Source organism: Pan troglodytes, chromosome 15, assembly GCF_028858775.2.
Source record: "Pan troglodytes isolate AG18354 chromosome 15, NHGRI_mPanTro3-v2.0_pri, whole genome shotgun sequence".
Lineage (NCBI taxonomy): Eukaryota > Metazoa > Chordata > Mammalia > Primates > Hominidae > Pan > Pan troglodytes.
In genome coordinates this window covers 68,819,923-68,873,348 of record NC_072413.2, presented here as the reverse complement: position 1 = coordinate 68,873,348, position 53,426 = coordinate 68,819,923, and the positions used below count along the sequence as shown (strand labels likewise).

General features: G+C 41.7%; 1 long non-coding RNA gene and 1 pseudogene across 1 annotated transcript; both read left to right on the top strand.

Annotated features, from left to right (window-relative positions):
- The first annotated feature begins 17,429 nt into the window (after positions 1-17,429).
- On the top strand, positions 17,430-23,587 carry LOC134808407 (uncharacterized). Its single transcript, XR_010151299.1, has 3 exons — positions 17,430-17,630; positions 18,582-18,636; positions 20,953-23,587. It is a non-coding gene; the product is annotated as an uncharacterized LOC134808407 (long non-coding RNA).
- Positions 23,588-28,608: 5,021 nt separating this feature from the next.
- Positions 28,609-31,145, top strand: LOC112205339 (transmembrane protein 183-like; annotated as a pseudogene).
- Positions 31,146-53,426: the final 22,281 nt, after the last annotated feature.

Here is a 53,426-nt window from a genome sequence, read left to right as displayed (position 1 = left end):
CTAAAAACGCAAAAATGCAAAGCAGAGTATGAGTTTCTCAGCATGATAGCATCAAATCAGCCTTGCCACTGGACCTACACAAACCTTTTCTTTGATTCTAGTAGCCAGTCTTATTCCTGAAGATCAAGTCCCTAACAGCCTGTCCGTAGGTCCCTTTTCAGTGACTCTTGTTGATATCTCATTTGTTCTAGATTGTGCGCTTTCTCTTGCTAATCCTTTAAAAAAAAAAAAAAAGAAACCCAAATCCTGCCTCTGAACCTCACCCTCGAAGGTGCAGTCCCTGCTACCCACTATCCTGAGCAGCCCATTTGGATTTCATGACTGCCCAGACCTCTGTAGTGCGTGGGCTGTGCTCCACCCACCTGTAGTTAATCTCACACCCTACCTGGCACTGGTTGGCCAGTCTGCTTCTTTGGTCTGCCTCTTTCTGCCAAGATCTTCTGGAAATGCCTGCCTTGCTCCTGGGCTCCTGGCTGGTCCCCGCATCCTTTCCATTTTGCCATCAACTGAGCCATCATTCTCAGATTTAAGAAAAAAATTCCCCTCAATATTAAAGACACAGCAGACACATACACATGCAAATACCCGTAGTCATAAGTTCCTTTATCATTGAGAAAATTTTTACTACCTTCCTAAATTTATATTCTCCCTTTTCAGGCATTTAGCATCATCTCTAGGTCTTCCAATGTTATGCTTGGAATTTTCTTTAAATAAAAGTGGCCCTTAGAGGTCATTTACTCCAACCTTCTTATTTTACTCCTGGTCTCTACTACCCTACCTTTACGCATCTATTTAGAAGCTAGTGGCACAGGATTTTTGCTAATGATGCCTTTATTGAGGGATTTTCTTTGTCTGTTAGTAAATTACCATGATGCTAGAAGATTTTATAGAAAGTCTCAACTTAGTAATCAGCTACCATCAAAATACATTTATCTATTATTAGGGTAAGACAATTTCCTTCTCAGCCCCAGAAGGGAGGCACATGCACACAAGTATGCACACACACACACACTCACACACACTCACAATGTGATCAGCCAGCTCTCTGTCTGGAAAAATCAAAATTCCTCCCAGCTGGAATGACAGCATCATTTTATTAACGCTGAAATAGGAGGGTGATAAAGCAAGTCTCAGCAGGCATAGCAGAAATGCACTGCTTTTATGATTCATATTTCAAAAATGATGCCATGGGACCAAAAATGCAAAGCAGAGCTTATTATATGCTAGCAAAAATGGAGTGAAGGGTAGTCACCTCAGCTGTGCCTTTTAAGCTCTAAAGGAAGCAACACCACTACCAATTTTCTCTCCTCACCCTGAGGTTGCAATAGACACTTGGATTTGTCTACAGCCATTACTTCATTGTTCTCTGTGCTGTGAGTGGGCTAAGAAAATGATGTTGTTTCCTGTGTGATGATCTTGCTAGAGCTTTGGAGGTACTAAGGAGAATTGCAAAGAAACAGAATCATTAGTACAGTCATCCTTCATCCCTAGTTGTTGGGGGTGGGGATAGATTGCTTCCAGGACTCCAGGATACCAAAATCTGGGGGATGCTTAAGTCCCTAATATAAAATGATGTAGTACTTGTATGTAACCTATGCACATCCTCCCATAGTTTAAATCATCTTTAGATTACTTATAATATCTAATACAATGTAAATGCTAGGTAAATATGTGTTATACTGTATTATTTTTATTTTTATTGTGTATTATTATTATTTTTTTAGTGTTTTTCATCCTCAGTTGGTTGAGTCTGTATATACAGAACCTGTGGATATGGAGGGCCAGCTATATTGTCCTCCGTAGCGCCACCTCTTGATGAGGGGCTGTTGTTGGCCCTTGCAATAGACTGAATGTCTGTCCTCCCCAGATTTATATGTTGAAACCTAATTATCCACATGATGGTATTTGGAGGTGGGACTTTTGGGAGGCGATGAGATGTAGCCCTCATGTATGGGATTAGCACCCTTTTAAAAGAGACCCCAGAGAGGTCCTTTGTCCCTTCTGCCATGTGAAGACAGCCATCTATGAACCAGGTAACAGGCTCTCACCAGACACAAAATCTGCTGGCACCTTGATTTTGGACTTCCAAGCCACCAGAACTGTGAGAAATACATTTCTGTGGTTTATGAGCCATTCAGTGTATAGTATTTTGTTATAGCAGCCCAGATGAACAACACAGCTATGCTTTCCAAACCCAGAATCCACAGGGTATGTGTGCTGCTTCTCTCTCTGCTTTGCTTGGGGAGAAAGGAATATAAAGGACCCCTGGGAATCCCCTCCCCTGGAGGTTTCCAGCTGCCTGCTTTTGACTTTGACTTCTCTTCTCTCACATGCAAGTAAAGAAAACAATACTGGGTTAACATTTTCTAAGCTGTACAACCTTAGGACAGTGCCATTGGAAGGAAAATAGGCTAGAAATCAGAAAAGATGGGCTTGATTCCAAAGATTTCAGTCAGATCTTTGACATCAAGATATCACAAACCCTCCTTCTTCAAAGTGCAGGCACTGTCTGTTGGCTCACGTCATCCGTGAGCACTTAGAGTTCCTTGAGTAAGAAGTACTGCCTTCTATAAACATCTCTGCATCTGGAGACTTATTCCTGGACATTGCTAATGAGTCAGTGAAAAACCCCAAATGATCTATGTATCAATTCCTGTTTTACACTTTCAGTTTATATAATAAATGAGAAAAAGGGCTAAGCTCAATTTGCTGGAAGTTGACAGTCCATTTTTATTTTGAAATCATTGTTGGTAATTTCATACCAAAGGAGAGGCTTACAGCAAGAGAGTAGAAATAAAAGCAGAAATGAGAAAGCTTATATAGTCTCAATTTCGATGACTCTAAAAACATTGATCAATCAACAATGCAGCTCATCCAGGAAAACCAAAACACTTTGTGGTAGGCAGAATTCTAAGCCCCTAAGGTTTCCTGCCTCTGGGATCTGTGAGCCTTCTCCCACTTACTTAATCAAACAGCAACCTAGATTCTGCTGTGAAGGGATTTTGCAGATGTAATTAAGGTCCCAAGATAGGGATATTGTCTGGGTGGGCTTGATCTAATAGCACGAGCCCTTTAACTCTAAGTCTGGAGGTCAAAGACAGAAAAAATCAAAGAGGTTTGAAGCGTGAGAAGAATTCAACAAAGGGGAGATTCTCTATTGCTGACTATGAAGATAAAAGGACCAAGTGGTAAGAAATGTGGCAGTTTCTAGGAACTGAGAGTGGCCCCTAGCTGACAGCCAGCCAGGAAACAGGGACCTCAGTCCCCCAACCGCAAGAAACTGAATCTGTGACAACCAGAATGAGCTTCCACAAGGCCCTTGAGCTCCAGATAAGAACACTGCCCAGCTGACATCTTGATTTAGCCCTGTGAGGAGATGAGTGGAGTCACACCCTTCCCAGTTCTAGGGGAAAACCTGTAAAGTAATGAATGGGGAGTTGTTTTAAGGGGATAAATTTATGATGATTTAGTATGCAGCATAGAACTAAAATCCACACTTCCTGAATGGTTTTAAAGCCTCTTAGCCTAACCCTAAGACCAAAACCCAACCTCCTTCAAAGAGAAACCTGCCAACCACTGTGAACCAAATCTATCAGACAAGTCTCTTGTGATTCAAATTATAACCCACGGCCCGACAGCATACATGTGGCCTAAGAAATGCAGCATCTCAGGTCCCATCTGGATCTACTGAATCAAAACCTTCATTTTAACAAATCGCCTGGTGACTTGTATACACATTAAAGTGTGAGAAGCACCAGTTAGCATTTTAATTCAGAGCTGGAGATCTGGAATCAGCAAAACCCATGTTCCCAAGCTGGCTCTACAGTTTTACTAGCTATGCGGACTTAGACAAGTTGCTTAACCTCTCTGAACTTCTATTAATCGGTAAAATGGAGCAGATAATAGTACTGACTTTATAGAGTTGTGGTGAGGATTAAATGGGACAGTACGTAAAGTGCTTCTGCCCTGCATTTTGGCCTGTCGTTAGCCTGGCAAACAGTAAGGGCTTAATAAATTGTTGCTTATTATTGGATTGGGCAGTAATAGCATCAATTGAATGTAGAGGGAGCAGGTAAACTGTATCAGTTGGAAACATGCAGGATCACTGTGGCTGGCATCCTCTGATTAAATATGTTGTCACGCAGCTCCTCAGAGACTGCAAAAGGTTGTGACCTTGGTTTTCTACCTAACACCAGGCTGGGTCAGCCATGCCATTCCATCCCAATGCCTGTAACCATCTGTGTATTCCCCGACCCTCTCCCTTGTTGGTATTTAAGCTCACTGGGCTTGACCTCACTTAGCTAATGAGATCTGGCCAGAAACCATGGAGATGGTTGTCAGCAACTCGGGGCAGGTGGTATCCCTGAATACCAATGGCAGCTCAATCCACAGAAAAGATGAAGAGATGTGCCAGGGGCAAAACACAGCCTGTTGAGCTGTTTTAACAGAAATCTAAGGTTCTTCTTATTTTTGTTGGAGGGAATGATGGCAATGGTGACAATGGTGTTGGCATTACTGAGTATAAGAACGAATGTATAAATCAACAGTGACAAATGAGTAATACATAAGCCAGAGAGCATTTGTGATCAATTCTGCAGAGGCCCGTTCCCCCTCCTGGTGGTTTCTCTGTTCTTGGCAAAGACTCCTCTCACTTGCTTTATTTCTCAGCCTGAGCCAAAGCAATCTCTATAGTTCAATATAAATAATGAGGGTGATATTGATAATAAAAATAGCTCTCATTTATTGAGTGCTCCAAGTGCCAGGCACTCTTCATATATTATTTATACTCCTTATAACAACTCTTTGAGGTAGACATTATTATGTTCCTTTTTAGCCAAGGAAACAGAAGCCTCAGAGAGGTTAAGTGGCTTGCCCAAGTTTACACAGCAGATAAGATAGTCTTGGATTCAAACCTGAGTCTGTTTGACTCTGAAACCTGTGCTTTCTTCGCTTTATCTCCGCAATACAGCTGTCATCCTTGACTGGGCTCTTGGCCCTTTGCCTGGACACTGCATCTGGGCCTTTGATACTACTGTCCAGTCAGCTCCTGAGCTGCCTTGCTCCTGTCCTTCCAGGTTTGCACCGCTTTGGCTTCTGTCTTTGCTCAGATGCTCACCTCTCTGGCCCCTGGAAACATATGGCGCTCACCTATTTCTTGTCGGTCCACATGGTTCTGCCCATGGGTTTTCTAATCTCACTGCTCATAAGCAAGCTTGCTGGGCCTGACTCATGAAGGAGTGGCTTGATGCTCCCAGACTCTGGGTAACTGTCCCTCATTCTAGACCCTCCTGCCTCATAAGTAGAGTCTCCCCTATCATCCAGCCTGGCTCACCATTGCAGAAGAATGTTTCCTGCCTGTGTCAGAGAAACCAGCCACCTGGGTTCTTCTATCTGCTCCTGCTGTGCTCTGTCTTGAATACTCTTCCTTTCTTTCAAAACCACATTCTATTGCTCAGCTCATACCTGACTCAAAACCCAACCTACTGCCCACAGACTAAGATCTCGACCTGGAATTATATCCTATTACTATCTGGCCTCACTGACCCTTTCAAGTTCCAACCTTATTTTCCAGCCAATTGTTTCCCATCCTTTCTCTGTGATTTTCTGCTCGGCCTTTTCTCCTGCTCTTCTCTGCCAGGAATGCTCATTTTCTCTGTGCTAGTTCAGGATCATCCAAGATCTAGCATAAAATCCATCTTCTTTACAAAAAATGGCCCTAACCTTCCCAGCTGGAAATGGTCTCTTCCTTTCATTGATCTACTGTGGCACTGTATCTAGTGACACCTAACAGTTTTCTACATTTTGCCGTAGTTAATTGTATACATATTTTTTCTCCCCTTTTACACTATAAGGTCTCTGAGAACAGAGAGCATCTGATTTTTTTTTCTTTTTTCTTTTTTGAGACAGAGTGTCACTCTGTCGCCAGGCTGGAGTGCAGTGGCACAATCTCGGCTCACTGCAACTTCTGCCTCCTGGGTTTAAGCAATTCTCCTGCCCCAGCCTCCCGAATAGCTGGGACTACAGGTACACGGCACCAAGCCCAGCTAATTTTTGTATTTTTAGTAGAGACGGGGTTTCACCATATTGGTCAGGCTTGTCTCGAGCTCCTGACCTCAGGTGATCCACCCACCTCGGCCTCCCAAAGTGGTGGGATTATAGGCGTGAGCCACCGCGCCCGGCCTATTTTTCCTTTTTGATGGCCTTACAGTGCCTAGCAAAATGCCTTGCTCACAGTAAGTGCTTGATATAAATTTATTAATCCATCAGCTGGATGGATGGATGGATGGATGGATGGATGGATGGATGGATGGGAAGGAGGTTATAGGAATTGAGACTCTGGCTGAGCTTTTTTAGCCAGGTAGCCATGGCAGGAGAAAGGCTTCACCTTTCATGTGAGCGTATGGTCATAATCACAGAAGGGAAAGAATAGCTTGAACCATAGCTTGAACCAGTTAACCATGCTGCCAATAAAATCAGGCCACATGTGTTTACCATGTTTTATGTTTACCAGGCTGCATCAGTAGGATACTTTAAAATATGGGACAGAAATCCTGACTCAACCTCAAACTAGCTTTTATCATAAAGAAATGTATTGGCTCCAATGCAGGATGTCAAAGGCTGGGTAGGATTCAGGACTGGTGGATCCAGTGGCTCTTTGCATCTCTTTGCTGTGCTATCCCCAATGCTGACTTCATTCTGGGGAAAGATCCCTGGGTTTTGGAAGGCTTCCAGTAGTTGCTGGGTTAATTGCTTCCCTTTTCACCTCCTACTAACTTCCTGTGACTCTTTCTTAAGGGTAAGAAAGCATATTTTCCAGAAGTGTTTAGAAAACTCTTTATGACTCATTGGTCCCAATTGGCCTTGGCCTGCCTACCCCAGACCCATTCACTAGCAACGGGGATGGGGGTGGGGTTCACATCACTCAGGACCCACCCTAGAGCTGCAGTAGAACCTGTGATGGAGAGTCACTCCAACACCCCTTACACAGCAGACAGTTTTATGGGGGCCACTCCAATGAAAGGTTGGCTCTTAGGACCTTCTCATTTTAGACACACAGTAAACAATGAAAAACATGTCATCCAAGAGATCTCATTGTCACGGATCTTACAATATATCTCTTGCCTAAGAGTCTTCCGGTGTTTCTTGTGCAAATCCAGTGGTTAGTCAACAGGGTTTATGGAACACATGCTGTTTAGATAGTGTTATTCTAAGCACTGTACAAAGTTAGAAAAACAAGACAATGCAGCTACTTAAAAAAAATTTTTTTTAGAGACAAGGTCTTGCTATGTTGCCCAGGTTAGCTTCAAACTCCTGGGCTCAAGCAATCCTCCTACATCAGCCTCCTTAGTCACTGGGATTATAGGCGTGTGCTGCACTGCCTGGCTTATTTTTTTTTTAACAGTAGAATGAGCATTGAGGAAAGTAGTTCTCTTCTGTTAATTCTGCTCCATTATTTTCCAGAGTGTAGAAACTGCTTGATTTCCTTCCTCCTTTCTTTGTCCCCTCTTATTCAGCTCTCTCTTTCCTGTCACTAATTTTCTCCTTTCTTATTCTTTCCTCATTTCAGGAAAGCAACATAGCAGAGATTAGGAGTGTAGAATCTGGAGTTAGATTTCTTGGGTGGGAATTCTCACTTTGAGTTCTAGCTGTGACTTTCCAGCCATTACTTCATTTCTCTAAGCTTCTTTTCACTGGTAAATCATGTCTAAACATTATGCCTACCTCCTTGGGTTATTCTCAAATTTTAAAAATGATGCACATTAAAAATGATTACTAATGGTTAATGATTTTAATTTTCTTCTTCATCTTTTTTTAATTATGCCACATTTTGTGTCCTGTTCCTCCCTTCTACGTCCCACAGTGATAGGCTGATAGAAAATAGTCAGAAATAGAGTGCACAGAATCAACTTCCTAGTGAGAAATGGAATGGAACCATTTCAGTTCCTTCTCTTTTCTTCATTATACTTCGAATATTTAAAGAGTGCTATGTGAATACATTTAAGGCAATGGAAATGTACAAAACCAGTTGAGAGGAACACATATGTGGTACATATGGAAGCGGAAGTATGAATGCTCTGTTCTGCATAAGAATCCCCCAGCTCTCAGTTGCTTCATCGAGGCCTGGTTTGTTCAATTGGTTAGAGCACCTTCTGATGTAACCAAGATCACGGTTTCAATTCCAGAATGTGGTGAGCCTACTTTATCTATTTGATGGCTACAGCCTGCTCTGCTGAACCTGGCAGCCATCTGTAAATGCATCCATTGTTTAGAAAATGATCAATCGGAGGAGCCCGGTTGAAGCAATGCAAATCGATCACCTTACTAGGAAACAACATGACAACAGAAAGTACATGCTATCATGGTGGTGGGTTAACTGTGTGATGTTTGTACATGAAGAAGGCATAGACCATGACATCATTATAGAGTTCATGGAAAACAAATAGGTTTGAAGCTATAGGTTCCACAGCAATTCACAGCCTATAAAAAAGATTACTGCCACGTCCCTTGTTTTTAAGGCCCCCAGCTCTTCTTAGAGACCATTTAGAGAATAACTGCCTGTTCCTCTAGACTAGACTCAATTGCTGGAAGTATCTCATATGGGAAGACTTTCCTGACATCTTGTTCTCCTCTTCTCAGCTTAATTTCTCTCCAACCTCCACCCCTTCTAGAATTATGTGCTCTCTTTACTATGCTCCTTTTATGTCACATAATGATGGTTACTATCTAAGTCAGCTTAGGCTGCCATAGCATAACATGTTATGGCACTGGGTGCCATAATACCCAGTCTATGTTATGGATTGGGTGGCTTAAACAACAAAAATTTATTTTCTGACATGTCTGGAGGCTGGAAGTATGAGTATCAAGGTCCCAGCATGGTCAGGTTCCTGTAAGGACTCTCCCCTTGGCTTGTAGATGGCTGCCTTCCCTCTGTGTCCTCACATGGTGGAGAGAGAGAGAGAGAGAGAGAGAGGGAGAGAGAGAGAGAGAGAGAGAGACTGCAAGCTGTCTGCTATCTCCTCTCATAAGGGTACTAATCCCATTATGAGGACTAATATGGTTTGGATGTTTGTCCCATCCTAATCTCTTGTTGAAATGTGATTCTCAGTGTTGGATGTGGGGCCTGGTGGGAGGTGATTGGATCATGGGGGTGGATCCCTCATGAATGGCTTAGCACCATCCCCTTGATGATAAGTAAGCTCTTGCTCTGAGTTCATGTGATATCTGGTCATTTAAAAGTGGATGGAGGCTAGGTGCGGTGGCTCACACCTATAATCCCAGCACTTTGGGAGGCCGAGGCAGGCAGATCACAAGGTCAGGAGTTCAAGACCAGCCTGGCCAATATGATGAAACCCCGTCTCTACTAAAAATACAAAAATTAGCCAGGGATGGTGGCGGGTGCCTGTAGTCCCAGCTACTCAGGAGGCTGAGACAGGAGAATCACTTGAACCGGGGAGGCAGAGCTTGCAGTGAGCTGAGATCGCGCCACTGTACTCCAGCCTGGGTGACAGAGCGAGACTCCATCTCAAAATAATAATAATAACAATAATAATAAGTGAAAGTGTATGGCACTGTCCTCCTCTCTCTTGCTCCCACTCCCACCATGTGATGTGCCGGCTCCTCTTCCTTTCTGCCATGATTTTAACTTCCTGAGGCCCTCACCAGAAGCAAATGCCAGCTCCATGCTTCCTATACAGCCTGCGGAATGGTAAGCCAAATAAGCCAAATACCCCTCTTTTCTTTATAAATTATCCACAACTTCATGTATTTCTTTATGGCCACACAAGAATGGCCTCGTACAAGAACCTATCTGGTAACCTCATCTAAACCTAATTCCTTCCCAGAGGCCCCATCTCCAAATACTATCACATCGTGGGCTTGGGTTTCAATGTATGAATTTGGGGGGACACAATTCAGTACATAACAGTTACAATTCTTTTTGCAGCAATGCATGTTACTTTGATATGAGTGATATCCATGTAACACGGAAGACACACTGATGCATACATGATTTTCCTAGCAACTTAATATCAGGGTAAGCTTTTCTACATTTGCAGAAAAAGCCTTAGCCATATATGAATACCTTCAGAACAGACTGAAATTGATAGTGCAAGTTCTGCTTGGTTTAATGGCTTTGAGTATTGCTGCCCTTTCCACCAGTTAAACTATTCGGGGAAACTAAGAGTATAATGATGGAGTTGTGAAAACATTTCCCTCTATAGATACATTGAACAAAAGAAAGAGGCTATGCCATGGATCATTCAAAAATTTTGAAGAAAATTATCTAGACGCTGTTAAATGAAGTTTGGCCTAAAGCTGCCTCTGTATATATTTTAAGTCTGGCCTAAAGGTTTCTCCATACACAGTGAACTGTAACCTAATTTGATGCATAAACAGACTGGTAACTGAGTCTCAGCCAATCACAGCAGCCAAATTTCAGTTAACCACAGGCAGCCAACTGTTCAAACCAGGTTCAAATAAGGCAAAGGCCCAGCTGTAGCCAATCCAGCCGTTTCTGTACCTCCCTTATGCTTTCTACAGATCACTTTCCTTTTTCTGTCCATAAATGTTACCTAATAAATGTGGCATAAATGTGGCAGCCCTGGAGTCACTCTGAGTCTGTTTGTGTTTTGGGGACTGTTGGATTCAAGAATCTTTCTTTACTCAATTAAACTGTGTTAAATTTAATTTGCCTAAAGCTTTTCTTTTAACCAATGGCATCAGAAGCAGGATCCAAAGTAGAAAATTCGCTGGGTGTGGTAGCACGTGTCTGTAGTCCTAGCTACTAGGGAGGCTGAGGTGGGAGGATCACCAGAGCCCAGGAGTTCGAGGCTATAGTGAGCCGTGATTACACCACTGCACTCCAGCCTGGGCAACAGAATGAGACCCTGTCTCAAAACAAGAAATAAACAAACAAAAAAACCCCCCAAAATGCCCACAAAGTAGAGCTTCTAATGACCCCCAGGAGGGTGGAGCGACCAAGCAAGGTGCCTGCTGGGCCCACTGTGTCCACTGCTCTCTTGCAGCAACTGGGGATCCTGGACAAATTCTCTCTTAGATTCTGAAGTGCCACAAATTTGTGTTTTGAGCTATCTGAGTTTGAGCAAATTTTTTAACTGGATTCGGTTCAGAAGTCACAACAAAAACTGGACTCAGTCCACAAGTCACAACAAAAACTGGACTCTGTCCAGGATCGAATCAGATTCGATAATTAAGTGGATTGGATCAAGTTAGAGGCCTCAGCTGTCTCACTGGGTCAGGCGGAAACGGGTGGTAAATGGCAATAAGTGCAGGGGGTGCAAACTCCAGCTTTTGGGAATTTGCAGAGATTTTGTGTCCTATCTCCTTTGTTCCTTTTTCTTACACACTTGGGTGGGGAAAAATCATTGGCTGACTTGGCCAAGAGGATCTTAGAGCCAAAGCCAGGAATCAACATAAAAATGAGACCCTTAATTTTTGAAGAACTGAGTCCTCCACTTTCCCAGTATGCCTGCCTTTATGTATAGTATATAAGTATTAGGCACCGGAAGCAGCAAATGCTTACAAAAATGGACAAATCTTACTAAAGATGATTTAAAATTATGGTGGAACATTCAAATGAACAACATTGTACTTTAAGAAGTGCATTTAAAAATGGGGGCTCCTGAATTAGGTTCACCAGGGATGCCTATTGATGTGCAGAAGCTTCTAAAAAAAATTTCAAAATTTTTATTGCTTTTTTTAAATTATTTATTTATTTATTTATTTATTTTGAGACAGAGTCTCCCTCTGTTGCCCAGGCCGGAGCGCAGTGGCGCCATCTCGGCTCACTGCAAGCTTCGCCTCCCGGGTTCACGCCATTCTCCTGCCTCAGCCTCCCGAGTAGCTGGGACTACAGGCGCCCACCACCACGCCCGGCTAATTTTTTGTATTTTTGGTAGAGACGGGGTTTCTTCACTGTGTTAGCCAGAATGGTCTTGATCTCCTGACCTCATGATCCGCCTGCCTCGGCCTCCCAAAGTGCTGGGATTACAGGCGTGAGCCACCGCGCCCGGCCTTATTGCCTCTTTTAAAGGCTCTTTACAAAAGACAAATAAAGATCTTAAATGACTAATTGATAAGGGAAATAGAATCTGCTAACATTTTGGCTTAGTTCCTATCCTGCCCCAAGGTGGAAAGAAAGCCGAATAAAGTGCTTATAAAAGGTAGGCCCTCAGGTAAAGTAGGCTTGTTTCTCTTTTTCAAAGCTATCCATGCTGAGTCCAGGCATAGAGAACGCTTTCTCTGTCCTCTTCATTAATGGGCTCCACTATATTTATTTATTTTTTTTATTTTTATTTATTATTATTATACTTTAAGCTCTAGGGTACATGTGCACAATGTGCAGGTTTGTTACATATGTATACATGTGCCATGTTGGTGTGCTGCACCCATTAACTTGTCATTTACATTAGGTATATCTCCTAATGCTATCCCTCCCCCCTACCCCCACGCCACAACAGGCCCCAGTATGTGATGTTCCCCTTCCTGTGTCCAAGTGTTCTCATTGTTCAATTCCCACCTATGAGTGAGAACATGTGGTGTTTGTTTTTTTTGTCCTTGCGATAGTTTGCTGAGAATGATGGTTTCCAGCTTCATCCATGTCCCTACAAAGGACATGAACTCATCCTTTTTTATGGCTGCATAGTATTCCATGGTGTACATGTGCCACATTTTCTTAATCCAGTCTATCATTGATGGACATTTGGATTGGTTCCAAGTCTTTGCTATTGTGAATAGTGCTGCAATAAACATACGTGTGTATGTGTCTTTATAGCAGCATGATTTATAATCCTTTGGGTATATACCCAGTAATGGGATGGCTGGGTCAAATGGTATTTCTAGTTCTAGATTCTTGAGGAATTGCCACACTGTCTTCCACACTGTCTTCCACAATGGTTGAACTAGTTTACAGTCCCACCAACAGTGTAAAAGTGTTCCTATTTCTCCACATCCTCTCCAGCACCTGTTGTTTCCTGACTTTTTAATGATTGCCATTCTAACTGGTGTGAGCTCCACTTTAAACTCAGTAATTTAGCTAAGAAACAGAAGCTAGGCCAGGCGCCGTGGCTCATGCCTGTAATCCCAGCACTTTGGGAGGCCGAGGCGGGCAAATCACGAGGTCAGGAGATGGAGACCATTCTGGCCAACATGGTGAAACTCTGTCTCTACTAAAATACAAAAAAATTTGCCCGGCATGGTGGCATGTGCCTGTAGTCCCAGCTACTTGGGAGGCTGAGGCAGGGAAATTGCTTGAACCCAGGAGGCAGAGGTTGCACTGAGCCAAGATCGCACCACTGCACTCCAGCCTGGCAACAGAGCAAGAGTCTGTCTCAAAAAAAGAGAAAAGAAACAGAAGCTAAGTTAAAAAGACTACCTATTGAACTAAATCAGTCTTTGCAATATACCTTTCTGGCATTTAGCTGGCTATTTTGAAATGCTTTTATTAAAGAAAATTACATCTGTGAAAGAAATCTCTATTTGTAAGGGTGTCTACCTCTGTGCAACACAAAGAGACAGAGGGCTAAGCCCCTGGAAACTCTTTAAATTGAAAAGGCATTCATTTAAATTTATATAACAAGCCTTATCATTTAAGATGCTTTTCCTGGTCATCTTGTCTTAACTGGACCTTTACCTATACCCTCCTTCCTTGGTCTGGGCAAATGGTGGTATTTAGGCCTGAAGGAGGAAATGGTTTGGGGGAAAGATGAATGGGCCCTTAGAAAAATTAATCATGGTTTGTGTGACAAGGTCTGTCTTGGTGTGATGAAACCTCCTCTCCTGTGATAATAGTTAATCTTCCCTGGTTTCTGGAACTTCCTAGGGGAGAGTGTCAGAGGCATTTGAACCAGAGCAACTCCATCTTGAATAGGGGCTGGGTAAAATGAGGTCTTGAATAAGGGCTGGGTAAAATGAGGCTGAAACCTACTGGGCTACATTCCCAGACAGTTAAGGCATTCTAAGTCACAGGATGAGATAGGAGGTCGGCACAAGATACAACTCATAAAGATCTTGCTGATAAAACAGGTTACAGTAAAGAAGCCGGCCAAAACCCACCAAAATCGAGATGGTGATGAGAGTGACGTCTGGTTGTCCTCACTGCTACACTCCCACCAGCGCCATGACGGTTTAAAAATGCCATGGCAACATCAGGAAGTTACCCTATATGGTCTAAAAAGGGTAGGCATGAATAATCCATCCCTTGTTTAGCATATAAACAAGAAATAACCATAAAACCATGCATTTCTATGGAATAGCCATTCTTTTGTTCCTTTGTTTCCCTAATAAACTTGCTTTCACCTTAATGACTTACCCTGAATTCTTTCTTGCACGAGATCCAAGAACCCTCTTTTGGGTTCTGGATCGGGACCCCTTTCCTGTAACAACAGGATTGATGGCATTTGGATTCCTTTGGAAAATCTGTCTTTAGACAAACAAGGAGAATTTTTAAAGCCTTGCTCTGAGTACCTGTTAGCAGCAATAGTATACAAAAGCAACATATTTTGGGGTCATATCTTCCGAACTTCTGAAACCGCCTTTGCCAAAATCATACCTGAGGAAATTATGACAGTGAAAGAGATCAGACCTAACTGACTCCATCTTGCTTTCAACCTTTAAGTTGTCCTTGTTCATTCCTGGGTGTAGGCTGAACTAACCTTCAGAAGGAATTTAGTTTATAGTTTAACTCTGAAACAAAATTGATAATAGCCCTTTTCCAAAAAAAAAAACAAAACCCTTCTTGTCTGGGGACCGGTCTGCCTTTATAGGACTAACAAATTAGCTACAAGATTAGAAATTGTGGTTTAGTGACCACACAGCCTCCAGCTGCAAGATTCTTAACCTCCCCAAATTGCTCCTGGGGAAAATATAACTATTGGAAAACCTAAGATCAGTGCTTGAGATATTTTGCAGACCCTGCACTCCATGGATCAACTGACTCCACCCAGACTGGTAATCTGGTTCCACCAATTCTATGATCCCATCCAGGAACAGAAGACAACAAGCAAGAAAACTCACTTGACCCCTCTATGATTCCATCTCCAACCTGACCTATCAGCACTCCCTACTTCCCGAGCCCCTACCCGCCAAATTATTTTTTAAAACTCTGATTCCCAAATGCTCAAGGAGACTGATTTGAGTAATAATAAAACTCCATCTCCCGCACAGCCGGCTCTACATGAATTACTCTTTCTCCATTCCAATTCCCCTGTCTTGATAAATCAGCTGTGTCTAGGCAGCTGGCAATGTGAACCTGTTGAGCAGTTATACTTCTTCAATGGCTAGTTTTGTTTAATAAGTAATTCAAGCATAATTGTAAAGAATGAGTAAATAAGGTGAATGTAAATGGCATCAAAATTTATAAATAAATTTATCATAGTTTCCAAAATCTTTTTCAGCAACTTCAAATTTTAAAATCATGTTAAATTAAGTAATTGAAAATTACTTTATTTTCAATTCAATTTATTTTAAATTCAATAAAATACTGAAACATTAATTATTAAGCATAGCTTTAGTTTATATACTTCAACATCTTGTTTTTAATACAGTATATAGAAGTTAAATATATTTGGATCTATTAAGAAACATAAAAATCTGGCTGGGCATGGTGGCTCATGCCTGTAATCCCAGCACTTTGGGAGGCCAAGGCGGGCAGATCACCTGAGGTCAGGAGTTTGAGACCAACCTGGCCAACATGGCGAAGCCCCATCTCTACTAAAAATACAAAAATTAGGCGGGCATGGTGGTGTGCGCCTGCAATTCCAGCTACTTGGGAGGCGGAGACAGGAGAATCGCTTGAACCTAGGAGGCAGAAGTTGCAGTGAGCTGAGATCACGCCACTGCACTCCAGCCTGGATGACAGAGCAAGACTCTATCTCAAAATAAATAAATGGATAAATAAATAAGAAGAAACATAAAAAATTGAGGAAACATTTCTTTCTAAAAATTAGGAAATGGCTTTCTTCTACAAATACTGATATAAAACAGTTTAAAATGGATTACTTCCTTGATTGTTCACTGGAAATTAATGTTACTAAGAGTTAAAATTATGATTAATGTATATAATTAAAACATGATACATATATGTTTACTATATGTGAAACGGGTGGAGTTCCCTTATCACCTTCACAGGGTATGTGACAGGGGTGTGGCTTGCCTCTTCAGGGCCCTACTTCTCAAACCCTATGGGAGCATGCAGACGGGTGGGTCATGGAGAGCATTTTTGGGCTCTGACCCACAGCAGAGTCTAGGGTTGAGGGTTTGCAGCTCCCGAAGCCCCAGCGGGAGTGTGTTACAGTATGTTCTTTCAGCTTTGCCATCTGCTGGTGGCTTGTGTTAATCAGCTCAATTAGACCCTTTGCCCTATCACAAGGACAAAGGGCTTTCTGTATCCTGGGTTCTTGCCCTAGTGTACTGGAAAAATCGGATCACATGTGGACTTGGAGAATGAGTGCAAGGTTTTATTGAGTGGTGGAAGTAGCTCTCAGCGAGATGGATGGGGAGCAAGAAAAAGGATGGAGTGGGAAAGTGGTCTTCCCCTGGACTTGGGCCATCCAGCAGCTAGACTTTCCTCCAACCGCCCTGGCCGAATTCCTCTTGGTGTCATGTTGTTCTGCCTTCAATGGCCTGCTGGTGTCTGCTGGTGTCTGTCTTCTGCTTCTCTCAATGTCCAGCTGCTTGTGTGTGTGCCTGCTGGGGTCTCAGGTTTTTATGGGCACAGGATGGGGGGGTGTGGTGGGCCAAAAGGCAACATTTTGGGTGTGAAAACGGAATCATCTGTCCTCATTTAGGTCCGTAGGCATGGGCTCGAGGATGGAGCCCTCATCAGGGACCCCCCCCTTCTCTACCCAGCACTTCCCTGCCCCCCTTCCCATATCATATGCCTATATACAATACATATTATATATAATATACATAATATATACATATAGTACATATGTGTACTATATGTATGTACTATACAGAATATATGGTACATTTATAGTACATATATGGACAGAAATATACTATCAGTATATTTCTATCAGTAGTACTACTGATAAAGTACTACTATCAGTAGTACTACTGATAAAGGCAGGAGACAAATTCCTAGGCAGATAGGGAAGAGTCCCTAGGCTAAAACCTCACTTTCAAGCCTAAAATAGCCTGAAGGCTGAAAGACTGGAGTGCTGGTCTGGGATGAAACCTGTGACCCAGAGGGAGAATTTCTGCCCCTGTTTGCCCACGCTTTCCCAATTGATTCTTTCTGAATAATGCCTTTGAACCCATCGAATGCTGCCTTTTCTGATACTACCTATGGCTTGCCTGGGCATGCCTACATGTGCACTGGGGGATTGGGGGGCCACAAGCAATTCATGCCTTATTCAGGGGAGGAGCCTGGCCTCATAAGCTCATGTGCGGTGGCCCTGGTTTTCAATTGTGAGGGAGAAACCTGCTTGGAGATCCCCTCTCTTTGCTAAGAGCTTTCCTTTCGCTTAATAAATTCTTCCCTCCTCACCCTTCAATGTGACCACGTGCCTAATTTTTCCTGGTCATGAGACAAGAACTCTGATTTAGCTGAACTAGGGAGCAAAAATTCTGCATCATTTTGGCCTATACGGGGGTTTGTCAGAAGGGTGAGTAAAACGCTGCCCCAAAAATATCTTTCACTTTCGTTTCTGAGCTTTCTCATCTTCAGACTTCTTCTGAAGGCAGGGAAAACTGCCCCCTCCCTGTCACTTTCAGGGGTTGGGAATGTCAGCCTTGGTCCAATCCAGTCTTTTCTGTGGCATTTTCCTACTTTTTTTCAGAATTAAAATAGCACCTATCTTTTCTTTTATAATATTGGGGGTGTTCCACCCCCACTCCAATGGCCACAGGCATGTGCTTGTGACAGACAGGCAAGTAGTAGCTCCCCACCACCCCTTTCCCTCCTAGCTGGGGCACATGGCCATGTCTGCTGCATACACATGCTGTGTTCAGTGGCCATGCAGTGCAGGACTGAGCCACAGCCACTTCCCGGGCCCCAGGGCAGTCTTGGGGGCCCAAGGCCCTTCATGGCTAGCTGGCCGTGTTTCCCACCACGTGCCCACGGAGTCTTCCCCTCCCCCAGCTGTGGGGTCCAGCTTGTTCTGAGCCTGAGGGAAGAAACAGGAATTAAAAGTTTCTTTCCCTGTTGGAGAAACTCATTTGCATCAGAATAAGAGGTTTCTTCCTCAACAATCTTCTCCAGCTCTACCCTTAAGCTGTTCTTTTTCCTTTTCTCCGTCAGGTCAGGAGTTAATGGGTTGGTTTGAAAGTAGTTGAGGTTTTTGCCATTACTTAGCATGGCGGTGACCACAATTGCTTTTGCACCAACCTAATAACACAGCTGTGCAATACAGGGGGCTTCTCCATGCCAGAGTTTTTTTTTTTCTTGAAAGGTGTTTTAATAGGCCAGGACCCCAATTCACAAGACACTCTTTTCTATCCCTTGTTGGAGGAGGACCCAATTCCACAGCTTCACCCATGACTTAATGAATCCTTGAACCCCACTGAGACACATTCTTGTCCCAAACTCAATTCCAAACTTTGGATTGAAACTCTAGGAAAGAAAACTGGATCTGAGGCAGATGACAATGGAAGTTAAGAGACATAGCACAGGTAAGCATGACTAATTCCTGCCGATTAAGCCAAGCCTCCCATTTCATGGATAGTGGTCGTGCTAGTATCTATGGCATGCATGAGGTCTAGGGAACTTGAAAGCTACTGACAGCAAGGGGAAAGGCAGTGTGTGGGTAAGGGTGGATAATCCTACCCTCTAACCCACCTGTTAACATGGGTGAAAAGTCACATTGACACCCATGGGCAGCACCCTGTCATTGTCTTCACGACTCCAGGATACAAGGAAAGAATAAAGAAAAGGGATGCCTCTCTTGCCTCTCCCTCACATACCCTGGGTATTTGCTGGGAAGAGAAGGGAACTAGGCATGCCTTGCTCCCCTCTTTCTAGATGAGTAGCCATTCATCTTCAGTCTTTACCCCTTTCAAAAGCACATCCTGAACCCTTGGGACTCCTTTGAAAAAAAATGCCTTTTTTATTACCTTTTTCCACCTCTGTCCTCTCTTCACAGATGGGTAATTGTGTCCCTGTGCTACAGCACACTCCCCTTGGATGCATCCTCCAAACTGGGAAAAATTAATATCCCAAACCTTAAACTGGTTGCCTTAGAATTGAACTCAGAGGAAGGGAACCTAGAAGGATGACATGCTGGAAAAAGGGCAAAAGTTTCATCATTCAGATGTTGGCCTCTCTCTGTCTGTACAAACTGGTAAAAGGAATGATAAGGATCACTGTTTATATTCTCTGTAAAGTTTTGATTAATGAAAAAGGATTTGTGAGGTTAGTCTTAAGCTGTAGCCAATCTGATGTGATTTGCATGTCTTTCTGTGTGATTCTGTCAGGAAGAGGGGTACCATATGATAGGATGTAGGCCTAGGACCCCATAAGCCTGCTGTTCAAGTCAGCCTGGCAAACTGGTCAGTAACAAACTTTGCTGCAGGCCTCCATCTTGTTTTACATCCTTGGGAGTGTGACCTGTAACCACGTGGCAGTACTTTCTTTTAGTCTCCGCCATTTTACAATGGCAACCTGGGTTCAATCCTGGCTTGAGAAATGAGTACTTTTGGGTTGATATCTGTGTGTAACTTTTGCCATTTGCTGATTCTCTTCCTTTCCATGAACAACTTCCAGCTTCCTTTCTTAAATCTTTCTTTCTCTGAGTTACCTTTAAAGGTCCTAGATTTTGTAAAAACTGCTTACTACCCCTTTGAAAATACTTCATACACTTGTGGTTAAGTCATAACCTTAATTGAAGCTTGTTGGTTTCACCTGTGAGTTACTTTTGGTAAAGTTCAAATGCCAAAAATATTGGCAGCTTGGCATGGCTAAAGTCAGCTTACAAGGAATTTAAAAGGACTTTCTTTTTATTTTTTTCTTTTTCTTTTTCTTTTTCTTTCTTTTTTTTTTTTTTGAGACAGAGTCTCGCTCTGCTGCCCAGGTTGGAGTGCAGTGGTGCAGTCTCTGCTCACTGCAAGCTCTGCCTCCCAGGTTCACGCCATTCTCCTGCCTCAGCCTCCCGAGCAGCTGGGACTACAGGTGCCTGCCACTGCGCCCGGCTAATTTTGTTTTGTATTTTTAATAGAGACAGGGTTTCACCATGTTAGCCAGGATGGTCTCGATCTCCTGACCTCGTAATCCACCTGCCTCGGCCTCCCAAAGTGTTGGGATTACAGGCGTGAGCCACTGCACCCAGCCAAGGACTTTCTTAAGGAATGCTCTACTTAATTAAAAGTGGATATCCAAGTTATAGGTATATTTAAAAGACCTTTATGTTCTCTCTTCTTGGATCTTGTTTTGCTGGAAAAAGTTTTTTTCTCAGTCGACTGAATTACTGTTCTCCCCATGTCTTGCAATTCTTAATGCATGCATGAGAGGCCCTAAGATAACTTCTGATGACCTGAGACTCCTTGAGAAAAACAGAAAAAGTGCCACAGATTCCATTTTGGGAGAAACATCTCTTTCCTTTATGGAACCCCAGGAATTAGAAATGGATCAATCTGTATCAAAATTTATTTTTTGTCTTCCAGCTATACCTGTGTATCGGGCCCTGTTTCTTAAAAGGCTCCACCCTGAGACCAATAATCCAATTAAGAAACTTGCAAATGAAAAATCTTACAAATACTGGATCTTCTTTTGTCTGTGTAGTTATATATGTATTATGTGTGTGATGTTTATATAAAAAAGCTCTAATTAATTGGACTAAAGAAAAAATAAGCACTTAGATTGAATATTTTTGAAGGAAAATTAAAAGCTATAATATTTTTTAGTTCATGTGACTTTAATCTTTGAGAAGTAAAAACAGTAAGTATTATTGGTAAAAAAATGCAAATATTGTTTGTTTTTTTGTTTTTTTTAAGATGGAGTCTCTCTTTGTCTCCAGGCTGGAATGCAGTGGCACAATCTTGGCTCACTGAAACCTCCGCCTCCCAAGTTCAAGGGATTCCCTGCCTCAGCCTCCCAAGTATCTGGGACTATAGGCACACCGCCACCATGCCCAGCTAATTTTTTGTATTTTAGTAGAGATGAGGTTTCACCATGTTGGCCAGGATGGTCTCGATCTCCTGACCTCGTGATCCACCCACCTCGGCCTCCCAAAGTGCTGGGATTACAGGCATGAGCCACCGCGCCTGGCCAAAAATGCAAATATTGTTAAAATGTAAATAGGTGGTCTAAGTTATGTAGGTCAGATAGTAAGTTTGCTAAATGTTTTAAGGTTATAAACTGCTTCTTTGGCTTTTGAGAACTATTCTACAACTTGCCTGCTTCACAATTGGTAAGGCCTGGGGATGTATGGAATTAACCACACCCTTAACTATGCTGGAAGGAGTCACACTTCATTGGCACCTAGTGCATAATTAAAACAACTTACCAGATTTTACATTAAAGTTAAAAATTGCTAAGAGTTATCATTATAACATGTAATTGAGACCACTGAAAATGGATTCACCTGCAAGGTGTGTAAGAACAGTAAAATGTGTTTTTAGTAAAAGATTATAAGAAGGCATGGAATGAAAATTTTTGCCTGAGGGTAAAGGATTGTTTTAAATTAGATAAGATAAAGCTAAAGGCTTAATCAAGTTGTGGAAGGTTTCTAAAAACTGATCTTGCAAAAGAAATGCTGTGTGTGAACATAGAATAGAATAAATTCAAAACGGTATTATATGTTTTTTATGTAAATTGAGCATTGAAATAAAAGAACAAGAAGGTTTCCTTAAGGTGCTCATCTGCTCTTTAGCAAAATTTGTAAAAGATTACAAAGGTTTATAAGAATCTCATCTCATGGTCAAACTGGTTAAGATTAGATAGAATTGTCTGTAAGGTTTTCCTAGAAAATTGGGGTTGACATTAAGAGTAAACTAATGTAAGGGTAAAATTTGGCTTTCTCTCCCTTGTACAAGATTTTCATGTAATAACAAAGGGAAATGAAAGATTTTTGTTTGTCTTGTGAATAAACTGCCAAGGAAAAGAAAGAGAAGACAGGAGATAATCTGGAAAGCTAAGTCTTTCCTCTTAATGAGTAAAGGTTTTTGCCTTGTTTTGAAATTATGAAACATCATTTTGGCAAAATAAATAATTTATGGTAATCTAGAGTTCTGTTTCATAATATCAAGTGCTTTGAACCTCTAACATATTTGACAGGTTGCCCAAAATCAAATTTCAGTTTCAAAATTATATTTCCTGACCCCCAGCTTTTGCATGCCACAGAGGGCCCCTATTGCATCCAAAAGAGAGGTAAATAGGATTATTTGACATATTTAAGTATGTGGGATTGCCAAAATGATGCTTCATCTTCATCAGGTTATATTTCAGTGAATAATATTAACGTATGTTCCAAAATTGTATGGGATTTCTAAAATTCTAATGTCTGATTATATGCTATCAATCATAATTAAGATTATTACAGTAAGTTATTATAAACCACAGAGATAACCAAATTTCTTTATCAATTGTGTTTTTAACTGTAAGTACCCTGGACATTTTGTTATTCACAGACAACTGTTGTCTTGTTTTGATCCTCTTCAAAAGATGGTTTTAATCAGCTATGGAACTTTGACAGGTGCTCTCAAATGCAAGTTTCTGATAACTTTGGAGATTGTGACATTTGAATGCTGGAAAAACGTATAGGACTCATGAAGAGTTAAAATGTTCATGAATATCAAGCAGAACAAGAGTTAATGGAATGGACTGAACTAATAGAAAGCTGAAGTAATCTTTTATTAACTGTTGCTTAAAACATTGCTGATCCTTGTTTTGTTTTTCAGAGTTAAAGAAACTTTTGTTTTGAGCTATTTACAGTCTTTAATAATTGAGTAAGTTATACTCCTGTGAACAAAATTTGGAGCATGTTTGTTTCTCTCTGCCTGGTTCCTCTAGAATTTGGAAACTATTTGTGAGTATTCTTAACTTATAGCAATATGGTTATTTGCATCAGTGCAATAAGAATCCATTTTCTTTTGCTGCAGGATGCAATTGGAGAAGCTGGTTGTTTTACCAAGGCTTTGACTGGAAGGGTACGCTTTCCTTTAAGGAATCAAGCTCAACTTGCAGAGCTGATAAAAGCCCCTTGGGAAAACTGGCTTCATACCTTGTCTACACAGTCCCTGTATAGGGTTCCTACCCTGTATGGGGAGTAAAGAATGTCACTTTCTAACAGGCCCAGGAACCCCATGTCCTTGGGACCTCAAGAAGAAAGGAATTTACCCAACTCGTAGGTATTTGGGGTACAAACACATGGCTAGGCTCAACTTTAAAAGGTGTTATCTGAGATTCCTTGTGGAACAGAGTTCCTTCAAATCCAGTTTGAAAAGCCTATGTAAAAATAATTATTTTTGTTGCACTTTATGCAAATAAGCAGGCCAAATATAAGACTAAAGTTTATTTTGCAAACAACTCAGTCCTATCATGATTTGTTTTTAACAAAAATGAGGACTGGAGAGAGAGAAATTATGTCTCAAACCTTATCATACATCTGTCATTAAATTCTAGACCAATTAGTTGTTTTAAAGTTTTTTTGCCTACATTTTAGACTAACCCTGTTTATTCCTGTGAATCAACTAGTGATCTCCTCCTGCAGCTCAGAAGAAAAAAAAGGGATGGATAATGTAAAAATCTGAATCAATATTCCAGTTCTGGGCAATTATCCTGCAAATCCTGCCAGGTGATAGGAGTAAATAGGGTGCCCATAACCTGGAGGTTTCTTTTTGGGAAAATAAGACCAAGACAGCTAACAAAAGCCAAACCCCATGCACCCAAATCTTAGCAGGTAACTATAGCCACCTGTTTTCTGGACGTGCTGGGAGCCTCGGGATTTTTCAGCTGCCTTTACCCCCCAACCTTTTGTCTCATTTTGATACAAGTCTTCTAATAACCCAGTTTGTCTCTTCTCGTCTTCAGACCATCAAACTCCAAAGTTCATGCAACCAGAGCCACAGATGATGGCCCATTTTTTACTGGAGATCCTTAGACAAGCTTCTGAGGGAAATCTGACTGCCATCTTCTCAAAACAGCACTCCCTGTCAGCAGGAAGCAGTTAAGATAGATCTTTGGGCCAGGCATGGTGGCTCACACCTGTAATCCCAGCACTTTGGGAGGCCGAGGCGGGCAGATCACGAGGCCAGGGGATCGAGACCATCCTGGCTAACACAGTGAAACCCCATCTCTACTAAAAAAATACAAAAAATTAGCCAGGTGTGGTGGCGAGCATCTGTAGTCCCAGCTACTCGGGAGGCTGAGGCAGGAGAATGGTGTGAATCCAGGAGGCAGAGCTTGCAATGAGCCGAGATCGCACCTGCACTTCAGCCTGGGCAACAGAGCGAGATTCCATCTCAAAAAAAAAAAAAAAAAAAAAAAGACAGGTTGATCTTCATTCCTGTTCTAAGGGCAGTTAGTTGTACCTCTATAGAGAGTGGAATGATTGATAGAAGCAGAAGGCAGACAAATGTCTAGGCAGACAGGGAAGGGCCCCTGGCCTAAAACCTCACCTTCAAGTCTAAAACAGCCTGAAGGCTGAAAGACTGGAGTGCTAGTCCCAGATGAAACCTGTGACCAAGAGGGAGAACTTCTGCCCCTGTTTGCCCACCCCTTCCCAATGGATTCTTTCTGAATAATGCCTTTTCACCCATCGAATGCTGCCTTTTCCAATACTACCTATTTCCAATGCTACCTATTTCCAATACTACCAGGCTTGCCTGGGCATGTCCACATGTACATTGGGGGATGGGGTGGGGCCACCAAGAATTCATGCCTTATTCAGGGGAGGAGCCTGGCCTCATAAGCTCATGTGTGGTGGTCCTGGTATTCAATTGTGAGGGAGAAACCTGCTTGGAGAATCCCTCTCTTTGCTGAGAGCTTTCCTTTCACTTAATAAATTCCTCCCTCCTCACCCTTCAATGTGCTCACATACCTAATTTTTCCTGGTTGTGAGACAAGAACCTGGATTTAGTTGAACTAAGGAGCAAAAATCCTGCATCACTACATATATGTAATATGTAATATGTATGTACGTATGTTGTACATATATTACATATATGTAACTAAAAACAAGAGAAATAATTCTGTATGCAAAGTGTATAAGAAAAGCAAGTTATGTTTTTGGTCAGCAAGTTTATAAGAAAGGCATGAAAATGTGGTTTTTGTTAAAAAATGTCATTTTGTCTAGTTAGGTTATTTAAAGGTTGTTTCAAAATGAAGGCAGAAAGAAATAGTATAGAAAAAATGGAGTGAATGTTAAAAGTTTTAAAAAAGAGAACAACAGTAAAAGAAGTTTTTGTGATTAAACTAGATTAAATGAATTTATTATAAGGATTGAAATTTAGTACTTAGTATTAAAAGTACATCTAATATAAAACTATAATTTAGTTTTCTCTTTTAAAAAAATTTTCATGTAGTACTGAGATATAGTAAAATATTTTTGTCTTTTTGAGTAAACTTCAAAAGAGAAAGAGAGAGAGAGAAACCAATTTTGTGTGTCTTACGTTGCCTTTGTTAGGTCTTTGGTAAAATGAGTCTCCTCTCTATCAAAGATCAAAATCAACAGATTTTTGCTTATTAAAATCTTTTTCTTTTTTTGTTTTGAGACAGAGTTTTGCTTCCGTCTCCCAGGCTGGAGAGCAACGGGACAATCTCAGCCCACTGCAATCTCTGCCTCCCGGGTTCAAGCGATTCTCCTGCCTCAGCCTCCTGGGTAGCTTAGATTACAGGCATCCGCCACCATGCCCAGCTAATTTTTGTACTTTTAGTAGAGACGAGGTTTCACCAAATTGGCCAAGCTGGTCTCGAACTCCTGACCTCAGGCAATCCCACCTGCCTCGGCCTCCCAAAGTGCTGGGATTACACGTTTGAGTCACTGCACCCAGCCAAAATCTTTTTATTATTACTTTGGCTAAATTAGTGACTGTTATTTTACAGTGACTTATGATCTTTTTTGATCAAGCCTTCTAAACCTTTGACATATTTGACAGGCTTCTCAAAATCAAATTTCAAAATCAAAATTAAGTCTTTTTAACCTCAAACTAACTTTGAGATATTCCAGAGGGCCCTTGAAGCATTCCAAAGGAAAATAATAAACAGGCTTATTGGATATGTTAAATTATATAAGAAGTATTATCATGTAAGACGTGGTGTTTAATCTTTTTTGGAGTTATATTCGTATAGATATGTCATTAATATGTTTTCCAAAATTGTATGAGCTTCCTAAAATTCTGATAGGTCCTGGTATGTTATCAGTCATAATTATAATTATTATGTTAAATTATTGTAGGTGACAGAAATAACCAGATTTCCTTGTCAACTGTGTCTTTAACCATGACCATTTTAAGTCTTGTTGTCCACAGTTAATTGTTTAATTCTGATACTTTTTCCTGAATGTTCTTTAAAAGCAATTGTAATCCTAAAGTGTTATATCTTCAAAGAGGTTCATGGAAAAGATGGTGTTTACAGTTTGGATATTTGTCCCCTCCAAATCTCATGTTGAAATTTGATCACCAGTTTTGGAGATGGGGCCTAATGAGAGGTGTTTGGGTAAAAGGGGCAGACCCCTTGTGAATGGCTTGGTGCCATTTGTGTGGTAACAAATGAGTTCTTGATCTATTAGTTTACATGACAGCTGGTTGTTTAAAAGAGCATGGCATCCTTCCCCTGTCTCTCTCTTTCTTCCTCTCTTGCCATGTGACATGCCAGCTACCCTTCTCCTTCTGCCATGATTGGAAGCTTCTTGGGGTTCTTACTGGGGCAAATGCCAGTGCCATGCTTCTTGTACAGCCTCCAGAACCCTGAGCCAAATAAACCCCTTCCTAAATTACCCAGCCTCAGGTATTCTTTCACAGCAATGCAAAATGGACTGAGAAGGATGGAAAGACTCTGATAAGTACAGGCTTCTGATAGCCTTAAATTCATATCACTGGACTGTGTAAGAATCCCCAAGACCTCTAATGAAAAGATTTACTGGTTTGTAAAACTGCTAAGCAGGACAAGAATTAATTAAATACCAAGAAAGTACAAGTAAGCCAGTACTGAAATTGTTAAGATATGCAATTTAAAGGAACTCCATGATCCAAGTCAAATTACATATGATAGCACATTGCTATCATACTGTAGTAAACAGTGCTATGTGCCTGAATTAAAGAAATAAAATTGGTATTTAAAAGGCTATAAATGGCTGGGTGTAGTGGCTCACGCCTGTAATCCCAGCCACTTTGGGAGGCCGAGGCAGCAGATCACCAGAGGTCAGGAGTTCGAGACCAGCCCGGCCAACTTGGTGAAACCCTGTCTCTACCAAAAAATAAAAAAATTAGTTGGGTGTGGTGGCACACACCTGTAATCCCAGTTACTTGGGAGGCTGAGGCAGGAGAATCGCTTGAACTCAGGAAGAAGAGGTTGCAGTGAGCTGAGATCATGCCACTGTACTCCAGCCTGGGCGACAGAGTGAGACCCTGCCTCAAAAAATATAATAAAAATAAAAGACTATAAATCCAATTTTAAGCATGGACTCATGGAGAGCCTGGGTGGCTGCCTGGTCCTTCCTGAGTCCTTGATGCTTTCATTTTTAAAAGCTCTGCACTCCATGGCTCATCATGGAAGAGATAAAATAATCCAAATAATGAAAAAAATATACATTGGTGTGGTGACTGTTCTAAAATTGCTAATATGGTTTATGACCAATGTTTGGTTTATCAAATTTAGAATCCTGAGAAGACAATCAAAACTTTAGGTATGGGCCATTGGACATTTATAGTGGTCTTCTTTCTCTTTCTTTTCCTTCCTTCCTTCCTTCCTTCCTTCTTTCCTTCCTTCCTACCTCCCTTCCTCCCTCCCTTCCTCCCTTCCTCCCTCCCTTCCTCCCTTCCTCCCTCCCTTTCTCCCTCTCTTTCTCTCTCTCTTTCTCTCTTTCTTTCGTCTGTCTTGCTCTGTCATCCAGGTTGAAGTGCAGTGGTCTCAGCTCACTGCAACCTCCGCCTTCCAGGTTCAAATTATTTTCATGCCTCAGCCCTCTGGGTAGCTGGAACTATAGGCGTGTACCACCACACCTGGATAATTTTGGTATTTTTAGTAGAGACGGGGTTTCGTGATGTTGGCCAGGCTGGTCTTGAACTCCTGTTCTCAAGTGATCTGCCCACTGTGGCCTCCCAAAGTGCTGGGATTACAGTCATGAGCCACTGCGCCTGCCCTCAGTTGCCATTTTCAGTGCATGTTTTCTGGTTTAGAAGTTTTCCCATGCAGGAAGCCAATTCTATAACAGTAGCTAAAAGGTTATTAGAAAATGTGTTTTCCTCATGGGGGATTCCTGAAGAGATCTCTAGGGATAAAAGTACTTGTTTCACTGGAGAAGTTGGAAAACAGTTAAATAAAGTATTACAGATTTAATAGCCTTAGGTGAAGCTAACTGAATTGACTGGATTGCCTTGATATTGCAGATTGATAAAAGGTATTGCAGATTAATAAAAGCCAGATGCACTTACAGTGGAGAATGTAAGTTGACCCCCTTATAAAAGGATCCTAAACTTGGATATGACTAAATGTTGCGAGGCTTTGATGCATTATGTCAAAGTGTATTTTCACCAGGTAAAGGAAGCTTTGCAGAATGCACTGACCAAGAGCACTCAAATCCTTCATGATCTAGAACCCAGAGATTTGGTCTTCTGGAAATGGTATCAGAAAAAGACTGCCTTTGCCACTCAATCTGCAGCCAAACTTTGGGACTTTGATACTTGAATCCATATCTCACAAATTAAAAAGGGCCCCCCCAAACTCTTGGAACTGTATAACCATTAGAAACTTTAAGGTAAAGCTAACCAGGGAAGTTTCTCCCCAGAAGCAGATGGTATCCTAGACTTAAGCAGCTTCCCCAAGATCACAAATCAAAATTTCTCTGCCATCATGAAACTCTTATTTTTCTTAATCTTTCCTTACGTATGCCTACCTCTTGAACTTGGCAGGATAATGCTGTAATTAGAATTTCACAATGAGTAGATTTTATGGGTAAATTCATGGAGTGTTGAATCTGTCATGCCAAACCCAGATCTTTACATGACCTAAGGGATCCTTTAGTTAACCTGGTGGGTAATGTTAGCAACATTCCTAACATAACTGTTGTTCAAATTGTACTAGTAGTAAGACTTCTAAACCGACTTGCTCTCACTCCCTGTTTTAATTTAATCCAATAATGGGATACAAGAACAATGACCAATGAGTATATCACAAGACAGGTTTGCACCAATGCCCAAATGGAGTTTCTTGCAAACTGACTTATGTGTCAGGATATGATAGCACTCTTTCAACCCGTAATTCTGCCTCAGGCCCTTGGTTTGAAATTGCTAATTTCACCATTCCAGGTAATGTATCCATGAACAATAGAACTGGAAAAGGGGCCTTATGTCTATCCATGGGGTATACTTTTATTTGTGGAGGATTTTGCAGCCAACTTTACACATGGGCAACCTTATGCCTTTGATGGATTGAGCATGAAGGGCCAATGTTAGATTTATTTTCCATGGCTTGGAGTAAATATAAATGAGGCAATAATTTGAAATGTTTTCCTGACTGGGTGTGTTGGCTCACATCTGTAATCCCAACACTTTGTGAGGCTGAGGTGGGAGGATCATTTGAGCCTAGGGGTTTGAGACCAGCCTAGTGAGACCTTGTCTCTACAAAAATATTTTAAAATTTTAGCTGGGCATGGTGGTACATGTCTGTACTCCCAGCCACTTGGGAGACTGAGGTAGGGAGAATTGCTTGAGCCTGGGAGGTTGAGCAAGACCCTGTCTCAAAGAAGGAAAGAAAGAAAGAAAAAGAAAGAAAGAAAGAAAGAAGGAAGGAAGGAAGGAAGGAAGGAAGGAAGGAAGGAAGGAAATTCCTTATAATCATCTCTATAGCAGATTCTATTGCAAAGGCTATGGTTGCATAACAGACTTTAAATTATCTTGCTAAAGTTGTACTAGATAATAGAATTGCTCTAGATTCCCTACTGGCTGAATAGGGAGAAATCGTGCAGTTGCTGACACGTTTTGCACATGGATGAATATGCTGGGTATTATAGAGACTCATTTGCAGAGGATTAATGAACAGGCTGCTTGGTTAAAATAGGTACACTCTTTGTCTGGTTTATTCTTTGATTTATTTGATTTTTGTTTGTTTAGTTCATAGGGACCCTAGCTAAGGGGCATCTGCAAACTGTTGGTATTATCCTCCCGATGACAGTGGTCACCTTGGTGCGCTGTATTCTCTCAAATGTTTTAAATGTTTGCTAACATGCAGCCATTTGTAGAATGTCAAATTGTTACTCTTTGGCTAGAATGACAAAACTCAAAGAAATGCATGATCATGAGGATACCATAACCTATGAATGACATGCTGAGACGAGAAACCGAAATGATGGTAATTGAAAGTGGTGCTCTAAAGCCTTAGATTTTGGTCACACTCTGACCTAGGAGAGAACCCGAGCAAAAGAAGGGAATTGTTAAATAAATGTATTGTTTTGCACTGAGCTCCTGTCACTTGCACAGCTAGTTTTTGGACCAGGTTGTACCGAAGGCATTCCCCTCTGGATGCTTCCTGCCTTTGCACCTGCCACCAGAGTCAGTGGAGAAACTACACTGTCTCCAAGCTTGTGTGATCTGATCTCTGTAGCATATGTATGAGCCATTTGCTGCTCGAGTCTCTGAGAATCCAATCATTCCAGAAAACACTTCCAGTTGGGAACAGACAGGAACCAATTTAAGAATTCAACTTCAAGTTCAAGAAACAGTCCCCTAGGTCACAGAGCAACTGTATGGGGGGATTGCAGCCTCCTTTTCAGCATGAACATGTTCATACCAACACAGACCAGGACTGCTGCCCACTGCAGGTCACCATTCTCAATTTCATTTTTATTCCAATTGCCATGAGAATAATATTTACCCTGTTTACTATCAGTGTGAGCAAGGACAGGCAGCATCATCAAGACTGGTATTCCAAGGTTCTCCTGTTCAAAGTGGTGGGAAACTGCACTGGACCCAGTGCACAGCGTTCAACTCTTTGGTGGGATCCTCAGTAGCCATTCTCTCTGAGACCATAGTTACTGCTTTCCATCCCTTGGGGGCAGCCCTGAGTCTAGTCCAGTAGTAATCAGATTCCAGCTTGGAAGGGGCGGCTGGATTGTGTATCTGGTTAGTAGTGCACATGCTCTTCAGGTTCCTGGGGCTCCCGTTAGAGGACAGAGAAGTGTTGAATCAGGAGGAACAACAACTATGGTTTATAAACATATTTTAGTGTAAAAATTTGCATTTGAATGGAGCGGCCCTGTTTTCTGTATCAAAAACCCATTTGGTGTTATTGAGTTTGTTGTTCTTTATTCTTTTATCTCAGTGAAAACTGTTGATCTTGTTCTAGGAAAAAATTAAACTCTTTAAGTTCTCCCCCTAAAAATTTTCTTTTAACAAATAAAATACTAATATCTAGGTCTTATTGTTACAGGAAAGGGGTCCTCACTTAGACCCTAAGAGAGGGTTCTTGGATCTTGCATAAGAAATAATTCAGGGCAAGCCCATAGCATAAAGTGAAAGCAAGTTTATTAAGAAAGTAAAGGAATAAGGCCGGGCGCGGTGGCTCATGCCTGTAATCCCAGCAATTTGGGAGGCCCAGGTGGACAGATCACCTGAGATCAGGAGTTCGAGACCAGGCTGACCAAAACGGAGACACCCCATCTCTACTAAAAATACAAAATTAGCCAGGCGTGGTGGAACATGCCTGTAATCCCAGCTACTCGGAAGGCTGAGGCAGGAGAATCACTTGAACCTGGGAGGCGGAGGTTGTGGTGAGCCGAGATCGCGCCATTGCACTCCAGCCTGGGCAAAAAGAGCGAAACTCCATCTTAAATAAAAAAAGTAAAGGAATAAAAGAATGGCTACTCCTTAGACAGAGCAGCCCTGAGGGCTGCTGGTTGCCCATTTTTATGGTTATTTCTTGATTATATGCTAAACAAGGGATGGATTATTCATGCCTCCCCTTTTAGACCATATAGGGTAACTTCCTGACGGTGCGATGGCATTTGTACATTGTCATGGCATTGATGGAAATGTACCAGCGAGGACAACCAGAGGTCACTGTCATTGCCATCTTAGTTTTGCTGGGTTTTGGCCTGATTCTTTTCTGCAAACTGTTTTATCAGCAAGGTCTTTATGACCTGTATCGTGTGCTGACCTCCTACCTCTTTCTGTGACTTAGAATGTCTAACAGTCTGGGAATGTAGCCCCATAGGGTTTTAGCTTCATTTTACCCAGTCCCTACTCAAGATGGAGTTCCTCTGGTTCAAATGCCTCTGACATTATGTCTCAAAGGAGGAAGTCTGAATCCCGCAGGTTGAAGACAGCAAAGAATTGACTGATACTAGATACAAATACCAGTAGATTTAACTATTGTTTTTATTAGAATTGTGATTGTTTTTGTTAGTGCTCTGGATTCAAAATTTTGTAGGTTTTCAGAAGTCTGCCCTTAACCAATTTCCACCATAGACTCTGTTATTTTAGTGCACAATCTTGCAATATGTGAGTTTTGTAGGATTGCATATAAGATGTTACACCAGAAATAACCTGTACTTGTTTATGTGTCTGTCCTGGAACAGTACATCTGAGACTTTACTACTTATATGAATCATCTGGAGTTATTTCTAAAATGTAGATTTTGATTCAGTAGGTCTGGGGTGGGGCCTGAGATTGTGCACTTCTAAAAAGCTTCCAATCAATGTCCATGCTGCTCATCTAAGGACTACATTTGAACAGCAGAGTCTTGGAGTAGACTGTGAATTTGAGAACAAGGGTTGTGCCTTATTGGTCTAATATCATCAGTGCCTTTTGTATATGCCTGTTGAATGAATGGTCACTGACTCATCACTATGCACCCATCTCTACTGCCTGTAGGAACAAACCACAGACAAGTAGATCATGCACCCACATCCTTAACCAAACTCATCCTTCACCACATTCCCTTCCTCACTGATGAGTTTAGGGCTGATGTAGTGGCCCCAGCACAGCAGGAAGAATCTTGGAATCTTGGAATTTAACTCTTCAAATATGGAAATAAGTTCAGGTATTTACTTTTAATTGACTGTGATTTTCCATGGTAGTAAACCTCTTTTAATTCGTTTTCACTTTGTTAATATTATCTGTTAAATATATCTGGAATGAATTTCTATATAGTTTGGTCTAAAATCAGTAGTTTTAAGAATGACAAAACCTCCTGGGTCAACAAGGACATGCTGCTCTTAATCAGCCTATGCTATTAATATATGGTATAGACCAGGAGTTAAAGATAATTAACCGTAAAGTTTCCAAACATATAAGATCCAAAGAGGTGCATGGATTCTTGCAGTTGAATCCAAAGCTCATACCACTTGCCACACGAAGCCCATTAGTCAAAAGACATGGTGTTGGGGCAAGGAAAGTAACTTTATTTCAGAGAACCAGCAAGCCAAGATGGCAGACTAGTGTCCAAAATAACCATCTTAAGTTAATAGAATTTTAGGCTTTTTTATGTTAGAGGAAAGGAGAATTAGAGGGCCTTCAGTTGAGATCAAGAAGTGACTGATGATCATAGATACCTGGGTGGCAGTGAGGGTCCAAGTTGGGGGGTTGTGAAGCTTCTTTGCCCTTGGTCAGGTCAAAATGCTCCTATACATCTTTAACATAACATTGTTACTTGTGTGTACACCTCTTTATCTTCTTAAAGATTAGTTTTGAGAAGGGACTATCATCATCTTTCCCTTTAAAAAGTTAGGCTATAAATTAAATTCCTCCCATAGTTAACTCAGCCTATGTACAAAGATAAATAAAAGTAGTTAACCCAAAAGATATCACTATGGGCGTGGGGAGGTTAGGAGCAAAATGGAGCTAGTCATGTTAGGCTTCCTTTTGTTACTGGAAAGGTGTCCTGATCCAGACCCCAAGAGAGGATTCTTGGATCTCGTGCAAGAAAGAGTTTGGGTCAAGTCCACAGAGTAAAGTGAAAGCAAGTTTATCAGGAAAATAAATAAATAAAAAAATGGCTACTCCATAGGCAGAGCAGCCCTGAGGGTTGCTGGTTGCCCATTTTGATAGTTATTTCTTGATTCTATGCTAAACAAGGGGTATTTAGCATAGTTATTATGCCTCTCCTTAGCATAGTTATTCGTGCCTCTCTTTTTGAGACCATATTGGGTAACTTTCTGATGTTTCTATGGCATTTGTAATCTATCATGGCGCTGGTGGGAGTGTAGCAGTGAGGACCACCAGAGGTCACTCTCATCACCCTCTTGGTTTTGGTGGGTTTTGGCCATCTTCTTCATTGCAACCTGTTTTATCAGCAAGGTCTTTATGACCTGTATCTTGTGCCGACCTCTTATCTCATCCCATGACTTGGAATGCCTTAGCTGTCTGCGGATGCAGCCCAGTAGGTCTCAGCCTTATTTTACCCAGCCCCTATTCATGATAGAGTTGCTCTGGTTCAAACACCTCTGACATTTCCTCCCTCCCTTTTTTAAGAGAACCCTTAATCCTAAAGGTTGCAGAGGGATGAAGATCCATCTTTCATAACTTCTTCAGGCTGAATAGGGGTAGTAATATTCCTGCCTAACTATTAGGGTCTCTTTTGTGCAAGGTAGAGAGGAGCTCAGTAAGAAAGCATCAATACGGTGAGGGCCATTCATAACTCCAAGTTTCGACAAAAGATGCTATCTGAAAGATTAATACGTGTTCAATTTAAGAAAATTGAGGGTAATGTAGGCATGTGAAGCTCTGCACCCCATAAATCAGGCCACTAAAATGACTTGGCCTTATAATTGGCTTATGTCTGTCTTTTCCCTTTAGTCTCATTAAGTTAAAAAGGATTATTTAAATTTAATAATGTTTAAATTTTTGTACTCCTTAGCAATTTCTTCTCCATCTCTAGAGGTGAGAGATACAAAAAAACTTAAATGATAAATACTGTTCTATCAACAATAAGCCAGATTCTAGAAAAATAAAAAAAATTAAACAAAATACTGTACTAAAAGCTTTACACCATCATCCTTCTCAGTCCTCATAAAGGCCCTAAAGTTAGGTCCTATCATGATTCCCATTTTGTTTTATTTATTTATTTATTTTCAAAATGATGTTTTGAAATATTTACACAGTGTAGACTGGCTGAATGGAACTAATTAACATATGCATTACTTCACATACTTCATACTTTTTTGTGGTGAGAACACTTAAAATCTACTCTCAGAGATTTTCGAGAATACAGTACATTGTTATTAACTGTAGTCACCATGTTGTACAATAAATCTTGTGAACTTATTCCTTCTGTCCAAATGAAATTTTGTGTCCTTTTGTTATCCCGATTCTGACTCCAAGACAAGGTTCTTGGATCTCATGCAAGAAATAATTCAGGGTGAGTCAATAAAGTGAAAGTAAGTTTATTAAGAAAGTAAAGGAATAAAAGAATGGTGACTCCATAGGCAGAGCAGCCCTGAGGGCTGCTGGTTGCCTGTTTTTATGGCTATTTCTTGATTATATGCTAAACAAGTGGTGGATTATTCATGCCTCCCCTTTTTAGACCATATAGGGTAACTTCCTGATGTTGCCATGGCATTTGTAAACTGTCATGGTGCTGGTGGGAGTGTAGCAGTAAGGACGACCAGAGGTCACTCTCATGGCCATCTTGGTTTTGGTGGGTTTAAGCCAGCTTCTGTACTGCAACCTGTTTTATCAGCAAGGGAAAGACGTGTATCTTGTGCTGACCTGCTATCTCATCCTGTGACTTAGAATGCCTAACCATCTGGGAATGCAGGCCAGTAGGTTTCAGCCTTATTTTACCCAGCTCCTATTCAAGATGGAGTTGCTCTGGTTCAAATGTCTCTGACACTTTGACCAAGTCTTATTTTATAGATAAGGGAGTGGAGGCTTATACAATTACATTAACTTGCCCAAGATCATGTAGCCAGTAAAGTCATGGAGCTGGCATTCAAATCCAAGTCTATCTCATTCCAGTCATTAGCACACTATTCTCTGCTGCCTTGTAAAATATAGGATGGGTTTTGAACATCCACCAGTGGAGGTAGAATTTGGGCGGACACTGAGACAAAGCCTAAGGCAGTTCAGGTGTTTTCTCTGACATTATGGATGAGCCTCTTTAGGGTGTATTGTTTTAAGCCACACTTTGACCTAAGGCTTTAGAGCCACCCAACAATATAATACAAGTCTTTCTTTTGAATACTAATTTTGCAATTCTTTGTACACAAATGACATGAAAATAGGCCCATTCTATGCAGTTTAAAAAAATACTTGGGGCTGGGCGTGGTGGCTCACGCCTGTAATATCAACATTTTGGGAGGCCAAGGTGGGTGGATCACTTGAGATCAGGAGTTCGAGACCAGCCTGGCCAACATGGTGAAACCTTGTCTCTACTAAAAATTAGCTGGGCATGGTGGAGGGCACCTGTAATCCCAGCTACTTGGGAGGCTGAGGCAGGAGAATCGCTTGAATCTGGGAGGTGGAGGTTGCAGTGAGCCGAGATCATGCCACTGCACTCCAGCCTGGGTGACAGAGTGAGACTCCATCTCAAAAAACAAAACAAAACTTGAAAATACTTGGTATATTAGTTTGCTAGGGCTATCATAACAAACTACCATAGATTAGATGGCCTAAACAGCAAAAATGTATTTCTTACAATTGTGGAGGCTAGAAGTCCTAGATCAAGATGCTGGCAGGATTGTTTTTTTCCAAGATCTCTCTCCTTGGCTTGCAGATGGCTGTCTTCTTCCTATGTCTTCACATGGACTTTCCTCTGTGTCCTAACCTCTTCTTATGACCCCAGTCATATTAGATTACGTCTCACCCTAATGACCTCATTTTAGCCTCATTACTTTTTTAAAGACTCTATCTCCAAGTACAGTCACATTCTGAGGTACTGGGGATTAGGACTTCAACATGTGAATTGGGGACCTGGGGACCTATTCAGCCCATCACACTTGGATCAGCAAGGCACCCCTTGAGAATAATCCTGGATATAGAAGAGAGATCTTCAATTTCTAATTCAAAATTAACAATCACATGTGTTTTACACCTGACTTCTAATAATGGTTATTTAAAATTGTTACTCTAATTTTTCATCCTCTTAGAAAATAAATGTATTCATGCTGAATGCAAGGCTTTTTAGGAATTGTGGTCTACAATGTGCAAGAATGCAGGCCAAGGACTGTAAACACAAAAATATAGGAGGCAATATGCCCTCAGCATTACACTGCCTAGAAAGTAGATTTCTTATCTTAAAAATCGTTTCAAATCAGACAATCTATAGAATGGGAGAAGATATTCACAAACCATGTGTCTGACAAAGGCCTAATCTAACAAATCAACAAGTAAAAAACAAATGACCCCATTAAAAATGGGCAAAGGATGTGTCTCAAAAGAAGACATACAAGTGGCCAACAAACATATGAAGAAATGCTCAGCATTATTAGTCATTAAAGAAATGCAAATCAAAACCACAGTTAGATATCAGCTCACACCAGTCAGAATAGCTATTATTAAAAAGCCAAAAAACAACATGCTGGTAAGGCTGTGGAGAAAAGGGAACGCTTATACACTGTTGGTGGGAGTGTAAATTAGTCCAGTCACTGTGGAAAGCAGACTGGAGATTTCTCAAATAACTTAAAACAGAGTTACCGTTTGACCATTTGATCCAGCCGTCCCATTACTGGCTACATACTCTAAAGAAAATAAATCATCCTAACAAAAAGACACATGTTCATCACTGCAAAGACATGGAATCAACCCAGGTGCCCATCAATGGTAGATTAGATAAAGAAAATGTGGTACATATATGCCATGGAATCCTACACAACCGTAAAAAAGAATAAAATTATGTCCTTTGCAGCAACGTGGATGGAGCTGGAGGCCACAATCCTAAGCAAATTAATGCAAAAACAGAAAACCAAATAGATCTGTTCTCACTTATAAGTGGGAGCTAAGCATTAAGCACACATAATCATAAATATGGGAATAATAGACACTGTGGACTACTATAGTGGGGAGATGGAGGGGTTGGGTTAAGCAACTACCTATTGGGTGTACTCACTACCAGGGTAACAAGATCCATTCTACAAAAGTCAGCATCATGCAATATTCCCATGTTCCATTTACCTCTCTATTTATTCCCCAGCACTGATCTCTGAAATTAGCTCCACTCTCACAGATCTGCACATGTAGCCCCTGTATGTAAAATAAAAGTGGAAATTAAAAAAAAATCATTTCAGGTCGGACATGGTGGCTCATGCCTGTAATACCAGCACTTTGGGAGGCTGAGGCAGGCGAATCACTTGAGGTCAGGAGTTCGAGACCAGCCTGGCCAACATGGTGAAACTCCGTCTCTAGTAAAAATACAAAAAATTCACTGGGCATGGTGGCAGACACCTGTAATCCCAGCTACTTGGGAGGCTGAGGAAGGAGAGTCACTTGAACCTGGGATGCAGAATTTGCAGTGAGCCAAGATCGTGCCATTGCACCCCAGCCTGGGCAACAACAGTGAAATTTCATCTAAAAAAAAAATCATTTCAATTTATTATTGTATCTGACTACAAGAGTAATAGCAACTTGTAAAAGTGAAAAATTTTTAATACATTTATAAACTAGAAGGAAAGTCTCTAGGAATCTCACTCCTTATAGATGACCTCCAGAGCAGTGGTTTTCTGACCAGGAACATTTTTTTAAAAAAAGAAATCGTGTTAGCTTAATATGTAAAACAGATTAAAAAAACAAAAAAAGCAAAGCTCATCCTTCTGGGTTCTCCCTTGGAGTTTACCTCCCTTCGATTTATCTACTGGGTGCTTTAGTAATCCAAACCCTATAACACATACGCCACATTCTTTTCCTGATTTTCAGATAGTTAATAGTACTGGTTTATTTTTCTAATTGGATTCCTATACATCTTAGTCCAGTCAGTTACATCCTTTAAGGAAAGGCAGACCTGTGCAATTTGGGATTATGGTGTCTAACACAGAAACACACCATAATGAGGGATTTGGTTTCATCAGTTGCACAGTCCCCCTGTTTTTAGATTTTCTGATACTGAGTGATGCAGTAAGTCTCAAAGAAAATCAGCAAACTTCAGCCTCTTTACAAAAAATTTTCAACTGTGGTTAAAAAAGCGCACATAAAATGTACCATATCTATAATTTTTAAGTATACAGTTCATTAGTGTTAAGTGTCTGCGCATTGTTTGCAATACATTTCCAGAACTTTTCCATCTTGCAGAACTGAAATTCTGTACCCATTAAACAACTTTCCATTTTCTCCTCTTCCCAGCCCCAGGAACCCCTGCATGAGCATAGGAGACAATGTCTTACTTGTGGGGCCAAATGGGCACTCACTGCCAGAAATTATATCCAAGCAACTGCCATATTGAGAAGGGAGTTGGCTGTTTCATATATCCTATTTGGGGAAGCCATTTTGAGCTCTTCTCTTCCTCCATCCTTACTCCCATCCTCCGAGTCTCCTCCTTGCTCAGCTATCAGGATGGTGGCTGTGACAGATAAAGTCCCTTATAGGTCTAAATATGGATTGCACCTGCAACTGAGCAGAGACATCATTGGGATGAAGCAAGGATGACTTCAGGAAGGAAGAAAACTGCATCGGTGATTGTCACCGGCCTTCTTTCTTTAAAATCTTCAACACAAGTGCCACTTTCCTGGGTACTCAATCTAAATTTTGTCTTTTTATCCACTTTCATGGATGAATCCTATACCTTTGCCAAATAATGCCAATCAAAATTTGATAGTTTATCTACCACTCTTTTTTGATACACTTTCTTCTCTTGGCCTCCAAGAAACCACACTAACTGGTTATCTCTCTGCAATTCTGGCTGATCCTTCTCAGTTCTTTTTGCTGATTTCTTCTCATATCCCTGACCTCTAAATGTTGGAGTCCCCAGAATTCGATCTCTTTCCTCCATGCTCAATGCCTTGGTGGTCTCATCCAGATTCATGGCATTAAATACCATCTCTATTCTCATAACTTTCTAATGTATATCTCCTCTGAACTCCAGACTCATTTATACCCTATAGGACATCTCTATTAGGATGTCTAAAATAGGCAACTCACAATTAAGGCCCAGACAAGTTCACCCCTCCCTCTGAAACTAGCTCCTTCTCTATTTAAGTTAATGGCAATTATATCTTTCCAATTGCTCAGGGCAAAGACCTGGGTACTATCCTTGCTTATTTCTTTCTCTCCCTAACCACTTTCAGTTTGCCAGCAAATCCTGTCTGCTCTACCTTCAAAATATATCTAGAATTCAACCACTTTTTACCACCCCTATTTGTCTAAGCCCTCATGATATTTTGCCAAAAATAATTGCAGTGGTCTCCTCATCAGATTCTTTACGTCTGCCCTTGGCTGTCTGCAGCCTATTTTCATCACAGGTCAGAATGTTTCTGTTAGTATATATGACAGATTATGTTGCTCCTTTGCTCAAAATTCCTCAATAGTCTCCTTTGACACACCCAGGAGAAGCCAGTCCTTACTCTGATTTACTAAGCATTGCATCATCTGGTCTGTTACATTTTCCTTTTTTTTTTTTTTTTTTAGGTGGTGTCTTGCTCTTGTTGCCCAGGCTGGAGTGCAGTGGCGCAATCTTGGCTCCCTGCAGCCTCTGCCTTCCAGGTTCAAGTGATTCTCCTGCCTCAGCCTCCTGAGTAGCTGGGACTACAGGTGCCTGCCACCACGCCTGGCTAATTTTTTTTATTTCTACTGGAAATGGGGTTTCGCCATGTTGGCCAGGCCGGTCTTGAACTCCTGGCCTCAAGTGATCTGCCCGCCTTGGCCTCCCAAAGTGCTGGGATTACAGGCGTGAACCACTGGGCCCGGCCTCCTCCCCAGTTTAAAATCCCCCTTTCTTGTTTTTTTTTTTTTTTTTTTCTTCTCCGGTTTTATAAATATCTGCTATACCATAGAGTTTACTTATTTATCTTGTTTATTTTCTATCTTCTATAATAGAATGTGAGGTTTTTTTTTTTTTTTTTTTTTTTTTTTTTTTTTTTTTTTTGAGACGGAGTGTCGCTCTGTCCCCCAGGCTGGAGTGCAGTGGCGCGATCTTGGCTCACTGCAAGCTCCGCCTCCCGGGTTCACGCCATTCTCCTGCCTCAGCCTCCCGAGTAGCTGGGACTATAGGCGCCTGCCACCACGCCCGGCTATTTTTTTGTATTTTTAGTAGAGACGAGGTTTCACCGTGTTAGACAGAATGGTCTCGATCTCCTGACCTCGTGATCCACCCGTCTCAGCCTCCCAAAGTGCTGGGATTACAGGCATGAGCCACCGCGCGCGGTCTGCAAGAGAGGTTTTGATCTCTCTTGTTTTATTTGTCTTGTTGACATTATTAGCTCCAGTGCTTAGTACAATGCCTGGCACATAGTTAGCTCTTAATAAATATTTGTTGAAAAACTTCATAAACGTCATAAATTTGTGTGATTAATTGATCAATGTATCTGATAATTCTCCTAGAATGTGAACTCCTTGAGACCAGAGACAGAGCCTGTTTTATTCACTCCTGTATCCCTAGAACTGAGCACAAGGCCTAGTGGGTTAGTAGATGCTCAGTAAGTAAGTATGTTTTAAAATAAATAATTCAAGATGTCAACAATGCCAGTATTGACAGAAGGAATTTATTCAAGGGAACATGGTAATGCAGCTGTTGCAGCTAGGAGGCTGCCTAAACAGTCCCCAAATTAGTCTTAGAGTAGTATGGATTTTGTTAGGAGTCATTTTTCATATATGCTTGAGCCTGACAACTTGAAATGACACATAATAGTGTGTAGCAGTGGTGTTGCATGTGCTTGGAGTTTGAGTTCTAAAGTCAACATGTGTGACAAAACTCATGTATGGAAAAAAATTACCATTAAAAGTCCCTTTCATCACCCACATACAACAGATTACAGAGTTTTATGTATTCTGTGCCATCTCTCAGTAAACTCAACATAGCCAGTTTTTCCTCCAGAGTTGGAACAGATGGCCATGGCTGTTTCTTTGGTTGAGTACCAGATGAAGTAGTTGGCTTGAATTTAAGAGCCATATTGTAGGGGGGAAAATTACATATATATGTATATATTCATCTGTATTATTTCCTTTTGCTGAGCATATAGTTGAATTCCAGCAACTTAAATGTTTGTGTACTGGAACACCATTGTACCATTTGATCTTCAGCATTGTCAAATCCTTTTCATTGCTTATTATGGATCCAAGGCCTGGTAAGCGGAAGGGGGTCGAAAATAACCCTGTGGGGTCATTGCATAGTTGGTATGACCAATTAGAAGAACGTCAACCATAATGATTTTCCAAATTAGAAAAAAATCCTTTCAGCTGGGTGCAGTGGCTCACGCCTGTAATCCCAATACTTTGGGAGGTTGAGGCTGTAATCCCAACACTTTGGGAGGTTGAGGTGGGCAGATCACTTGAGGCCAGGAGTTTCAGACCAGCCCGACCAACATGGTGAAACCCCATCTCTACTAAAAATACAAAAAGTAGCCAGGTGTCATGGCAGGGACCTGTAATCCAAGCTGCTAGGGAGGCAGAGGCATGAGAATCACTTGAACCCAGGAGGCTGAGGTTGCAGTTAGCCAAGATTATGCCGCTGCACTTCAGCCTGGGCAACAGAGAGAGACCCCGTCTCAAAAAAAAAAAATCCTTTTAACTAAATTGAATACAGGCTCTAAACCCCTACAAAAAATAATAAAAAGCATATATGGAGTGCCCACTGTATGCTGAGTACTTGCTGCTTTGTTTATATTGTCTCACTGAGTGGCCTCGTAGCAACCTGTTGAAGAAGGTACTCTAATCCTAAGCCGTGACCCGGCTGTGATTCTCCACACCAGTGAGGCAGGCATGCAGCTTGGCCATTGCCTGAGAGAACACACTCAGCCACAGCCAATGATGGAGACACTCTGAGCCCAGCGCCGCATGGTGCAAACATTCCTGTCCTCTTCCCATAGGTTGTCTTTTAGTCCACACCACGTGTGCCTTGCAGGGGTGCTTTCCCCACCCCACAAAGGTAACTGGAGTATTTATCTATAAAGAAAATGTTAAGAGTAAATCACCTTGTTCCATGAGTTCTGCATAATGGTACTCACTTTATTGGTGGAGTTGGAAATTTTTAAATTCCATTTTGGTGTGAATTTATGAATTACTTACAAATGACCTCATTTAAAGGGCGGAAGGAATCGTGATCATTTACTATATTTCTTTTCTTTCTTTCTTTCTTTTTTTTTGAGACAGCGTCTCACTCTGTTGCCCAGGCTAGAGTACGGCAGCATGATATCTGCCTACTGCAACCTCTGCCTCTTGGGTTCAACCAATTCTCCCACCTCAGCCTCCCAAGTAGCTGGGATTACAGGTGCACACCACCATGCCTAGCTAATTTTTGTATTTTTAGTAGAGACGGGGATTCACTATGTTGGCTAGGCTGGTGTCAAACTTCTGGCCTCAAGTGATCCACCCGACTTGACCTCCTAAAGTGCTGGGATTACAGGCGTGAGCAACTGCACCCAGCCTACTACATTTCTCTTTTGAACATGTTCTCTACTTAGTGTCCTAGTTTCTACATTGGATAAATTCTTTGTTTCAGCCAGCTCTCAATGAAAAGACTATGACTACAGCACCATTGCTTCAGACAAGCAGCATTGGAATAGTCCAGCTTGTTCATTTCTTCTTTAAGAGACAGAGTCTCACTCTGTTACCCATGCTGGAGTGCAGTGGTGTAATCATGGCTCACTGCAGCCTCACTCTCCTAGGTTCAAGTGATCCTCCTCCTCAGCTTCACAAGTAGCTGGAACCACAAGTGCACCCGACCGTGTCTGGCTAATATTTCATTTTTTTGTAGCACAAGTTCTCCCTATGTTGCCCAGGCTAGTCTCTAACTCCTGGCCTCAAGCCATCCTCCTGTCTCAGCCTCTCAAAGTGCTGGGATTACAGGCCACTGTGCTGGTCTCTTGCTCATTTTTTTACACTTCCTCGTGTGTTTCCTCATCAGCTTCTTTAAGTATCATAATTTCTTTCATGTCTCCAAAAATCATATTTAAATATTTATCATAAGCCTGGTCCATGCTGCCAATGTCTAAACCTTCTAACATTTTCCTTTCCTTTCTTTTCTATCCCCTCTTCCTCAGGAACCTGGCTTCATTGTACCACTGGCCATTGTGTTTAAATTAAGGACAAAAGACACAAGTTGGCCACGCCGGTAAAGACGAGAAGAAGCAAGAGGGAGAAGGAGGCAGAGACGTGATAATTCTTCATCTCACATTGGTATATAATGTCAGTGGTTCTTGGGAACTTTAAGCAGCTTTTCCTTGTTACCCAACTAGAAGGTAGCAGACCTAGAAGTTGAGCCTGGGTCAGTGAGGCTCCAAACCCCCTGCTGTTTCCATTACATCACACTACTTTCCATAGCAGCAAAATCCCATTAAACGCAGGTATTGGGTAAAAATGATGGGCTGACTTTGTGTGAATAGATGGAATCATGAAGAGTTCACTAAATAGGTCTGCATGTGTGACTTTGGAAAGAAGGCAGACTAAATGAAGGAACTTTCTTCAGATCATCAACACTGTGAATGACAAAGCTTTGCTCTGTATCATGCTGGAAGTTTTGGGACCATGCTAGATGTTTTGAGAACACACGAAATATCCTATAAGACTGCACTCAAGGGACTTATAGTCTAGGTGAAGGAAAAAATCAGGCGTAGAGCACACGCAAACTAGATAATTAAGGTGAGTTTAAGGGACTAATTTATTTATAAAGATGTGGGTGGGCCAGGCACAGTGGCTCACGCCTATAATCCCAGCACTTTGGGAGGCTGAGGTGGGTGGATCACAAGGTCAGGAGTTTGAGACCAGCCTGGCCAATATGGTGAAACCCCCTCTCTACTAAAAATACAAAAAATTAGCCAGGCGTGGTGGCTGGTGCCAGCACTCGGGAGACTGAGGCAAGAGAATCACTTGAACCTGGGAGGTGGAGGTTGCAGTGAGCCGAGATCACACCACTGTACTCCAGCCTGGGCGACAGAGCAAGACTCCATCACACACACACGCGCACACACACACACACACACAAAGATGTGGGTGAGGTTTAGGGAATTGGAAGAGAAAAATGCAGTACCCTGGGTTCTAGCAACAGTAGGGTTTGGTTACCCATGCCTCCAAAACATGCAGGGGAAAGGGAAAGGAACAGAGCATAGCTGCATGAAGAGGGAGGGACACACCCCTCTTTCAGGAGCTGTGATCTTCAGTAAAGGGAAGCAACCAACCCATGGTGACCCATCAGGGAGGGAGCCATAGTAATAAATACCCCAATCTCAACTTCTCCGCTCTTCAATCTCCTGGTGATTCTTCCTGTTAGCTAACCCCAACCAGAAGCTAGAGGGCGAGCACTGATTCCATCTGAAAAGACCAGTCCCGTGGTTACAGCAAGAAATGAGAAGAGGTAGAAATGAATCTGAAAGGGCAATTTTATAAACTTTAATTTATAAGATAAATTAAAAGGTAGCTTTATAAATTGATACACCATTTAAGTGTATTGTGAAGGTTGCAAATTACAAGAGTATTCCTGTAAATCATTTTGTGAAACATACCTTCATGCATTTTCAATTCACTGTATCCTTTATTTTATTTTTTAATAGATGGAGCCTCGCTCTGTTGCTCAGAGTAGAGTACAGTGTCTATTCACAGGTGTAATTACGGTTAACTGCAGCCTTAAACTCCTGGGCCCAAGGAATCCTCCCACCTCAGTCTTCCAAGTAGCTAGGACTACAGGCATGTGCCACTATGCCTGGCCACAGCATCATTTTAATATATCCTGATGTTCTCTTATGGGTTAGTTTCATGTAAAAATTGCCCAAATTAAATGTTGAGATAGACTGGCTTCCTGGCTTACCCAAAGTGAGAGGAGAGATGAGCTAAAACCTGAATTGAGCACATTTCAGTTGCATTGTATAGGCAATGTTTTTGCTCATTTTTTTTCCATTGCATAACTTTATTCCACTCCCTGAGATGTTTCTCCATGCCCTTTTCCATCATTTTTTCATCTCTCCCTTGCTTCCATTTTTACTCTCTCCTTCTTTCCTCCAATAAAAAGGGCTTCTTGGCTCACACCTCCATCAACGCTTGGAAATAATGCACCATGGCAGGTTTTCAAATGTTTTTTCTTTCCTCCCTCCAGAGAGAAAAACAAAAGGGTAAAGATGGCTTGAGGGATTGGATCAGAACATTGTTTTACTGGAATTTGCAGCTGTTTCTGGATTGCAGAAGTCACTGGAGGGAAACAATGTGCTCAGGGACTGAAGGAAATGGTTTGGCTCCAATCTGTCCCAAGTCATCAGGGGAGGAATTTTTTCATTGTTACAAAGGTTGTTACTCCATAAAGATTTTGCATCTCTCTACAGAGAGTGTGTGTCTGAGGAGAGGCATGGGAAATTCACATAGGATGGGAGCAAAAAAAGGCCAAGGTAAAATGCTAGTGAAAGGCAAAGGCAGAAAATAACTGACCTTTGGTCAGGACACAGTCCATTTTCTGGGTTCTGGTCTAGACATGCAGCTCATGAAAGATTCAAACTTTATTTCTTATAGTCTAAGAGCTAGGTGAGCCAATGAGATTTTCCTTTTTTACCAAGCAGGCAAAATGAAGATGGGCTTTATATAGACAGGTGGATCCAGTAATAAATGAATGAGAGACTCATTTGGCTTCTCATTGATGAAAAGCTGGATTTATGTGCTTAAGTACTGCTGGCTCTGTATCTATAGGGAACAAATAAATCTGTACACACCTTTGCACTCCTATGTATGCATTACTGGTACTGTTTGAAGAGGCCTCTGGAAGTGTGTGTTTTCCTTCCAGGGTGCTCTTCCTGCCATGCATCCTGTCATCTCTATGGAAGGAGCCTGTAGAACACCTGCAGTTAGGCAGAGATCAGGCTAGGTGGGCAACTGTGGTCTCCTACCCACCTACCAACACTCATTCCAGCTCCTCTTGGTAGATGTTGCTGTTTACTTTTAGGTTCACATATATTCTTCTTTCTTTTTTTTTTTTTTTAAGAAAGTTAGTGTATGGATTGAAAGCTGTCCCTACCAAAAGATGTTGACATACCAACCCCCAGTACCTATGAAGGTGACTTTATTTGAAAATGGGGTCTTTGCAGATGATCAAGTTAAGATGAGGTCACTAGGGCAGGCTGTAACTCAGTGTGACTGATGTCCTTTTAAAAAGAGGAAATTTGGCCGGGCGCAGTGGCTCACGCCTGTAATCCCTACACTTTGGGAGGCCGAGGTGGGCGGATCACGGGGTCAGGAGATCGAGACCATCCTGGCTAACATGGTAAAACCCCATCTCTACTAAAAAAATACAAAAAAAGTAGCCGGGTATGGTGGTGGGCTACTCAGGAGGCTGAGGCAGGAGAATTGCTTGAACCCGGGAGGCGGAGGTTGCAGTGAGCCAAGATTGCGCCACTGCACTCCAGCCTGGGGGACAGAGCGAGACTCCGTCTCAAAAAAAAAAAAAAGAGGAAATTTAGACAGAGACAGACATGCATGGAGAGAGTACAATGTGAAAACATAGGGAAAAGACAGTCATCTACAAACAAAGGAATACCTGAGGCTACAGAAGCAAGGAGAGAGACGAGGAACGGATTCTCCCTCACAGTCCTCGGAAGGGACCAACCCCACCAACACTTTGATTTCAGACTTTCAGCCTCCAGAACTGTGAAGCACATTTCTGTTGTTTAAGCCACCAGTTTGTGGTACTGTGTTTTGGCAGTATACAGTTAAGTTTGATAAAAATCTTCTGGTACAATCTTGTTTCTCCCAATGACGAAACTGAAGTTCAACAAATAAAATGACTTACGCAGTTGTGGATGCGGTTGGTGGACAGGACTCTAAATTCCCAGATCATTCCTCTATCCATTGCTATAACTGGTGTGATTTGGATAAATCACAATATCAGGCTTCTACCATTGGGTCCAGAGGATGGAGCAGTGTCACTCCTATCTTGTAATATACACACTACTAGACTTTAACAGTTTAAGACAAGACTTTGGCATTATTAATGTTGAGTGGGTATGCTTCTCCTGTACTTTCAGTGTTAATGGGCTTTGCTTACGCTCACCGGCTCATCTTTTTGGTTTTTTGTTTGTTTGTTTGTTTGTTTAGAGAGAGTCTAGCTGTGTCACCCAGGCTGGAGTGCAGTGGCGCGATCTCGGCTCACTGCAACCTCCGCCTCCCGGGTTCAAGCAATTCTCTGTCTCAGCCTCCCGAGTAGCTGGGACTATAGGTGCACGCCACCATGCCTGGCTAATTTTTGTATTTTTAGTAGAGACAGGGTTTTGCCATGTTGGCCAGACTGGTCTTGAACTCTTGATCTAAGGTGATCCACCCACTTCAGCCTCCCAAAGTGCTGAGATTACAAACTCGAGCCACTGCGCCCAGCCTCACTGGCTCATCTTTTAAAAAGCCATAGGAGCTTGAAGAGATTGCTAGCTAGGTTACATAGCCAAGTTACACCTTATATGTAAAAAGAGCTGGGGCACTTATTGGGAAAGTCAAGGACAATTTCATCTACATCTGGTCACTTCTCTTACAAAAATCTGAAGTTCTGATAAAGCTATTGGAGCTCCCTGGGCCAGGCAAAGTTGTGACAGGTGAGAGGTGCAGAGTGTGTCCTACTTGCAAGCTGTTGGTGACAGAGAGCTTCTCTGCTCCTCTGTCTTCACAGCTATAAAATAACTGGTTGCCATCTTTAGAGAAGGAAAGAACTCAGTCTGCCTGCCTGCTATGGTTTGAATGTTTGTCCTCTCCAAAACTCATGTGGAAATTCAATTGCCAATGTAATGATATTGGGAGGTGGGGCCTTTAAGAGGTAATTAGGCCATGGGTGGGCTTAATGCCTTTCTAAAAGGGCTTTTGGGAGTGGGTTCTCTCTCTTTTTGTTCCTGGACTCTTCTGCCAACAGCAAGTCCCCCACCCCATTCCCTGGAGAATGCAGCATTCAAGGTGCCATCTTGGAACCAAACACTGGGTCTTCACCAGACAACAGACCTGCTGGTGCCTTGATCTTGGACTTCCCAGCCTCCAGAACTGTTAAGAAATAAATTTCTCTTCTTTATAAGTTACCCAGTCTCAGGTATTCTGTCACAGCAACACAAAACAGACTAAAATATTGCTTCATTTTTCTCCGGCTTCTCCTGGGGCCCAGCACACCGCCTGGCACTGCCCTTCCTGTGTGGTGGGCATGTTAGGGCCCACTAAGCTCTCCACACCTGACTCCCTTTTGGTCCTTAGTTGGAGCTTTCAAGGGTCAGTCTCCAAGCTTCCATCTGACATGGCGGGGGAGGCAGGGCCGGGAAGTCAGTCGTTTTGCTTCCTCTCTTTCTTTGGATGCTAGCAGAGCTCACACTTCACACACACTTCCTACAGGCTTCTCTGCTCACTGCTCCCAAGTAGCTGCTCCATGCTACTTGGAGGAGTGGTTAGTACAGTCATCCCTCAGTAGTCATGGGGGATTGGTTCCAGGACCCCCTGTGAATACCAAAATTCACAGATGCTCAAGTCCCTGATCTAAAGTGGCAAGTACTTGCATATAACCTATGCACATCCTTCTTATACTTTTTTTTTTTTTTTTGAGATGGAGTCTTACTCTGTCACCCAGGTTGGAGTGCAGTGGCACCATCTTGGCTCACTGCAACCTCCATCTCCCAGGTTCAAGTGATTCTCGTGCCTCAGCCTCCCAAGTAGCTGGGACTACAGGCATGTGCCACCATGCCCAGCTAATTTTTTTGTATTTTTAGTAGAGATAGGGTTTCGCCATGTTGGCCAGGCTGGTCTCAAACTCCTGACCTCAGGTGATCCACCCGTCTCAGCCTCCCAAAATGCTGGGATTACAGGTGTGAGCAACCACCCCCGGCTGCTCCTGCATACCTTAAATCATCTCTAGAATACTTGTAATAGCTTATACAATGTAAATGCTATGTAAATTGTTGTACTGTATTGTTTAGAGAATAACGAAAGGAAAAAGACTGCACATGTTCAATATGAATGCAACCATCCATTTAAAAAATTCTCTAGGGCCAGGCCCAGTGGCTCACACCTGTAATGCCAGCACTTTGGGGGCCGAGGCAGGTGGATCATGAGGTCAAGAGATTGAGACCATTCTGGCCAACATGGTGAAACCTCGTCTCTACTAAAAATACAAAAATTAGCTGGGTGTGGAGACGCGTGCCTGTAGTCCCAGCTACTGGGGAGGCTGAGCAGGAGAATTGCTTGAAACTGGGAGGTGGAGGTTGCAGTGAGCCAAGATGACACCACTGTACTCCAGCCTGGTGACAGAGCAAGACTCTGTCTCAAAAAAAAAAAAAAAAAAAAAGATAAAAAATAATAAATTCTCTAATATGTTTGATCTATAGTTGGTTGAATCCATGGATGTGGAATCCATGGATGTGGAATCCATGGATACGGAGGGCCTACTGAAATTGGATTTGAACTGGGAGAGAAAGGTTTCAGGAATTAACCTTTATGCCATCATTATCTGATTTTGAGAATTATGGGGAAACACCACACACTAAAATGTTCAATTTATGTACAAGACTTTGGGCCAAAAGGACATAAATTACCAACATAATAACTGAAAGAAACAAGTTTCTAGAGAAGATTGGAATTTGTTTGCCCACCTAGTTTTGGTCTTGTAACTTGAGAAGTGTAGAGAAATTTTAGTGAAGCAGAGAGTTAGAAAAGTAGGGAAGAAGAGCAAAGAGCCATGTGATCACCATCTGATCCAATTTGAACCCCTATGGCTAAATAAACATCAGCAAAAAGCTGACCCAACAGTTTAAGAGAGATTTGGTGAGATTCTGGCAACACACAGAACTTCTTCACAAAGGGCTGCATTATGACTTTCAAAGGCCCTGTGTACTTTTACCTTCTTGGGCCCTTTTCTCATTAAAAAAAATTAAAATGGTATTTTACAACTACATTGGTATAAAGGTGAATGTATTAATATTATATATGAAAACATTTTATTTGATCCTAAAGTTCATTTTTTCTTCTGATTTTAAAAGAAATTAAAACTATTTCATGAGACCCTAATAGTATTGTGGGCCCTAGGTGCTGTGCCTACCGTGCTAATGGTTAAGCCAGCCCAGGCCTTATGGCCCTGGGAACAAAGTGTGGCATAGAGTGAGTTAGGGAGGAGGCCCTTCTTTCAGCCTCTGCATGAAATTCAGGTTTACTCTGATATCCTCATGATAAAAAGCCTCAGGAAGCTCCAGAGATAGCACCTGTGACATGGACTTTGGCATTCATGTGATGGGTGGTGGCACAGATAAGGCTGCCCTAAGTGGTTCTGAGACCAACACACATGATCGAGTGGGAACTAAAGCAGAAGAGGAGAATCAGGATGGAGAATTCATGACGACTGTGGTGACAGACTGAGTTTTTCATATTTTGACATATTATTCAAGGCGTTTGCCTCCTGTAAGTCCTTATATCTTCACCCTTCTCTGATGTTAACTAGCATTTATTGCTGCAGAGGACAAATGCTATGATAGAGAAGTATAGAGTTTCAAAAGTCAATACTCCCTCCATTATTTTTATTAAAGTATAATTTGTTGACAGTAAAATTTATCGAATTTAGTGTGCAGTTCTGTGAATTTTGACAAAAGTATATAGTCATGGAACCAGCACCACAATCAAGTTCCATCATTCCCCCCAAATTCTCCAGTATCTCTTTGTAGTCGGCCCTTTCCCTGACCACAGCCCCAACAACTACAGATGTTTTCTGCTGCTATTGTTTTGCCTTTGCAAGAATATCACACCAACGGAATCCTCCTGTATGTAACCTTTCGGCTCTGTCTTCTTTCACTTAGCATAACATATTTGAGATTTCATCCATGTTGTGTGTATCAGTAGTTTGGTTCTTTTAAAAAATTGTGTAAAATATATATAACATAAAATTTACAATTTTAACCATTTTAAGTTTACAATTCAGTGACATTAACTACATGCACACTGTTGGCAACCATCACCACCATCCATCTCCAGAACTTTTTGCTAAAATGAAACTCTGTATCCATTAAATAAACCCCCCGCCCCCATTCTTCCCTCTCCCAGCCCCTGGTAAACTGGATTCTACTTTCTGTCTCCAACAATTTGTCTATTTCAATTACCTCACATAAGGGAATTATGCAATATATGTCCTATTGTCTCTAGCTTATCTCACTTAACATAGTGTTTTTAAGGTTGATCCATGCTGTAGCATGTATCAGAATTTCATTCTTTCTTAAGGCTGGATAATATTCCATTGTATGCATATGCCACATTTTGTGAATCATTCATCTGTTGATGGACATTTGCATGCTTCTGCCTTTGGGCTATTGTAAATAATGCTGCTATACATACTGGTATGTTTGTTCCTTTTTATTGCTGAGAAGTACTGTATCACTTTTTATGGATGTACCACAATTTGCTTATTTACTGACCTGTTGAGGGACATTGGGTTGTTTCCTGTGTTGGGTGACTGTGAATGAAGCCATTGTAAACATTTGTGTTTATAAATGTTTACATTTATAAATACCTAGGAGTGGGATTGCTGGGTCATATGGTACAGATATGTTCAACTTTATAAGAAAGTGCCAAAGTGGTTTTCCTACCAGCCTACCAGCTGGTAGCCTACCAGCATGCCTACCAGCAAAATATGAGCACTCCAGTTGCTCCATACCCCTGTTAGCACTTGATATTGTCAGTAATTTTATTTATCAGTTATTACCCATTTTAGTTGGTGTGGAGTGGCATCTCATTGTAGTTTTAATTTGCATTTTGCTAATGACTAATGATGTCGTGTGTCTTCTCATGCGCTTATTTGTCATCTGCACATTTTTTTTGGTGAAGGTTATGTTCAGCTCCCTTACTCTCTTTTTAAGTCAGGTAAGCCAATACTTTCGATTTTTGAGCCGGGAGTTTTGTGTGTCAAAAGCCTCCATTCCATTCCAGCACAACCTCTTGACAGTGATTGTAGGGATTTCCTTCACCTGAAGCCAGAGCCAACACTGCTTGTTACCATCATTCTCCAAGTGAACAAGCTAATCAGTGTGTAGGGCAAATGATTCACTGTAGATTGAATAAATACTTTTTATTCCAAATGACAGAGAACCTGGTAGCAAATCTATCAGACTAACCCAGAGATCCCATCTCTTCCCAGAGTGGTAGAAAGAGTGTAGGTTTTGGAATTAGACAAATATGCTTTGAAACATGGTATTACCCATCAAGAGCTGTGTGTCTCTGAGCATAGTACTTCAGCACTTCAAGCATTATTTTCCTTATCTGTT